Source organism: Corvus cornix, chromosome 3 (assembly GCF_000738735.6).
Source record: "Corvus cornix cornix isolate S_Up_H32 chromosome 3, ASM73873v5, whole genome shotgun sequence".
NCBI lineage: Eukaryota > Metazoa > Chordata > Aves > Passeriformes > Corvidae > Corvus > Corvus cornix.
Genome location: NC_047056.1, coordinates 96,153,210 through 96,225,298, shown reverse-complemented (window position 1 = coordinate 96,225,298; position 72,089 = coordinate 96,153,210). Strand labels below are relative to the sequence as shown.

General features: G+C 37.8%; 1 protein-coding gene across 1 annotated transcript; it reads right to left on the bottom strand.

Moving 5' to 3' along the window:
• Positions 1-30,943: 30,943 nt before the first annotated feature.
• Positions 30,944-68,257, bottom strand: TPO (thyroid peroxidase). Its single transcript, XM_019282144.3, has 13 exons — positions 68,164-68,257; positions 65,358-65,442; positions 63,568-63,737; positions 61,111-61,243; positions 56,277-56,406; positions 53,366-53,572; positions 46,859-47,374; positions 41,023-41,281; positions 40,328-40,498; positions 39,306-39,543; positions 35,470-35,678; positions 34,471-34,641; positions 30,944-31,224 (listed from the first exon to the last, which is right to left on the bottom strand). Exons 1-13 carry the CDS (start codon positions 68,255-68,257, stop codon positions 31,064-31,066), a joined length of 2,544 nt encoding a protein of 847 aa, XP_019137689.2. The 3' UTR covers positions 30,944-31,063.
• Between the last annotated feature and the right edge of the window lie 3,832 nt (positions 68,258-72,089).

Genomic DNA, 72,089 nt, shown 5'->3' with positions numbered 1-72,089 from the left:
GTTTGACATGATTTTAAAGCTAAAAAACCCCAATATGCAGTCTGTTCCTGATGAAGGAAGTATTCTGTTCTGGAAAACTGTAACTCAGAGAAGTCTTGAAGAAAAGTAATTCAACAGAAGCTTTCAAGATACTATTGTTTCAAAAATAGCTGATGTGATGGGGTAAAATTTAATAAAAGAACAATGAGTAGCATAAGTGAAATTACTTTCATCTATACTAAGCACATACAGTACTTAAAAAAAATTTGAAGTTGGAGACGTGCAAAATGAGTCACAAAAAATACATTAAAGACTAAAGGAAATACTTTGTGAGTATTTAAAAATCCAGTTTATTTAATGGAAAAAAAAGGCAAAACTATGATTTTTTGACAGAACCTTGATATCCACAAGAGGAGGAAACATGCAGCAGAGAAAGGCAACAAGAAGTAGCAAGTGAAACCTGAAGCCAGACAATGTGCATATAAAGAATTTGTATATAAAACAATTTGTATATAAAGAATTCGTATATAAGAATTTGTATATAAGAACTTGTATATAAAACAAGACACAGCACCATTAATATCTGGGGCTGACAAAAGTCATGGATACTTCCTCTCCCTCATTCATAGAATCATGATTAGTTCCCAAGCCAGGGGCACAATCATGTCTCAAATGAGGCATTAAATGTATTTAAAGCTCATTCCCATTTACAGACAGGGGAAGAAACAGAGGCACCATATGTAAGAACATGGGAGCAATCCTAGAGTGTAGAAAGGGCAGTACCATACTGAGATTAGCATGGACAAGTGGCCAAACCTGGTCATGTCTAGGGTCTTCGCTGTTTTATTTGATGTTCAGCTACAAAAATATCAGATAATTATGCTCAAACTTTGTCTAAATGTAATTTTGGGGATTTGTCATAATTCATAAGATGGGTGGGGTAACTGTACAAAAATGAAAAGTGTTTCAGACATGGGAAATCAGACCAGACTGTCTAATGCTTTGTAATTGTCTCAAACCTTTAAGTAACTAGGCTGTGTATAATAAAATCCTCTCACTCTTTGAAAGACACCATTTTTTTAGATCTGGAAGAGATATAAAGATTAAATAGCACTCTTGGGAAGACTTTATTATCAAGAAAAGTATTGAAACTGACTCAACACTTGTTAAAAAAATAGAAGAAGTGGAATAATTGCCACATCCAATCACCTGAAATTATAAGTTATAGACAATTTGAGAATTTTTAGCTGCTCTGTTGCCCTTCACAGTTTACAGGAAGTGATAGTTGGCTTCTCAATTCATGAGCCCTCTGCTAAGGTTATTGTGAAAAAGGAGCAAACTGTGGAGCAGCTGCTTTATCATTTCACATGTGTGTTACATTACACATACCTTCAGGAATTATTCCACTTATGAATCTGCATTAGGCCACTGGTACAGCTCTTACAGCTTCTCATTAGCTCTGCCAATACTCTTCTGACACTCAGGAGGTAAAGTTATTAACTGTGAAGTCCTGCTTGCAAAAAGCTGTTATTCCAACTTACTACAGAGCCTTTCCATACATAGAGCTCTTTTCTTAAATAAGATTGTTATTCTAATTCCACCTGATTCTTAGGTCAAACCCCTGTGTGTCATGGGAGAAAGTATGGGGTGATTCACCTAAGATTATGCTAAATTGTCAGAAGAAAAATAATCTGCTGAAATTGTTCAGAATTTGATGCAGGTGTTTTACTGTGGGACATGAGGGAGAAGTTTATAGAGACCTCCCCTGGCATTCTCCATACCTCCTGCCTCTACTTGTCCTATGTTCTTTTTTTCACCTGTGATTTTTTTATTTTGCAGAATAGAACTAAAGGGTTAATTGTACAGAGAACAATAAAAAAAGAGGACTTTATCTCATGAGCTCCAGTGTCTGCTCCGATCTGTGAAAATGTTAGCTTTTCTACTACTTAGATGGTAAGCAATAAAGAATTGAAGGTTTAAAGTAAGCTTCTTTTGGTCACCTAATAAAATTTTGCAATTTGTAGCATTTTGGAGGGAAAAGCAGTTTGGTAGAGGTCACTAAGAAAAAAAAAATTCAACACTTAGAGAGATTATTTGCTATACTTTAGGTAAGACTTACAGGAAAAGAAAAACAAAGGGAAATATTACAAGTAAAAGAGAAATTTAAAAGTCCTAATAAACTACAGATAAGTCCAGCAGAATGTGCACACTTAACAGAAATTCTAAATTTAAATGTATACAGTGAGGTATGCACTGATGTTGTATACTTACAAGGATTTGAGGAGATGGAGGCTAAATATGGTCAACCAGACTGAAAGATATTTTTTGTATGATAGTGCCCTCTATGGATATTTCCAGAAAGTTGAATGGTATGGAAGAAAAATGTTACTTTTTCCATTCTCCTGCTTAGAACAATGAACAAGCAAAAGTCGCTGGGGATTGTGCTCACATTAAGCTGATCAGTTATTTTGAGTGAGAACTTGGGAGTGAACTGACACATATTTAGATGCCCACTAGACCAGGATGCCTGACCAGGACCTTTTGTCACTACAGGTAGGTATTTGCTGCCAGATAATTTGTCTGGCAGCAAATACCTACCTGTAGTGACAAAAGGAGGAAGCACAGAGGTCTGGGCTTGAAACATAACATTTGACATAACTCAGGATTTAAGTTGCAGATTGTTGTTTTATTTGTAACGACTGATGTAATCTAAATACTTCCTATGTTTTATAGAATTAGAAAGAGTTATCACAGACTAAAAAATTATTATAAAATTAAAAAGTCCGCAAGTTAACCTATAAAACACAGACAAGTGAGGCAGCCTGAGAAAAAGAACAGATAAGGAAGCAAAGGTTATTATTATTCATTAATCAGAAAATAAGCAATTTTGGTATTGCAAATTGGGAATAACTTGCCAAATCTGCAGACAAATGTAAATTCAAGTCCACTGTGATTTACCATCTGATAAAATAGAAACTGTAGCACAAGATATTTTATCCTTACTGTAGATGGTGCTGTAGCATAAAATATGCATTGCACTCTGACTCCTGATTTTAAACTATTTAGCTATAACTGACATACAAGTCACTCTGTGCAAAGGATGGATTCACAATTCAAAATTGTTGTGAGGGGTCATGTAAACGTTGCAATTTACACATGGTCTTATGTGAGCAAGTGTTTGTTAAAAAAAAGAAAGACATGTTGAATTCTTTTCTAAATACCAATATGCTGGTGTATTATAGAATATTAGTAAAAGAATTCTTTACTGAATGGGGTGCCAAGCAGAGGAACAGACTGCCCAGGGAAGTGGTTGATTCACTATCCCCAGAGGTAATTAAAAAGCATGTAGATGTGGCACTTGGGGACATGGTTTAGTGGTGGGTTTGGCAGTAGGGGGTTAATGGTTGGAGTCGATGATCTAAGAAGACTTTTCCACCCTGAATGATTCTATGAATCTATGATATGCTAGGCCACATCAAGTTTTAGAAATATCTGTGGGATATATTTGTTGCAAAGGATAAATATCTCAATTTTTCCTTGTTTTATACTGATTTCTTCCTTCATTGGGAACCAATGTGAATTAATTTTCTCTATGCAGAACAAACACAGAGGGATGGCAAAAATCAAGTTCAATGCATATGTCACAAGCAATTCAGATTCCAAAGAAGTCTCAAAACCCACCCAGTTATGATGCAAACTAGGGCTGACCTCAGGGGCAGGGGGGACCCCAGGAGAGTGATTGGTGCAGAGGAGGGCAGGTGCTGTCCTATCCCTGCTATTCCCTGGAGGCACCAGCTCCCTTATCTAAAAGGATCTTGAAGAGTTCATGTTTTTATTGCATGGTGTCTGTGCTACCTGTTTTGAAATTAAAATGCTTTTCCTGTTTCTTTTCAGGTGGCAAATGCTCCAGGTGCCTCTTTCCAGATCTGTGCTTGGCAGATGTCCGTGTGATGGAAGACAAGAGCTTTCGGAAGCTGCAGAGTGCATGGGACAAGCAGATTTCTGGACTGACCAGCAGCATGTGTGCAGAGGGTGGGTCTTCAGACACACCAAAACACCCAGTCTGACTTTTCATTTCAAAGAATCATAGAATCACAAAATAGGTAAGGTTGAAAAGGACCACAGACGGTCACCTCCCCTCTCAAGCAGGGCCATCCTAGAGCACATGGCACAGGATTGTGTCCAGACAGTTCTTGAATATCCCCAGGGACAGAGACTCCACAGCCTCTCTCGGCAATCTGTTCCAGTGCTCGGTCACCTGCACAGTAAAGAAGTTCTTCCTCATGCTCAGGTGGAACTTCCTGTGCATCAGTTTCTGCCCATTGCCTCCTGTCCTGTTGCTTGGCACCAGCAAGAAGAGCCTGGTCCATCATCTTGACACCCTGCCTTCAGATACTGACATTGATGAGGTCCCCTCTCAGTCGTCTCTTCTGGAGTCTCTTCTTGAAGCCCAGCTCCCTCAGCTGTTCCTCGCAAGAGACATGCTCCAGTCTTTTAATCCCTAATTTCACTCTTAGTTTCAAATGAAAGTTATCTCTGGTGTAGCCAGATTTCTGAAATCATCAGGACAAGATCTTCTCTAAGTAATTTTCCCATGTACCTTTGACTGAAGGAGGCCCAGTCTTGCTTTTCTCTTCCTCTTAGTGTCAGACTTCAGGAAAAAAACCCTTTTGCCGCACTGTAGTGTTTATACTGCAGTATCTGCTAATCATTTTGTTGGAAGCAACAACTGCTTCCTGAGCCTCTGAGACTAGCCTGGAATTTATTTTACCAAGTGCTCCCACATTATTGCATGTGTTATTCCAACCCTTTTAGCCATGGAGGAACCACTAGTTCACTGTGCAACACAGGCTGCTTCCTAAGCCAAGAAAGCAGTATGCCAAAAGGGGAGATGAGGGAAGAGATGCAAAGAGAGAAAACTGACTGTATCAGCAGCATCACATTATAGTAAATATAATGGTAGAATACCATTTAAGTTTTTTATTGTCAGCTTATACTTGTTTTCTACCCTGTAGTGTGTTTTTTCATCCTACTTTTCTATTAATTGTCAGTCCATCTCTTAAAATATTAGGGAAACAGCGCAGGGAAAAGTCCTGTTCTCAGTCTTCTGGGAGATGCTGGGAGAAGTAGAGCAGGGACAATTGCAGGAGAGTGACCCATTTTGCCTTCATGGACGCAGGGAACGTGAAGTAAAGTCCAGTGCTTCTATGCACTGCTTTGAGAAAGATGCTAAAGCATGTGCCTCCTCTGGCTCCAGTCTTCTGCATGTGGACAGAAGAGGTTAAAAGCGGTAATAGGATGGCCTAAAAGCAGACTGTCTAAATAGTAATTTGGTAGCTAGACTGATAAGCAGTCAGAGGCTAGCTCTACTATAATGGTGCCCTCAGAAAAATTATCAAATGACAGCAAGTCTGTCAAGCAGAATGGCAAGGCTGGACAATGCAAGGGAGTCTGGTCTGCAAAAGGTGCAGGACTGAAAGAGAAGATTGTAGTAGTGAGCTGAGGTCAGCTTGTCAGTGCTTTCACTGAAGAGGGAAGATTTGGTCTTGTCTTTGGTGTCTGGACAGCCAGGTATCCCTGGAGCACCTTCTCTCATGAGGGACAGGCAGGCTGGGGGTCAAGAGGAGGGACTAACCCTGAAGGCACTTCTATCTAAGCTTCTAATGTAAAAGCTGGGAGGTCAGCTGTATTTTCTGCCCTCAGTTTTTGTTTTCTGAGCCTAGCTGCTGTTTCCTGCATCCCGCTCCTTCTCTGAAGTATTTTACAGGACAAAGAAGAGCAAAAAATTTAAAATATGCCACTTCCAGTCAGACACTGGGATAGCAGCAGCCTGCATTATCAGAAAGTTCATTAAGATGCAAATATGGTAGCAGAAATTGTCAGTTCTGATATCTCCTTGAAGTTATTTGAGAAAACTCTTTAGCATTGATGAAGTGTTTGTGTCAATGAAAAACCACAGGCTAGTCACAAGATCTTTTTAAAAAATAATTGATTTTTGTTTCTGAGAGTGAATTTGCAGTCATATTTCTTTTAATTGTCTTAGATCTATGTACAATAACCAACATATGTCAAGAATAATAACATACTAAAAAAAAAAACAAAAAAAACCCCAACCCAAAATCAACAACAACAAAACACCCATTACTTTGAGTGACTGCTCAAAAAGAAAGAAAATTCCCATCATTTTCTAAGGGAATTCTCTTTCCCAGTTGTGTAACTGATGTGGTACCATTGTTATATCAGGGAGTATGTCTGCTTTAGCTCTACTATAAATGCCTTCCCTGACACAGGTTCACAGTAGCTTGACCACTCCAGTACCCTTTCAAATGTTCAATATATTGATATAAGCAATTTATCTCAATGACCAAACCTAAAGAAGGAAATAGCTCAAGCTATGGATAGGCTTTTAGATGATAGTTTTGAATACTGAATTCTTGGCTTTTGGTGCTTTTAAAAATCCCACTGAGTGCATTTTAGCATTATTAAGTTTCAAATGCTTGTACGCATCAGGCTTGTTGTTTAAAATTCTTATATTTCTAATCAGCCTAAAGATTTTTAATCTTCTAATAGATTTTGTATTTTAAAAGTGAATTTGAGTTCCACTCATAACCTTGAGTAAATGGAAGTCCCTGGAATATTCTGTTTTCTGAACTGTGGGCCAGATCCATAGTTAAGGTAGGTCAACCTAGCTGCACTGTCCTCAATGCCAAAGCACTGCATTTAGGGATCTGACCTATTGATGGCTCCCAATTTAATGGAACTAATAAATCAAGTTTAATGTAATTGTCAGCAGACCAAATATAGTCCTGAGAAATACAGGGATGTCATTTCTCCCACGTGTTCAGATAAAGTCACTGTATTTTCATTTGTATGCTTTCCTACAACTGCTAGAAAAAAGCAAAGAATATCTTCTGTTACAGAAGGACACTTGAATACAAATTAACATCATTACCATAAAAGAACTATGTAGTATTTTTAGCATATCATTAATTAAGACAAAAATTAATAGCACAGATAAAGGTTAGTTAATTTAAGTAGTTCCTACCTCTGATAAAACACCTTATCTACTCTATAGTATAACACTGATCTGTTCTCTATATTTTTAGCCTTAATGGAAGTATGAGTGTTGTAATTAAACTGAAGGATATGCAGTTATCCTAAATATATCTGTCCAGAATAGTGCTATATTAGAATTTTGATGCAAAAGTGAAATTCTGTTGAATTTTCCCAGTTTGAATTTCACTATTACTTATATCTTAGTGTGGATATTCCCTACTTAATGTGTACTTTATGATGTATATTTTTATCTGAATTATGTATAAATCAGTAGTGCTTGGTTTAATAGGGCTCCTAGACTCATAAGTTACAGTATGAAACAAAGTACAAAGTCTTTTGAAAGTATAACTAATGAGGTTGGATACAAGTGAACTTCAACAGTAAATATGAAAATCCCATCTTCCCAAGGGTAAAAATTCACCATCTCATACATCATTTTTATTTTTAATTATTAGAAAGAGCAGGTATAAGTCCTCAACAATTGTTTCTGCGACTTTGAAGAGCTGAGAAAGACTGAATGAATCAGCCAGCACTGCATAGGTTTTCAAATTAAGTGCAAGTACAGAGTATCCAGAGGCTTTTATCTGTAGGATAAAAATCATGTGAGGAAATTCATAATTATGTCCCTCAATTCAGTAACGCAATATAAATTTTGATTTTAAAACATATTTTCTCCACAGACAGAGTTTAAATTTTCACCAAAAATGCATCATTTCACTTGCTGCATGTCAAAGTCCTTCAGACAGGGCCATGTTGAAATAATTTTCTTTCAAATACATATTTACATCGGATATAAAGTACCACATATCTAAGCTGTGATCCTTAATTTTTTTTTGGAAAACAATAAAAATACTAACTCAAAATGATGTCATAAATTCAACAACTTGACAAGGCTCTCATTTAGGTGAATATTAACTTCATATGCAAAAGAAAGAGGGAAAACCAAACAAGGTTTCCTCATTTTGTTTTCAAAAATTGAAGCTGAGAGAAAACCAGTGGGATCATTTTACTGTATTTAATGCTTTTCCACTTGAACAAACACATCTAAATTATAAAAAGGAGGAATGAAACATATTAGCGATACCGAGCTCCCAGCCAGCCTACAGTGTCTAGTGTGCCTATCAGAAGAGGTACATCTGATCTATAGTTAAACCATTTCTGTCTTCAGGATGTTCACCCTGCAATAAGTGCTACAGATTAGCAGTGTAACAGAGGCTTTGATTCAGAAACCTTAAACGTTGCTCTAATAATATCAAATGAAGGCAATTATGAAGTAGGGTGTCTAAGATGGAGCATATAAGAACAGAGACTTCCCTCTTCTTTCACTTAGAGAGATGTAGTGAAATTCCAGCTATAATGGCAAAGGTTTGAAGGAAAGAAGTGTCTGTGCTGGCTTCAGGGACTGTCTTTCAGCTCCACTTGTCAGATGTAGGTGCATTTTTGGGCAGAGCTCAGCAGAGTATCTTGACTGCATGCAGCAACATTTTCCCTAACAGCCTGTTTGTTCAGTTAGAGTGGCTCCCAAGACATGCAATGCCATCCATGGTATATTAATTTAGTTTTAAAATGTAACAGAACTTGCAATAACATTTGCATTAATTTGCATTTCAGTGTTGACATGAAAAATACTGGAACTAATTATAAAATAACAGACATATTTGGCCAGTTGCCATTTTATGACTAAGACCCATGGAGTGACTGCAATGACTGACAGCTTCCAATAAGTGCTTAGAAGTATTAAGGTCCTTGGTTTAGGCCAATTTATGGCCTTCTGCAGGCAACCAAAACTCCCGTGAAATCATCCGGACCACTGAAGAGATTTACTTTGCTCACATTTGCCTCAACACCTGCAACACTCAGTTGTGTGATTGCATTTACCAGACTCTTCTCAGCATGAGGACCTCCTAGCTTGTCATCATTTCTCTGAGAGGCCTGTTAAACGTTGTCATATTTAGCAGTAGATGTATCTCTGTCCAGACTGGGACACTACCAGCTGGGTAAGAAACTGGTCCAGTTGTTGAGCCCATGCAGTAGTGGTCAATGCTTTGTGCTCCACCTAAATGCCTGAAGCAGGTGAAGCACCTCAGTACACTGTCCTCTGTATAATATCTTTATTAGCAAAGAGAAGGAGGAGGAGGAGGAGGAGGCAGAATAAACTCTCATGAAGTCTGTGGGCAGTGAGCTGAACCCGAGCCAGTGGTGAGTCCTGGCACCAGCAAAAGCCAAGAGTATCCTGGGCTGTGCTAAGGGGAAAGCAATTGTTCTCCTTCACTCAGCACTTGTTAAACATCTTCTGGTCTGCTCTGTCCAGAAGAGACTCCAGGATAAGCTGGAATGAGTTCATTGAAGGGAGCAAACATGCTTTGGGTGTGGGAGCACTTGCCTTGAGAGAAGAGGCTGAGGGAGATGGGATCGTGCAGCTTGGAGCAGAGATGGCTTTGGGGAAACCTGACAACAGCCTTGCGACACCTGCATGGTAGTTACAGAGAACATGGGGCCGGACTCTCTGCTGAAGTCCATGGTGAGCAGAAAAACAAGTCGGTATGCAAAACAGGAACAAGTTACCCAGTGAGATTCCATAACCCCATTCCTTGCAGATTTTACTGACCCACCTGGCCAAAGACCTCAGAAACCTAGTCCAACCTTGGTGTAGACTCTGTTTGGAGCAGAAGGTGGAAGTACAGTCAGTGTGAATTCCCTTCCAGCCTGAATGATTTTATGACTTTGTGATACTACAGAGCTGAATAAATTATTACAGTGACAGGTAGGTTTTGCTTTGAAAATTAAACAGAAGTGACATATAGCTTAACATCCCTGACTCAACTTATTTCCAACAATGCTAGCAATTTTTCTTGTGTGAATTGCTTTTCTTTCTTTCCCACTTCATGTGCCTTTCACTTATCTAAAAAAAATTCCACTTCTGCTTTTTATTCCAATATTGAAACAATTTGTGTAATGCAAACTTTTTTTATATCATACTACCCTCTTCTTTCTGCACTCCTCCTTCTTCCCCTCTCTCTTTTTTATCTTTAGTATTTTCAACTGCTGTGACATGATCAAGCTCATTCACAAAAACATCTGGAGTCTAAATCACTATCTCTCATTGGTTAGGGCAGACTTTACATGGCATGTGTCTGAAATCTCTGGAATTAGTCGAAAACCTCCTCATTCCTTCTATTTTTGGTTTATGTCTAAAGCTTTCACAGTTCTCACAGACCCTTTCACAACCACACTCCAAATTACCATCTTTGCTGCTGTCTTAATTATCTGTATTTCCTTCTTCCCTCAGTATTTCTTCTTGATGAAGGAAAAGTTGTCTCTATACCATGGAGAATGGTAGAAAATGATGCTGGTGATTGCTTTTCCTGGCTACTTAAGCAAATATCATGATTTATGAAAATATTTACAAATGTCTTCCATAGAAGCTACCCCAGGATGTTGCCCAAATCAATAGCAGTTGCATACAAAAAACTATTAGAAAGGTAATCATACAAAGACGTTTCTTACAAGTTACAAAACTTCGCACTGCTACTGAAGATCTGCTACCCAGTGAAAACAAGTCACATAACTGAGACAAGCAGTTGTAGTACTAATCTGTAATGCTGTCTGAAAATTTTGGTAGAGCTGGCTGATCACAGATGTATCATCTCTAGAACCCCTCTTTATTCTTGCTCCCCAATACTGTTGCCTGAAACCATGCAGAACAACCACCACTGTAAGAGCTCTGCAATAAGTGGCAAGCACATTTACACAGCTAAATAGAGCACAATACAGGGATTTCCAGGGTATTAGATTAGCAATTCACACAGCATAGTCAGAATCAATATAGACAAATTATTATGGAGCCCCATACATAGCAATTAGTCTGTCAGGAGTCACAAACTAGTGATTTCTCACTCAAGCTGACTTTGGCCAGAAAGTTGGATTCCCAACCCTGGGCCCTAATCCAGTGACATGTGGCTATAATCCAGGCCAGCCTAAATCTGTATGTCTCTGCTGATTAAATATTTGCAGAGAAGGCCAAGGTTGGTTCATGGCACAAACCTGTTTTATGTGATTCATGGCAATCTAGACTTATTTTCTACCAAGGTAATGCTTTGCAAATATCAATGATAAACTATGATTGATTAATAAACAAGTATTAAAACACCTTTACACTATCAGTGTAAGACTGCCTGTTTGCAGTGCCCATGAGATACAGTGAACTGGAAATTCTGTTACTACTTAAAGTATGTTTAAGAAAATGATGATGGATTAATTATGAAAAGGATTATTAGAATCAACAGGCCAGCATTTATTGCTTATTCAAGAGGACATGTCAGTCTCACAGAGACCAAGAGCAGACTTTCCAGTGGCTGCAAATTTTTTTAAACCTTAAATTTACTGTTTTGCTTATCAATGTACCAGGGATATATGCCCTGCAATGTTGATACTGTCAAAGCTAGAAGGGCTGGTGAGGAAGTGGAGACAGGAGGTAGTTGTGAACTTGAGATGGATTTCAGCATCAATACTGTGGGACATTCCTGATTCACATACAAGTGCAGGAGAGAGGGAGGTAGAAAAAATTGTGTGGAACCAACTCAGTCCAGGACAGGAATGCAATGTGGAAGTGATTTCTAACTCTTCCCCTTATTTCTATCTCTAAGAAAACTTCATAGTTCTGGATAGTCTTACTCATGGAAGCTAATTTCCTGCTTCTGGCAGAATTTTATATCCTCTTATCCTAAAGATCTGCAACAGGAAGGTAGAGGAAATCGGTCCAGAATAAGAAAAATAATAGATTTTTTACATAAAACCAGCAGGAACAACAACAAAACAATTTATTAAGACTGCAAATTCAAGTAGGGATAACATTTTAAAGATTGTCTGTGACTTTTGTCCCTTGTGTTTATGCTTCACTTGCTTAGCTATATGCTTGTATCTTTTTTTCCACACAATCCAGTACAGCTTTGCTTATTGTCTTCAGTGTTATCTTTTCGTGCTCAATATGTGGCCCTAGGAGATACTCACTGCACACCTTTTAAATTCAGCTCTAATTCAGAATGATTCATGTGTTTGTGGTTTTCATGATAATATCTTAATCTTGGAAGTCAGTCTTGGAGCAATCTTGGAGCAAATCACACTGGGTGCTGGAAATGGTGCTCAGAGCCCCGACAATATAGAATTTTTAGTGATATGGATCAAAACCCCACATGGATGACTGTTAGAGAAATATCAATGACAAGTCCTAATGCATTTGCTAGTGCAGGAGCCTGTGTACAAAGTTAAAATGGTTCTTTATACTGACCAGTTTTGTCTGCAGCAGTCTTGAAGCTGCATCTGCTTGTTAGCTTCTTACAGGTTTGACGGTGTTTATCCTGCTACAGATAAAACCACCTGATCTGGTGTCATTCCTAATTTGACATCATCTGCACATTTGCTGAATGTGTAGTTTGTGTGATACATGTTGCTGATAATGAACAATGTCAGCCCTGCTGCTGACTGGTGCCTTCTGGGGTCATGTGAAGTACATGTCAATTTGTCAGTCTTGTGGCAAGCTCGTTAATCTGTAGAAGCCTATGGGTATATTCACAGCATCCTATGCAGCTTTTGGAGGGGAAGAACCCCAAAGCTGGCTCCTCAATGACACATCCAGAGGTGTGAGACACTGTCTCTATGTTGTGCTGCGCAGAGCTAACAACACTTTTGGAGTTCAACTGAGTGTTTCTTCATGATTCTACATTTAATCTATAGACCCTATAGAACATGTAATGTGAGTTTTTACTGCAAGAAGCAAGAGTTCAAGACCAATTGAGTTTTCTTTTTTTTCAGTATTGTAGCAAGAGTTTAATATTTTTTCTCCCTGCGTAGTGTGGGTGAGTTTTTCACTTCTGAGTGATAAATGGAGCTCATTAGAAGTTCCCTGTTATCTTATAACTCCTTAAAGTAAATCCATTGTACCACAGTACATTGTTGGTATCCCTTACAATGCAGAAACAGGGCACTGTTCAACCATCCCTTTGAAAACGCAGTGTGAATTTGAAGACGGAAAGAAAAGAAGAACTGTGAAGGCACAGTGAAGTTGGAAAAACCTCAGTGTGACTACTTTATACATATTTTCAATATCTATTGGCAGTGAGGCAACTCAAATATTTTGTCAGTCTTTGTGACTAAGTCCTTGCTTTACCTCTGGTCTAGGTAACATCAGAGTATGGGGTTCGTTTCCTGGTTTATGCATGCTTTCATGTTTGTAACAATTCATAAGCCTTAGGAAAGGTATTTTGCATTCGCTCTGGTTTTGGTTACTTTCTAATTGCTGCATTCAACAAACAAAGCTATAGATGTTTTTTAAATTAATTTACAGATTGTCTGTCTCCTATGGTTATTAAATAAAAAGTCATTTACAATATATTTTTTTTTCTCATGCCTTATTTCAAATGAGTATTTGCTATGAAAAAATACATATTCTACTGGTTCTTGAAAATATTGAGAGAAGCTCAGAAAGGAGAAGTAACAAAAATAGAAAAAGCAAGACTTTCAACACTATCTCTCATGACATCCTCATAGGTAAACTCAGAAAGTGTGAACCAGATAAGTGGACATTGAGGTAAATTGAGAACTGGCTGAACAGCAGATACTGGAGGGTGTAATCAATGGATAAGGGTCTAGTTGGAGGCCTGTTACTAATGGTGTCCCTCAAGGTTCAGTCCTGGACTGAGGCTTTTTTAATTTACCAAAACTTATTTGTCACTCACTCGGATGAAGGTGCAGATGCCTCCTGAGAGGCAAGTTCACTGAGAACACAAATCTGTGAGGAGTGGCTGGTATCCCAGAGGGCTGTGCAGGCCTTCAGAAGGACCTCAATGGGTTGGAGAGATGAGCAGAGAAGAACTGTAAAATTCAACAAAGGCAAGTGCAGAGTCCTTCCCCTGGGGAGGAATAACCCCATGGACCTGTACAGGCTGGGGGCTGATCTCCTGGGAAGCAGCTCCAGGGAGCAGCTCCACGGAAAAGCACCTGGGGCAACATACTTGTTGGTGGCCAACAAGCTGTCCATGAGCCAGCAGTGTGTTCTTGAGGCCAAGAAGACCAAAGGTATCCTGGGGTGCATTGGGAAAAGCTTTGCCAGCAGGTTGCAGGGAGTGATCCTGCCCTTCTACTCAGCCCTGGTGAGGCACATCTGGAGTGGTGTGTCCAGTTCGGGGCTCCTCAGCACAAGAGAGACATGGAGCATCTGGAGCAGGTCTGATGAGGGGCTACAAAGATGATTAAGGGACTGGAACATCTCTTTTAGGAGGAAAGGCTGAGGAATCTGGGCCTTTCAGGCTCCAGAAGAGATGACTGAGAGGGGATATGATCAATGTCTGTCAGTATCTGAAGCGAGGGTGCCAGGAGGATAGACCAGGCTCTTCTTGCTGGTGCCAAGCAATAGGACAAGAGGCAACAGGCAGAAACTGATGCACAGGAAATTCCACCTGCACATGAGGAAGAACTTCTTTCCTGTGTGGGTGACTGAGCACTGGAACAGATTTCCCAGAGAGGCTGTGGAGTCTCCCTCACTGGAGATATTCAAGAACTGTCTGGACACAATCCTGTGCAGTGTGCTCTGGGATGGCCCTGCTTGAGAGGGGAGGTTGTTACCTGTTGTTACCACTGTGGTCCATTCTAACCTGACCCATTTTGTGATTCTGTGTAAGTTTTATTAGAATGCAATGGGATTGTGTTTAACTCAACCAACAGCAATAAAAATGAGCTTACTTTTCTGAAAACACAGTCAAATTTATAAAAAATGTAAAAAAAATTCACAGACATTTTTGTATGTAGCTGTGCAGATGAGAAAGCTAAAAAGTCACCTTCAAACCTGCATAAAAAGCTGTAATCAAGACACAGTGTGTTAACCATGAGTCATGTGCAGAGATCATTGAGGATATAAATACCAGCAAAAAATGACAATGTGATATACTGCCATACATTGGTACAAATGCAATTAATTTAATCTGCATTTCTTAGCATATGAATCTGTATTGCTTATAGGTTTCTAATTTGTTTTTTGGACAAAGATTACCAAACCCCAGAATCTCTAAAGATTCTAAATGGCTAGCATGTAAAAGCGGCAGTGGGGATGAATAGAGAGCAAGGAAGATATATTCCAAGTGCACATGTTAGTGGCTGAGAATAAAGCATTTATGTAAATGAAATTAAAGTGTCTGATTTTGAGATAGTATGTCAGTTTGTGTGGGTGTTTGGTTGGTTGGGTTTTATTTTTATTTTATTTTATTTTTACTAAAGATTAGTCTGGAGCTAGATAACAATAGAGCTATTTATCTTTGTTTACAAAGAAACTAAGAGCACATCTTGGATTTTCCAGTGCAAATACTATACTGCTCTTCATTTACTTCACTGGAAGCACTAGAAGAGCACACATATTAAATTTTAACATACTCTGTCTTATGATATTAATCATGATAAAGGACACTAAAAGTCTAAAATGTTTAAAGTAACCATACTCTGTCTTATGACATTAATCACAATAAAGGACACTAAAAGTCTAAAATGTTTAAAGTAAGAAGAAAGAAACTATGCAAGCTCTTTGTTAGAAGAAGTTCAGAAGTGTCTGGACACTGAATGCTCCCAACTAATGAATTTTTTTCTGACTTTTTCCATTGTCTTCTAAGACATTTTAAGGTTTTTAATGGTAGGAATCTTATGATGGTTCTAAAGACAAGGAAAAGACTACTTAAATTTTGCATCTGAAGCTTTGCCTGAAATCCATGCACATGTAGAAAATGTTTTGCTGATTTGGATCCCAAGTATCTAATTTTAGAGAGCTGAGGCTGATAAATGGCTGCGCTAACAAAATTGTTTTATGACTCACAGCTCAGAAGAGAATTTTCTTACTCTACAGCCTCATCAGAGGCTACAATGGCGAATGCCCGGTGCTAATTTGCTGTGTGCATGCAGTGTGTTCCACAATGCTTTGGATGACATAGCTTCCCTTGTACTGAGAGCCTCCTGTTTGCAGATGTACAGCCTATCTTCCCGCAGCAGTCATGGGGTGCCCATCTCCCCAGCCACTTGGACAGGATCTTCCAGGGCCTTGAGCCTGGATTTTCCTGTCCCGGATCTATTCTCGTGGCTTTGCACCAAATGAGTTGGTAGTGTGGCTGTGGTGGGTTCTCATAGGAAGCAGATATGTCAGGCAGGGGAAACACTCAATATTGACCTATTTTCACCTCTTTTGGGTCTTTGGGGTACACTGAAGATCGAATAATACACTTTCACTGAGTGTAGCAGTGAGGATGCAGCACCAGCCCCAGTCAGCATGTCAGAGGTAAGCGCATATAGTCAGGAACCATCGACAAGAGTTTGAACATGAAGCTTGTGTCTCAGCTGCAAGAGAGTATTGTGGGGAAACCCTGCTGCAGTCGAGAGGAGCCTTGGGGTGGCTGCTTACCTGGGGACATCCATCACTTCCCACTGGCCACTGAGAGTTTTCCCTTGCTTTTTCTCTCTGTCTTTTACCTTTTGATTTTATTTTTTCTGAAAAGGAACTTTCACTGTTAGCATCAATATATGCCATGAACTATGAGCTCCACTCACAATTTTTGTGCACCTTGCTCAGCATCCACTGTAACAATAGCTTTTTCTGCAACTTGCACCCACTCACCTTTCCTCACCTTGGGTTTTAAAAAAACATTTTCTACATCCCAAAGTCCATGTTCCTTACGTTATTCAGAGCACAGCTGTCATCTGCCCTTTCATGTGTGTGCTAAAACCCACAATATCACCAGATGCATCCAATCTCATACAGTTTCACTAGCTCCCTGCTTATTTTAGTACTCAGCTCAGAGAACAGTCTGCAAGCAGTTTTGCACCCCAATTTGCATGCAGTGTTCTGTTGATATCCCTAGTCTCCAAGGCTTATTTGTAATCTTCCTTTCTGTGGTACCTCATGTGGAAGGAAAGAAGAATTCACTTGTGTCTCGGTTTTGAAAGACAGGTGTCTGCTAAGGAAGGCAGAGGCCCCCCTTGAAGTGGCAGATATAACCCCTTTTCCCTTCAAGTTATTATATTTTGAAATCAAGGGCCTTTAGGCAAAGATGTGGGAAATAGGAATAACAGTTCTTTACTCTATATATATATGTATATAACCAGTCAAACAAAACAACAACAACTATGGCAGTAACAGCAAACACAAACCCAGTGCCAGCCTTCTCGGCTGTCAGGCCCTTTCCCCTCGGGTGCAGTTCCGCTCGCAGCCGGCAGGGGCGCTGGCGGCTCCCGGTGAGCAGGGCAGGTGCGATGGTTCCCCCGCGGCTGCAGGGGGCGCTCCGGAGCGAGCTCGGGAAACCCGCGGCTCTGGTGCTCTGGGATCCCGGGAAGGGATGGGACAAAGGCTTCACAAACCCCTGGGCAGTTGATCCCGGGCTCTCAGGAACAGCAGGCTGGAACGGCAGGGACGAACGCAAATCCCGGGTGGCAGACGAGATGTATCCAGATGGGAGAACCCCACGGAGGCCCAGGCAGGCAGGGCAAGCAGGGCTACAGCGTAGCGAAAGCTCGAAGCAGCAGCGGAGCAGGGCAGCCACAGCTCGGTCTCCAGCAGGGCAGGGAAAGCGGCTTTTGGGGTCCCGGCGTTGTCTCCAGCAGGAAGAAAGAACGGCCAAAAAGAAAGAAGCAGCAGCTCCTTTCTCTGCAGCTTCTCTCTCCTGACGCTCAGAGCGAACTGCCCCCACACCCAGGTGTAGACAAAGGAGTAGCCAGGCCCACCCCACTCCCCTTTTTGTCTTTCTTAAGTACAGCTATTTGTCCCCTAGCAACATGCATATGGGAGAAAATTCCTTTAACAGGAAAAAAAACTAAGACTAAACTAAAACCCCAACAACTTGATGTCAAGTTCGTGGGTGAGATTAAATTTTGTTGTATTAGCATGTGACAGGTTGCCTCTGATAGCAATTCAAATTTTTCACTTATTTTCAAAGGTATATTAAAACCAAAACCCAGTAATTTGCTCATGAATGAATAAATCATTGGTAAAACCATGTAAGAAAGTCCCAGTGCATCTGGAGGACTTTATATAAACACTTCCAAACTTTCAAATGCATCTGTTTTCTACACCCCTATCTAAAATCTACAATCCTTACCCTGGATTTGGAAACTGGGTCATGCTATGTATATATGCCCACACTTCTGTTAAAGTATTGCTGGAGTTCAAGTAAATATCTTCCTTATAAGAAAAACTTTGATCAGATGTAGGACTTCAGAAATGTTTTCTATGGTGCTTTGATTTTGGGGACATTAGACCTTACTGGCTGGATCAGCCAATAAAGTGGATTGAGATGTTTTCATCTTCACAGCACTTTTTGAATCTTCTATTTACTAAATAGATTAACTCCATCCATTGAATATGTTCAACAGACCTGATGTGCTAACAGAATATGTCCTGTTTAAAACAAAAGAAGGAAAACTCTGAACTTCTCACACAGCCAATAAAATGAGCAATTCAGCATGAATCAAAACATATCTTCTGGGTCATTTCAAGTAAAGCCTAAAGAAATGATAGAGCAAAATTTGGAAATAAAAGAAATATATTGTTTAAATCAGCTTTCAAACATTAAAAGAAAAAGAAAAAGTTACACAGAGTAACTGGAATACTGTGAAGCTTCTGAGAGCTGAATGTCAGTGCTGGTGGCTGTCTGGATAGTTAAGGTTTCAGCCTTAGCTCTTGAAAAGAGTTTCCGACTCTTTTATATCAGTTAAGTGGGGCAGAGAAGATGCTTTAAAAATACTCTTCTAAAATCCTGCGAATTCCTCTGTTTTTCATCTCCCTCCAACTAATTGACAAGTATTTTGCCAAAGAGCACGTGTACTCACAGGCAAACACCCACATGTGCACAGACAAGGAAACAGATCAGTTTTAACCCTTCGCAGTCATTCCTATTTTCAGAGTAATTTATTGTAAAGCAAGCAATAAAACCCCCATAGAAATGGTAAACATTGCTTTACTTATTATGGACATTTAAGAACAGATAAGATTCTTAAATCAAAATGATTCCTCAGTAGCAATTTGGGGAAAGAAAGAAAAACTGAAAAGAAAAAGGCAAGTTTAGAAAGAAAGAAAAACCAAAAAAGAAAAAAAGGTGAGTGTAAATCCTGTTCACATGTGTGCACCCACAGTCATAGAATAATTATTAAGTACAGAAAAGATCTTGGCAGGGGTGTTTCTCTCCATGCTGTGTGAATTTAGGGCAGGGATGCAACACAACATTATCAGAGAATGCAGACAACAAAATGTTAATTCATCATCTATACAATTCTCCTGAAGCAGGTTGGCTATTATACACAGGGACCATAGAAGTGGGTCAAACATGCAAATTACGTCAGTGCAGGTGTTTTTACACAGATCTTTTTCTCTCACCTAACGGAGATGCAATCTGCACTCCATGCAGGGCCACCAAAAGATTTAATTCGATAAAGTGTCACTTATCAGAACTTTTTTTTTTTGCAAAGGGGGTGTAATGCAACAAAGCCTATCAGGCATAGCAGGCTTATGGGAAAACAATAAAAAGATACTTTTAAATTTTTACATAAGCAATTAATCTCATATATTAATAAAACCAGAAATAAAAACATATACAAAATCAAGACCTCCTTATACTACTAACCCTGGATACCAGTACACCATGGCATAACTCTAACAGCATCAGGCCTGGTCTCCTGACTAGTGCCATCTCCTGGGATGAGTTGCATGTAGCTGTAGAGTCCCTGTGAAATGTTTTCTCCAGACTGTACGCTGTTATGGGATAAGGGTCTATTTGCAAAGGAAAAGGCAGATCCCAGCTATTTGTTCAGGAAAACTCAAGTCAGGGGCAGAATCTAAGGTTTAGATCTTGGGTGCAGAAATGCATTTTCCTTCAGCCAGGAGCTGAGGTTTCAGGATTGCCTAGACTTAGCTGCTTGCTTGCTGTACTTGATCTAGCCCTTAGGCTCCTATGTCTGAAGAAAATAAACCAAGTTTCTCTGTAGAAATGATCAAGAGAAAATGTAGCTTCACTTTCGAATAAGCACAGGAAATTCCAGTACTTTGTGTAAGTTTCTGTCTTGTATGAAAGGCGAATTAGGAGAGCAATTTTTATTAAAAAAAATTAGTTACCTGTAAGTGCCTAGAGATTTGCAATACGTCAGTTTTAAAACAAGGGGTTTTTCTCTGTTGAACTGTACTTGAAGGGATGCAGCAGACAGCATACTCAGGACAAAGAGGGCAGAGAAGTGAAATAAAGACAATTGATTCAGGACAGGAAAGGAGAAGTAAATCCAGGCTTGTAGTTAGCATTACCTTACTGTCACAGTACTCTTCCTGTTTTTAATAATATTACCAAAGTTTTAGGTGTTATGTAAAAGAATTGAGTTTCTGCAGAAACCGGAAAACTCTTTGAAATATATACAGATATGTCTAATTTTTTTTTGTTCTTTTTCTCACGTATATCAGAATGAATAATATGCTAGAATGGGGATGAGTGCAAGAATATAAGAATTTAGTTCAGTCGTGGTGACATGAGGGTAGATCTGATATTGTTGGAGGCAGGAAAGCAGTTTGGGTGTCAAATGCAGCGAAAAGAGTCAGATTTCCCTGTTTCAATAATCTTACGTACATAGGCAAACTGGAACACCGTGAAAGGATTATATTTCACATATTTAAAAAAACATCTAGCTTCCTGCGCCGGTTTGTACAAATTTGGAGGAAAATATCCTCTGATAGAAGGCAGGTTACAACCATCCCTCCCCACCAGGTTTGGGAAAAAAGAAATTTTCCTTGGAGGAAAGTGAAAGGTAAAAACTGTTTATTTAACAAACACACAGGAAAAGAATAATAATGCTGAATAATAAAACCTCTTGCTGTGGAGAGAAACCTGGGAAGATTTCAGAGTCCTTTTGTAGGTATGGTCTCTCTCCCCCTCCTTGGAGCTGGGTCGGTGTGGGCCCACCTCCGGGGCCTTAGTGGAAAATTCTCCCAATGTGTTTTGATGTTGAAACAGTCCAGAAGAGAAGAAGGGAAATAAAACCCCGAAGTCCCAGGAAAACAAAGTTCAACTTTCTGTCTCCCTCCAGAGAAAAGGAGCTGAAAGCTGCCTGAAGAGCAAGCAGGGTGCTTCCTCCCTTCTTGCTGCTGCAGAAGCAGAGGAGTACGTGTCTGTGTTCTTGAACAAACTGCTTTGAAAAGTTCACTCAGTTTTTTCCTCTCCCCCCTCTCAGGCTCAGTTTAAAGGCACAGAAAGGCACAAAATTAATTTCTGGGCATAGAGCAGCAAGAGGGATACAACATCATAAAGTCACCACAAGAGACTTCCTCATACATATTCTTACTAAAAACGTAATTATGTCTCAGTAATACTTTTCAAAGTATTAAATTTATTGCTGCTCCTAAATTTCCAGTGTACTGAAAAGCTAATACCTCTTTGCCATTAAAACTGAAGAATTTGTGTTGCTTCCTTTTCTAAAAATAAAAAAAACCTCATTCATAGCTTTTCTAGTAAAGAAAGATTGCTGTAATTACTTAGAAATATATTGAGTCCTACTCCTAGTTTAGATTGGCCTAGCAGTCTTCAAAGTGTTTCCAGAGCCTGCAGAAGAAATACCTTGTAGACATAAAATTAGGCCTTATTAATTTTGTTAAATAAATTTCAGTCTTGTCTATGAGATTTTTGTAGTGACAGGTCAATTAAATAAAGCACTCTCTTAAACAAAAATTTCTACCTATTTAAGATGCATCACAATTTATCATCAGCTGGAAACAGCTTTCATAGGAGGTGTCTCAGCTGTTAAATATCAAGCAGTCTTTATTTTAAGAGGGAGAAACCTCAGACTGAAAAGATAAAGAAGATTGCATAAAGTAAGAAAAACCCCCACATTTTTCCCAGAAAAAAAAAAAAAAAAAGTAGGGCTATAGCATTTGAATGCATTTTGAAATTGATTTAGCTTGGGATCTGCTTTCAAGCTGAACCCCCTCCTGCTTGTTCCCTCCTGCTCTCTGCTACAGATGCTGCACAGCAATGCCCATGGCAGACCATGTCCTCTGTTGATGTGAAACATGAACTCCACTTGGAGGCTCATCTCCTGGTTCAGCCTTCTCTATCCCCAATCCCCAGCAAGGTGCCCAATGCCTGGGCTGGGGCTGCCCCGGTGTCCTTGGCTGCCCCGCTCCTGGTCAGGAGGTGGGACATGCCCTGTCTGAGTTCCCCTGCCCTGCCAACCCAGAGAACCTCCAGCATCTCCAGCAGGTTTCTTCCACTGAAGGTATATATATTTATTTGGGTTTATGTTTAGCATGAAGAGAATTGACACCAGAGTTTGCAATAATCCAAGAAAAAGTGTAAAAATACCACAAAACACAAGAAGATCATTCTATAATAAGCTCACGTAAATACTCTCAAGGTACTTATCTCAACTAAACAGACAGGTTCCCTTTATTTTGAAAGTGTAATATACATCAGATAGTAGCCAGATATCACCAGCTCAGAAAGAGGTCAGAGAAAGTGTTAGGTCTTTATTTGGGAACAGCCCAAAGGAAGAATTTCTGTCCCATTGAAGAAAATGGCAGAGTTCTACAGTGTGAGGAATTGTTCCTTGTGAAATAACATCATTCCATGAGTTTATTTGAATAATATGTCAGAGGAATATAATGGGAAAATTAATTCAGAAATAGTCAAAATGAGTCAGTGCTGATTATTGTAGGAACGCAGAGTGCAGAGAATATTTCTCTGCCTGTTTTGAGAGGTTTCACCCTCCTGAACAGCACTGGTTTTGACCTCCACCCTTGGAAAAAATTGCCTACTCTTAGAGAAAAACTAGAAATTACACTAGTGTAAATTACGTCATAGACTATTATGTAAGATTGTCACAGGGTGAAAAATTTAGAGGTTTTGGGTTTGCTAATGTAGTAAATAGATCAAAGCAAAAAACATCAAAATGGAGGATTGTCGTTGTTCTCCAAACCTTCTTCTTCTTCTTCTTCTACTACTCCGTATTCTGCAGTAAAAGTAGTTTGGGATGATTGGGCAAAGAATTCTGCAGTTCCTGGCTGTGTTACTAAATAATTGGTAGAAAAGTAAAAATAATGTACGTTTTTAGTAACCATTGGATGATTTACCTTTAAAAAGGCCGTGTAATCTTGATAATTGGGCTTTCTCCTGCATTCCCTGCTTTGTGCTATGTCTGGATCACACTAGTGACTCTTTTTCTCTGATAAGACTTAATAAACAACTATCAAGAAGCAGCAAAGGCTGAGTCCCTGTTTGTCTCTGGAACTCCTAGCAAGGACTTTAAAAACTCTCTCCCATCAGGAGAGGTTTGATTATGGCACGATCAGTGTCAATTATGAATAGCATAATTCCAAAACAAAACAATAATTTAAATTCCTTCTGGTAAAACCTGTCATTGTCGCATATTCCTTATATTTTAGTTAAAATGAAGAGTCACATTTGACTTTGTAGGCTAGAAGTAAACATCAGCAGTTTTTCAGGGATATAGTCAACATGCTCTTTGTAGCCAGCAACAACCTGACTATCTTGCCGCCAACTCCACCTGCAAAGCTCACAAAGTTTTGGGGTGGTCAACAGTCTACCCACTTGGTATTCAGAGACCATTAGTGGCAGATCAGAGTCCCTAGTACAAGTTTTGACATGGCAGAGTTAAAAAAACTAAGGGTATTGCTCAAGCTGTTCCAGCTGCAGAATGACCTAGAGAAGCTGAGAGCTTAGTATTTTTCCTAGAATTAATAATAGAATAGAGAAAAATCCTGAAAAATTTCTCACAGAATGGAAAATGGTAAAAAAAAAGTTACAAATGGTGATGTATTTTTCTTTGTCAAAGAAATCAGTGTTTCTTAAATGCTTTCCAGCTGACATCTTGGTTACTTGCCATCCTAGTGAAAAATGTCAAAAAATCCCTGAAGCACTGTGGAATAAACTTTGATCCATAGTTCTAAGTCTCTCAATTCACACAAAGGATCATGGGATTTTAATGACCCAAATGGATCAGTACCTTTGATTTATAGCTCATCTAGAGGGGCACTAACCTCAGCCTGTGCTTGTTTACTGTTATTTGGCTATACAGAGAGTGGGTACTAACCATTATTCTTTATTTTAGTAGCTCAAAAAGGAAAGGGAATACAGGACTCTTATTTCAGTCATGTCAAAAATTATCAAAGATGTGAAACTGAGCGCTTGTAATGTGTAGTGCTCAGACAAGCTGAATGACAGATTAGTACTGGGAAAAAATAACTGGGAAAACTGCAGTTCATTTTGAGCATTGGCTGAAGTCTCTCTTGGTACCTTCGTGGGACTCATCCAATATTAAAATTTCCTATGTTCCTCAAAAGATGATGCTCATCCTTTCTCTTGTGGTCAAATTTCATTCTGCAATCAAATCAGCAAAATAATAATTAACTACAATTAATATAGAAACCTCAAGAAACCATGAGTGGACAAAAAGGATAAGCACTCAACATTTTTATGATAAAAAGACAGAGAACATGTAGGTTGTGTATGATAAGCAAGTAGGTGCATGAAACACCCAAAAGGAAAATGGGAAGAGCCTGATAATCCTGATGGAGGGAGGGCTGCCTACCCCTTTCCAAGAGCTGTGAAGGCACGTTGACATCGCTCTACAGTGACACAGAGTCTAAAATCACAGCTCTTAGGCTGCACCATGCAACAGAGAGCAAACACCTACTGGGGGAAATGCTCAGTACACAAACCTTTGCCTTCTCACTGGCTTTTCAGCATGAGTTAAGCCCTGTGGTTTGGATTTAGTTTCTCTTGAAGTGTTTGCCTCTGAGTTAATCCTGGGCTAACAGGGCCTGCCTGGAGGTTGGCTGTCTTTGCTGTATGCCAGGATTGGGGCTCCAGCATGTGGCCCATCACAGCAAATCTATTCTACTGCATCAAGTGCCACAGTATCTTTTGCCTTTTTCACTCTACTGTTCTGTCTTTCTGAGGCAAACATGATGAAGTACAAACTGCCACACAGTCAGAGCAACAAAACTTTCCTGGGGGGATGGGATTTGCCTCTGCAGTGATGGGCATGCCATGCATCTTCAGCTGCCATCTCTAGGCTAGCAAAATTGGTTTTCTGTTTGGGGAGTGGGCAGGTGGCCATCAGCTCAGCAGATGTGTGTGCTTCCAGTGCCATGTAGCACCATCCAAAATAAAAATAACCTTACAGGCTGGGAGGTCTGATTGTCATTTTTTCTTGAAATCCAGTATCCAAAGGGTGTAATCATATGACTGATAGACTTCTGAAGAGAGGTACAGCAACTTCATTTGCAGGCTGTGAGGCAGGATGAAGAATAATAGTAAAATGAGAATGTTAATTCCTTCTTAGTTTTTCACCAGAAGTTGTACAAATTTAAAAATTTATTATGCCAGTAAGTTAGCTTTGTAATTGTGAATGCTTTTAACTAACTATAAATATAAAAAACTTTTCTTATGTATGCTGAAATGCACAAAGTGATTGCCATGAGCACTCACAGAAATCATATTAGAGTTTTAATATTTTTTGTTGAAACAATCTAATTAAAGGAGATATGTCAGAAAAGAATATCATAGCTGCTAAACAATGCTGCTAAAAACCATTTCCTATTCTCTTTTAATTCAATACTTAGTTTTGCTTTTACACATCCCAGTCATTAGTGGAATAAAACTGTGTTTTCAGTTTAGTACATGTTTAATTTGAAGTGCTGAACTCTTTTCTTCAGTCTACTCTCTTTACCTACCCCTGAATATAGATCACTATTTATCTCAGTTTCTCAGTTAAGTCTTTACAATGACATGAATCCATCCACTGGAAAATACAAAATGGAGCATATAAAAAAATCAATTTTTTAAGCACCTGACTAGCACAGAATATAAAGCTCCTTTTGTAATTTTTTCTCAAAATGAGCCATATTTTTCCTATAGTTTTGATAAAAGTCTCAAAAGTCTTGTTTCTTGCCATCTCAAACCATCTGGTTTTCTCAAGCCCGCAGGGTGCAGTGCTGAGAGTACCAATTGACTTTGCAGACTAAAGCACCTGCTGTGATGAGTCACTCCTTCTAGCATTCTGCATTCTGCAGCACAGCAAAGAAAGTTGGTCCAATATTATAATTCCATCAAAGTTTAAGGAAGTGTCATTTTCAGGATTTATGTTGCTTTGACGTGGCAGTAAAAATATGCAAAAAGGTAAGAACATTTATCCAAAGGTTACAATAGACTATGGGGAATCTTTAAAGTAAATTTTTTCATGCAGAGGTAAAATAACTGTGGGTCAACAGTGAAGATATTTAAATTGTGACAATCTTTTTAATGTGGTGAGAGCATGCACAGATGGAAAATAGGGAATTTTATGGGTTTTTGTTGTTTGTTGTTTTTTTTGTTTTTGTTTTTCTTTGGGGTTTGTCTGGTTTGTTTTCTTTACTACAAAAAATGTCACAAACTAAGGGCCAGAGTGGTAAGGGATGAGCAACCTTTATTTGAGGCAATTCAACAAATTCAATTCCTGAATAAAGTTATCCTATACAAGTTTCCATCTGAGTCAAAGCCCTTATCCAAACTTAGAAAAGAAAGCCTTGAGGCTACTGATGAATTACATCAATAAAAGCAGGATTGAAGGCTACATAGATTTACAGTATTGAATAGTTAGCATTACTAGAACTCTTCAAAATTTTAAAGAGCATTTTAGTTTTGAAGACTGAAATGCTCATAATAATGTGAAGTGCTCTCATAATTTTAAATCACTCTATACTGCAGATTCCCAAATTCTTATTACTGCTCAATTTCAGCTGCTCATCTATTATTATCAATATGTTGGTTTAGAAAAGTGTTGCACTGCCTTTTTTTACAAAGTCTCAAAACCTCATTCTAACTGTATGATGAAGTTAGCTAGGCCTTATGAATGATGTCCTTAAAAATGCAAAAACAATAGAGCAACAAATGAAGCCACTCAATGACCTTGTTAAAAACTTATTATCTGAAGTAAAAACACAAAAGGCTTGTTTTATGTAAAATTTTCATTTTTTTTTAATATGGAAATTAAACAAACTAGAATACACTTACCTGTAACATTCTCCTTTCCCTTAATACTAAAAATATTTTTGTGAGCAATCCACTATCAAGTATCTAATTGACTCTTTTCTCAATTCAAAAAGTAGGAGAAATGACAGTGAGAGATGTACACTAGTATGTAGGTTTACACACAGTTTACAGAGAAACTATATAAAACACTGCTAAAACCTGTCCCTTTTCTCATTACCTAAACACAGAATCAAAGAGTCATTGAGGTTGGAAGGGACCTTTTGAGGTCACCTAGTCAAATCTCCCTGTTCAAGCAGGATCAGCTTGGGCAGATTGCCCAGGGGCCTGTACAGATGAGATAAATGGGCTGACAGGCACCTCACAGTTCATCAGGGGAAATGCAGACTCCTGCACCTGGGAAGGAAAAACCCCAGGCACCAGTCCACACAAGCGAATGACTTCCTGGAAAGCGGCTTGGCAGAAAAGGACCTGTGGGGCCTGGTGGATACCAGGCTGAACATGAGTCAGCAATGCACTCTTCCTGCAAAGGCAGGTGATGGTGTCCTAGGATTGTCATAGGTTAGCAAGCATAGTCCCGGAAGGGATGTCCTTGCTGAGGGGTGCTTACAGTTTCCTCTGTGACCTAACAGAACCTATCAGCTGGCCAGTTTGAATATGGACAATTCTTTAAGCCACTTAAAGTTGTGACCGCCTCTGTGATCCACACTTAAGAATAGACAAACTCCCCCTCCAGTCTCTCTCTCGTTTCCGGTGCTGGGACAGGTGGCTGCGGGCCCCGTGTGGGGGCCAGCGGGCCTGGCCCAGGTCCTGCTCGGGCCAGGCCGGGCCGGGCCACGGCCATCCTGGAGCCGATGGACCTGTTCCAGCCATGGAATCCACCCCACTTGCCTTGCCGTGGGCAGCCGGAGTGGCTCGGCTCTCCCCCCTCTCCACTGCGATAAGAAAAATTCAACATTCCAGATGCAAAGCTGCAAGGCCAAGGTGAGATTAACCCTTTTACTGCTGTGAAGAGCTGAAAACCTGAGGGAAGAGAGAGAGGAGATGCTTAAAGCTGAAATTCTGTTGTGAAGCTATGATATATCAGAGTATCCTGTTGTAATTCCATGAAGATATGGGGGGTGGAGTGTTCAACTCGTAAGCAAAAGCACCTGCGCCGAGATAGGCAGATGCTGACGCAGCTGTAATTTCATGAGAAGTTTGGACAGGGAAGAGATGAACCAGATGAGGACTTTTGCTCCAAATGGGAAAGGAGAAAACCTCAGTCCCTAGAGATGCTCCCAGAGATAGTCCTAACGATGAAGATGATGAAGACCCTTTGCTCCCAGGGAAGGAGAAGGGCCTCTGTTTTTGTTTCTGAAGGGCTCAACCTTAAAATTGTACCCCAAAAAACTTCAAGAGTGGATCCTCGAAAGCAGTTGCGGGAAAAGCTGCAAGTTGGGGGAAGGGACTCACAGGCAGAGAGACTCCTCTTCCTAAAATGGACTGAACAAAGTTATTTGGAAGTGGGGCGGCTGTCTCGTTGTGATAATGTTTTCATAGCATGAGCAAGAAGAGACTTCTCTTTCTAAATGGACTGAACAAGGTTATTATGGAAGTGGTAAACAGACTGAACATCTTAAGGGTTGTCTTTTTACATTGTCAGTGGGAGAAGGGAGGAAGGTGGGGGAAGGAGGAGAGTTCTGAAGGTGGTAGATTTTTTTCCTTCTTTTAGGTCCGTTAATAAACTTCTTTCAAGATTGGTGCCTGCTTTGCATTTCTTAATTCTTATCTCACAGCAGATAAACAGTAATGAGTATTTTGGACCAAACCACTACAAGGATGCATTAAGCAAAGTATTGCCAGTAGGTCAACAGAGGTGATCCTTCCCCTCTTTTCTGGGTGAGGCATCATCTGGAGTTTTGTGGGCCATCTGAGCTCCTTGGTGCAACAGAGATATGGACATAATGGAAAGAGTCCTGAGAAGGGACACAAAGACAATTGGAGTCTAGAGTATCTCTCCTATGAGGAGAGGCAGAGAGCACAGGGGCAGCTTAGCCTTTGAGAAGAGAAGATTCAGAGGGGAGTTTATCAATTTGTATCAATATCTGAAGGAAAGGTGCTAAGACGATGGAGCTGGGCTCTTTCCTGTGGTACCCAGTGACAGCACAAGAGGCAATGGGCACAAACTGGTATACAATGAGTGTCTTCTGGAAACACTTTATTACTGGGAGGGTAAGTGAGCACTGGTATTGTTTGCCCAGCGAGGTTGTGGAGCCTACACACTTGGAGATAATTCAAAAGCTGTCTGGACATTGTACTGAACAACTGACTTTAGGTGATACGCTTGAACAGAAGAATTGGGCAAGATGAACTCCAGAGTTCCTTCCAACCTCAACCGTTCTGTGATTCCACTTTTAAGCACCAGGTCCCACAGAGCACCTTTCATTGTTGTCTCCTTGATCAGCTTTTGTCAGGAAGCTGTCAATGCTCTCCAAAAATCTTCTAGATTGCATGTGCCCTGCTGTATTGTCCTTACAATGTGTAAAGTTCCCCATGAGGGCCAGGGTCTGTGAACAGAAAGCATCTTCCCGTTGTTTGAAGACCCATCTACTTCTTCCTGATCAGGAAGTCCACAGCACATACCCACTACAACAGCAGCCATGTGCCAGTGCAGTGTCCTCATGTAATCGTTGTTGCACTCAACACCAGTGAATTAACATCTTTAAATTAAACTAAATTAATTTAAGTTAAACTAATTTATTTAAATCTTTAAATTTAATTTAAAATTTAAAGCAGGTATTTGTCTCTGGATTTAGAGGAATAAATAAATGTAACCACGTTTGAATGGATAAAAGAATAAACTGTAAATAATAAAGTTAAGAAACACCTAAAAAAAAAGGTGGATTTTTTTCTATTTTCTGATTCAGATGAAAATCTGAATGGCTACCACCATAACTTTTTAGTCTAATCCCATAAAAAGTAGGCCCTGAGGATTTGCATTTGCTTTTACTACAGCAAGAGAGAGGTAGGTCCATTCTGGCAACCTCCTGTTGGGGAGGTTTTTCTACTGGTGTACCTGCTGTGTTAGTGCAGTCTCCCACTGTACTTCATTCCTAGGCCTTTGATGAAGTCACAGGGCCTCACTTAAGGTGTCATTTGAGGAATGAGGTCTCACTTGTGGGATATGCTCAATGTGACTTTGAAACAGAGCTGGAAAACTGACTGGATATACCTCATATCATTGAAGATATCTGTTTGTTTGCAATTAGGTATTTTTTTGCTGGGGAATTATCATTTTGTGTTTTCTTAAAGCAATTTATAGTAAGGGACAGTGTGATCCCACATCATAACCAAGGTATTTTCTGAAAAAGGAAACAAGAAATGTGCCATCAGTGAGATTCAGTGTGCTTATGATTGTGTGGCATACAGCACTCTGTATGCAAGATCTGAGTGGTTTAAGCATTATGTGCTTCCCTTGAGCACTTAGATTAAGCAAATATCCATTCACTTGAGTTTGGATTGTAGGTTTTCATGGAGCTTTCCCCAAAACAGGTAATGCTCAGCTTCAGTGGGCAACTGCACTCATACTCCCCCTAAAATTCTACCATACAGCTTCCATGCATGCTGAAAAGCTGAAAAAAGCAAGAAAATGCATAATTTCTGCTAGCTCTGAAAGGGTTGTTTGTTTTGGGATGTGTCAGGTGGGACTTAGTTGATATTTAGATGCTGAATTTAGATACTAACTAGGAGAAATGGAGACAGATTTGATTCCCTCTTCATATGCACTGTCAGGAAATACTTAGTGGTTTATATACAAGAGGAATGGAAATGAAAAGCTTATTTCTGTAACAGTATTATTTATTCAACACCTTCATTTACAGAACCTGTCAGTGTCTTTATGCCCACGGTTGTGTAGAGGTTTTTCACATATGTTAACAACTCTTCAATAAAACCCAATTTGATGAACTTTTACAGCATTGTAAAATGGATCAGAGAAAGTTTTAATGGGCAGTATGTTCACAACCATTACCAATACACATTCTTCCATTTTCTGCCATCTTGTAGGGATCAGTGTGGAGGCATTTGTAGCTGCCCTTAGTGTTAATGCATATAGCAGAAGGAGGGCATGGTGGATTAATTTCATTTTCACATTCATCGATGTCTGCAAAATGAATACACACAGATCAATAATAATTGCAAATTACAAAGGGGCTACTAATTTCTCATAAACATTCTTTTTACAAGTATTCATAAATGAAAGGCATTGTACACTTTCAATGAAACACAGATAATAATAAAAATTATTGTTACAGTTTAAAGCACAGAGTGCAGGGTTGTTTTGCTTGATTTTTTTGTTTGTTTGTTTTAAAGCTGGAAATGATGAAGAAAAAAATTTGCTTTTGTAATCCATCAAAAGCTACAAATGGCAATTGGCTGGATTTTCAAAAATGCAAACCCTAAACTTGAGAGCTCTTCTTGCATGTTTATGTCCTAAGACTTTGATTTCCTCTATAAATGTTTTCATCCTGTGCTCTGTTGAGATAGTGAAAATAATAATGCAGATACAGTTCTGTAGACTTCAAAGCATGATTTTGAGGAGCCAAGTTTTCAGATTAGCTTTGGTTACAAAATTTATAACCAGAATTTGTGATATCACTGCAAGGATGGCTGTTTCTAGATGCTATATCAATTCTGTGAAATGACAATATCCTGGCAGAATGTTGAGCAGATGAACAATTATCCATCAGAAAGTGTGCATACACATATTGTTCTTGAGGCCTTTCAAGATCTTTCACTCTCACTTTCTGATTATGTGATGAAATGGGAAACAGCAGTGCAGGAGAGTGTACTCAACAAGGGGGAAAAAGAAGCGGTCTTTTCCTATTTCTGCACCTTTCTTCTTTCTGTGTAATATTTACTTGCATGACTGAAGTCATTTGACTAAGTGTCCAGTGTTATTTTAGTTAATTTCCCATTGGTTCTGTATATCTGACAGCTTGTTTAATGTCTCTGACCAATGCTCCTGTGAAGCACTGCAAACCCATACGTGGACCACTAGCCAAGTCTTCAGTGTCTTGGCTTTATCCCTTTCCTTCTCTATCACAATGTTTGATCTGCTACATCAATATAAGTAGTTATTTTCAATCAGTATTAAAAACTGACCTGTATTTACTGACTTAGTTTAGGATTGTCACTCAAAGCACTCAGGGAATTCTATCATTGGAAATAGGATCAAGCCCGATTCTCTAATTTTAGTAGGAAACAGTAGCTGTGCTCAAAGATAGTTATCAACTAAGACAGTGAAAAGACTAACACAGCAAGGAAAAATCTTAAACTTCAGAACCCTTAAGAAAAAATAACTTTCATAACACTTCTTTGAAGCAGGAAAAGAATCTGTTGTTCAGGATGAAGGTTTCTGAGTAAGTATTACTCCCTTCAAAACTACATTTTGAGTTAATGTTCACTGGCTTAATCATTGTCCAGGAAAGAAAACCTGTGCCTTTGCCTGAGCTGTAATTCAAATATGCTGCTTCAGCTTCTGTAGATCCATAGTCATGCTATCTGCTAACTAGCTAACTCTTCTTCATCACTAAATAGTGCATGTCAGAGCTGACCAGCTCTGCTCTGCTACTCAGAGAGCAGTAGTTTACTAAAGCAAAGTAATCAGAGTTATCTATTAGGAGTATGACAGACTTAATATAAAGGAAGATAGCATATTCTAGCACTAAATAACTTCCTGAATCAATAGAAATTATATCAGTCAAAGCGCAAGTTAGCAAGCGGGAATTAACAGCTCTCAGAATCCTATGCTTTTGCCAGCAAGCCACTCTGTCTTTTCCAGAGCAGCATATAATTTTGAAACCATCTGCAGAAATGCTAAGCTCTATCCTCCTCATTATATTGCTTGATTTATTCCTAATTTGCTGAACATTTAAAAGAATGGGAACATATTGCACAGACATGCATGGAACAAAGTGCTTTCTACTGTAAAACTCAAGTAGCATCTGCATAAGTGGGCTTTGATGGTTTTCCTTTAATAAAGACATTTCTTATTTAATATATGCAGCAGCTTGTCTTCCTATAGCAAATATACAGTCTTTTGTTTACATTACTGAACATATTAAAAGAAACTAGGACAAGGAATGAGTCACTCATTTAACTTACTTATTCCATTCACTGCCAGAACATTAATCTATTGAAAAGGTTTTATTATAATTCTTTTAACAGCTTTATTTCTTTATATGGAATTTATGTGGGGGGAATGCAGTGAATAAATAGGATTTGAATAAAGAAAAGAGCTGCAAATTTCATTTGACTTTTTCCATACCAGGTATACAATTAGAATGAAAAGCTTTCTATTCTGCTATCACAGAAATACCAATAAGCAGACTTTATTGTGGATGAGCTGCAGTACTTGCATTCAAATTCATTTACTGCCACCCATAATTTATTTTGAAATAGGGCCTTTTTGGGTTTAGTTTTCTCTCATGTTCTTATAAAGCAGAGCAGCGTGAATATATATATGCATACATATATATATATGAGTATATGTGTACACACCCCCATTATAAACACACACATTTGATATGTGAACAGAGAGAATTCATTCTTAACATGAAGAGTGAAAGTCTTGAAATATTTTCCACATTCTCTTTCTAACCTATTCTGTTGAACAGTAAAAGGCAAAAAGGAAACAGAAGATGAAAGAGTGATTAAAATAACAGAAATGGGTTTCTGTGAAAATGTGCATGAAATAAAATATCTTTTTACTGATTTTTCACCTGCTCTACTTTTTTACCTGCAGAAGTAATTAACTTCTGGAAAATCTTGTCACAGTTCTTAGGGAGAAGGAGGTTGGACCTAAAGTGATTATTTATTTCCTTAATTTCACTTATTCACTTCATAGAATCTTTTTTTCACTTTTACTAAATTTATTAGGATGACACATGACCTAGTGGTGCAGAGCTCAATTTTTATCTAGAGCATCCATTGAAACAATGCCAGGAAAATGACAACCGTCTGCGATGCTGTTATGTTGAACGTAGGAGGAAGCAATGTATAATTCTGATTTGCTATCTCTTTTCCTCCTTCCTCCTCCCCCTTTCCCCCCTGTCCCTCCCCTGCCAGCTGTTAATAGACTTGATTTTTGCTTAATTAGGCAATTTTTATTGCCATTTCCCTATCATCAACTTGATTGCTGAATCAGAATGGGTAGAGATTGAGATAGCAATTCTGGAGAAAGGAGAGTTTCACATTATTGTGTTGTTACACCTATATCCCCAGGAGGCTAACTACAAGAGAGCATAAGAGTGAATTCACATCTGATGAGCTATGCTGGACTTTATCTGTAAGAAAATTCAGAAAAAATAATAATAATAATAATAATAATAATAATAATAATAGATACCTATACAAACTGGAGCCTCAAAGTTCCATCCTTTACTTGTGCAGGTTAATTGCTCTTCTCCTTGTAATTGGAATCCATAGTGACATGTATAAGTCACTGTAGATTTTCCAGATTCTGAACAGTATAAAAAATCACCATTTTCCACACTCTTTGGTGTTCCGCATAGTTCATCTACAAATAGAGAGTCTGTATTACAGGCTTTTAAAAAATTACCACCTTACACTTGCAAATGGATGGTATTCTCCATTATTGCCATAAATATTAACTTCAGTGAAATTTTTCATATTTTTTAAGGTGATCAAGATTTTAATTGTTAATTTCTGGAAAAGAATCTATATGGAATACCACAGGTTTGACTTATAATCCTCATAAAACTAGCATTACAACATAAGAAGGACATGGACTTGTTGGATCAAGTCCAGAGTAGGATAAAACAGATGATCAGAGTGCTGGAGAACCTTTCCTTTGAAGAGAGATGCTGAGAGAGTTGGCATTGTTCAGCCTGGAGAAAAGGCTCTAGGGAGACCTTATTGCAGCCTGTCAATTCAAACAAGTTTTTTAAGTATGATTTGAGCAAAATTTTTACTAGGCCCTGTTGCAATAGGACAACAGGTAAAGTTTTTAAACTAAAAGAGGGTTGATTTACATTAGATATAAGGAACGAATTTTTTAAAATGACAGCTCTGAAACACTGGCACAAATTGCCCAGAGAGGTGGTGGATGTCCCATCCCTGGAAACATTTGCATTCAGGTTGCACAGGACTCTGAGCAATCAGATCTAGTTGAATACGTCCCTGGTCATTGCAGGTGGGTTGGACTAGATGTACTGTAAAGATCCCTTCCAAGCCAAAAGGTTCTATGGTCCTATGATCCCACTTCTACATGACAGAAATACTAAAGGTCTGATTCAGACCCATAATTCAAGATTGCTACAACCAAAGTCAGTATTGCTCCTTACTCTCCCCTTTCCTCAGAAAAGATTAGTAACTACTAGATTACCTTCCTGATAAAATTCTTGCCAAGCTTCTAAATTCATCCCAGGTATATTGTTACAATGCTTAAAATCCTGTGGAAACTTTCCAAGTTGAAAGGCATCTGCTGGCACTTCAGAAATTCCTGTGTTGTCACAAATCACGCGGGACAATGAATGTTTTTTGAGTTCATGCTTCTGAGCTTCTGTGAAAACATTATCATTTTCCCACCAAAATCTGGAAAGATTGATAGAAACTTGTTTTGAAAAGATCAAATTCAAAGAGCTGTTTATTCTTACTTTCAAAGTACCTCATATAGAAGACCAAAAATAAGAATTACAGCAAAAACAGGTGAATACAACAATAATAAAAGTAAATGCCATGACCATACAGACCCAGTCAAAAAAAGGCTAGTGCGAGTCTAATGTACTGATCAACTCAGGTAATGTGCTAAAGCCAGCAGAATTGCTTTTCATTGATTAAACAGGTCCACAAAAAAACTTACAGTCCTGAGAGGAGAACTTGAAACAGATTTGACTGAACTGGATCCTTATGCCTATGCACACTAGTATGTGCTGTTCACTCATAAAATGTTTAAAGCATAAATTACAGAAGAATTAGAGGAGTAGACATAATAGATTTCCCCATACCAAAGCTTTTGTGTTCTGCTTACCCTTACTGAATGGTTGCAAGGAAAACAGGTATTGTTGAATGCTTCTCTGGTTAATAAGGAATACTTAATTTGCTAAGAAACCTGTAGCTATGCAGATTAATTACAGTAGAAAAACATGAGACAGTAATTATGCTTTTGATCATACAAAAAGTAAGCTAAGGGGACTATCTGGAACAAAAAAGAGCTGCTTATTTTTGTCAGTTCAGGAGTGTGGTGCCAGAGCAGAGGAACCAGTTTGTGCTACAAAGGTGTATCTATCAAATGGTGACATTATATAAAATATATATGTATGCATGCACATATACATATACATTTAAAGGTAAAGGGAAAGAACACACTGGGCAGAAAAAGAAAGAAAAAACATTTTGTATACAAAGACATCATTAATGGCAAAAATACTTCTGGAGAGTTTGATAGAACATTTCTATTAGTACACTAAAAGTGATAAGCACTGCTAAACTGCTTAGTTCCCTGTGGTACTCAGGCTCAGGACAGTTAGGATTTTCCCAAATGCTAGGCAGGATTTGTGGTAACATGCTTGAGGACAGTCAGCAAAAGAGTATGGGAGTGATCACACAGTACAGACTGACTTCAGGTTTAACACAGGACTTATGATCCATAATACAGGGGGCACGTGGCTGGGGGTTTCTAGAGAAGTTTGCGAGTTTGTGTTTACATTTGCCTGATAGAAAGGAGCAGCAATATTGACTGTGGAAATCTATGCAAACCTGGCACATGTGCAGCATTTGAAGTTTTTATGAGCTGCCTGTAAAAGTACCATGCAAATGGGAAGTCTGGTAGTTCTGTTTGTGTTCTGGGGATGATGGAGACTGCCAGTGTGCCCTAGCATGGCTTGTCAGGGCAAATTTGACAACAGGAGTATACCTGCTAAATAAGGTAAGTGCATGCAAAATTTTGGAAAACTGGCTTTATTTTTAGGCCAGTAGTTACCTTCAGCAGCCTGATTTGTTAAAAAACCTGTCCCAATTTGCCTATATTGAAGGAGGACGCAATGTACAGAACCAGGGGTGGAGTGAATGTCCCACACCTCAGCAGCACTGTGACAAGAAATGCAGGAGAGATGGAGGAGCTGGAAGGAGAAAAAAAGAAAGGAGCCTTCCTCCTCCACCTCACCTGCACATGGTTCCTAAACTTCTCAGAGCATCCTGAAACCTCCCTGAGCATTACAGGCCCCTTCCCATAATCAAAGCCATCAAAGACTTTTCTCCACTCAGTTCTCCTACACCTTTCATTTCCCCTTTCACACACATTAAAAGTTATTCTACTTTCATCACAAAATTCAGTTTTATCTACAGGCTTAAATGAAAAATGATTTTTTAATCTATCCAACAGATAGGTGTTTACGCTAACAAACACTTTGGTTTGCTCCATTCAATTTTGTATCAGGTGACCAAATCCCTATGCAAAGAATGAAAATGAAAATAATTTTTTCCCAAATATTTCAAATCCGGAGATCACAAAAATATTCAGAGGAAGAAGAGACGGAAGAAGGCTAATGGATCAGAAACAATTTGTTTCAGGTCATGCGGTCAGGGTTAAGACAGTGCCCGAGTTTCGTACACAGGAAGAAGAAAACCTTTACTGTTTTGTCAGATTGTTGACTAAAGATTTTAGGGCTATCAGAAGTCGGAGTTTAGTCAGATGAAAATTCCAGATAGTCCTGATTTTTGAACTTAAAGAATACATTAGAAGAGTTATTTTATATCCCTGCTTACAGACCTGTCAATTAGGGTATCTAGTGCATGTAGGTGTCACTGGTGCAGTTACAGATAACACCCAACACTCCACCTGACCAGACACTGCAATGAGGGTTAGACTTTTCCATTCTTATTTTGTGACAACCATAACATGTTGTTACATACTGCTAACTTCTCTTAGGTGGTTTCTTTGTTATTAATGACAGAACACCATTTCGCTTTTAAGTTAGCTGCCACAAACTTTGTGGCAGAAACCTGGGGAATTCTGTCATTATTAGAACTGTCTTTTTCTCAGTTTGGAGATAATGTATTAAATTATGCTTATATTTATTTCAGGCTAGTAGTATTATAAGACGCTGAAAATTAAGTAACATTGTAAGGCACTGAATAATAGAAAGGAGGCTGAAAGGACCTCCATAGGTACTCATTCCCCTGATAGGGACAAGTATGCCTGTACAATTTAGATTACTTTCAACCATGTTTTTAACACAGCTGAATAGAATGTTTGTTCTCTCTACAGTTCCTGCAAGTAAGACACCACTGTTATGATTAGCATTGCATTTTCTTGTGAGCTAATTAATTAACATTTTTTAAAGTTCAGATTTAAATTCTTCCTTGGATGATTATTTCCATAATGGTTTCTTTCCATAACAGTGACTTATAAGAGGAGCTTAAAGGTCATTGTAAGGACCAGATGTACTTAAAACACCCCTGCTAGCATGGTCTGAGCAGTTTAAAATTAGTCGTCTCATGAGATCCAAAATTACTGCCACAAGCACATGACAGAAATGAAAAAAGGTTGGTTTTATAATTGCTTCATAGATATAGCAAGATATAGACAGCTTCTTCTACCCCGTTGTGACCTGAAGCTGCATTTCTCCTGCTTTTCTGGTGTGAAGGGTTGTACTGGCACAAGATCCTGGTGGCACCTGTGCAGGGCTGGTTAAAGTGACATACTATGCTGTGTCCAGTGAGTCAACTCTGGGAACACTCTGTGGTCCCAATTCCCATAAGGCCAGGTATGTGGTTTTTATTATCCCCTCTATGAAGCCTGAATCACAGCTTTTTGCCTATCCCTTCTGACTTTGCTGCAGTTACCAAAGAAAAATATTGAGGTTCTTCCAGCTCCTGAGCCCAGTGCAGCACTCAGGGGGAATAAAACCTGCACAGTACTACACCCATCCACCCAGAAGTTACTGGCCCCTGCCAAAATGAACTTCTGGTGGCACCTTGCATTTTCAGCAGGACTGCACAGCTGGACACCTCCGTACCACAGAAAAAACCCCCATGTCATCTGGAATAGAGACGATGTACGAACCAAAGAATAATTAAAAGTTCACCCCAAAAAACTGAAGGAGCTAAGACAAAAATGTGCAAGGGGTAAAGAATTATCTGTTTGACACATATTTAAGTGGCTGTAAAATCTCCATTGCTACCGGGTTTCTACATGATTTGACTGCAGAATAAACTCACCGGTCACCATCCCTTAGTGCTTTCATTTGCTTTCCAATTATACATGCAAACAGGGGACCAGTTCTAGCACCTGGAAGAAAGTCTTCTACGAGACCGCCAAGCCAAACATCAATATTGTTAGGATTATGGTACAATTCCATGATTTTTTCAGTGACATTGTGATTGGTTATTACTGTATTCAAGTCAGTGTGAGTTTCCAGTTTTGATAAACCACAGAATTCTCTCCATTCATTATAACCTGCAAATATGATTAAAGGAAGATTAGATTTGTCTGTTAGGCATGATATATGAAATTAATAAATTTATAAGCACTGGATTTTGACAACCTCAATCATATTCATAGACAGTTATGTATAAAAAAGTCTACTATTATTGGTTAAATTGATCAGACAAATTATGGCAGGATCTGAACTAAGCTTCAGGGGTCTTCCTCTAAGCAGGTATACCCATGGCCAGATGGGCTATTGTTCCTTGATTGTTAGTTCAGTCTTACCCTGGGCTGCCTGGAGTAAAAAATGTAGTGCAAAAAACCAGGAACAAACATTTAATATTTCTTAAAATGAGGTAAGTACCTAACTAAGCCATCTACACTGCTCCTGGAGACATCTGTTAACACCATCTGTGGTTGGTGGAGCTGATGAGGCTGTGCCTAAATTGACCCATCCCACAGGCTGGGGACAGCCTGCTGATGGGAAGTAGCTGCTTCAGGCAGAAACCCCCACTCCTCAGAGCTGGTTCCAGCAAGAACAAGCCTCAGGTACCTACACTGAGCACAACCAAATCCACTCACTGGTGCTGTTCTTCTAGATTCTAGATTTACCAGATTATTTTAATCTCAAAAGCTGTAGAATACTTTCTTTCCATCAAAGTTAAAAATATTAACAACTTACATTTTGAAAGAGATTTAAGTTACTTTTCTGATTACCAAAGCTATTATTTAAAGCTTATGATTACATCCCAAATATAAGCAATTATACTTCAGTTACCAGTTGGAAGAAAAAAATCAAGAAAAATCAATAGACCTGGGAGACCATGGTCACGGCCACGTTGTAAATTCAATGATGATAAATCAAGTGAACCATTATTGGACAACACAAATAGTTTTTCTGTTAACTCCTCATTCAGCAGTTGATCTTGTACCTGCAGTTTTGCTGGATGTGCTAGAAGACCCCTTAGTAAAGGATCCAAGCCTCCTTTAAACATAAAAATAATGGTATTATATCATATATATAAACCATTATAACTTCCGTAACAAATGTGCGTACATATATGTTTCTATGTTTTTAAAACATTGTCCACACAGGCTTTTACATTCAAACATACGTAAAAATTTCCTTTCTTTTAAAGTAGAAGTAATAGTGCTATGAAAAACTCCATCTTCTTCAGGTGTAAAAGAACTTGCAACCTGTTAATAAATTCATCCCCCCCCCCACAAAAAAAAGAAACATCTTCATCATCACTCATCCTTTTATTGTCAATCTACCAGACTGTTTTAATCTGGAGAGTAACATTTTTCTGATTCAGTCAATTATTTAAGTGAGAATTATCATTTGAGTTCTTTTTAGTACTCTGGAATCCATTCAACAACTTAAATAAATGATTTAATTAGATAAATGTGACAGTTCCTAATTCAGGATAAATAACTTTGAAAAAAGTTACAATATTCTGTGGAGAAAAAAACCAAAAATCAACAAAACCAGTTTAAATAAGACCATACCTTCTTTAATGAGCCTCCAAGGACTAAAGAAAACTTCATGCAAATGAAGATTTGGGAGTTCAGGATCATCTAAATACTGAGCATTCAATCGCCTTACTATTGGTTGGATTGTTGCATGACCAAAACGAAAAGCAGCTGTTGAAAATACATTAGAAACCGTAGGATTCATTGTGGGATCATAACCTGTATAAAGGCCAATATACAGATTAAAAGCATCTGGACCAATGATTTTGGGAATGTAATCTCTTAAAGTAATAATCTGAAAGAAAAGAAAAAGAAACATATTTCAGCTTTTCTATAGAAGAATAATAATGAATCCCAGCTGCTAAATGCTTTTTTCTTCACTCATCTATGCCCAAGCATTTGGCATAACTAAGAGCAGTATTACCTGGAAAACAATATCAGTCTTATTTTTGCAGTAAGGGGACAGATGACTGGAGAGAGTCCATGGTACAGCTCAGAACAGAGCAACAGTCAGGCCCTGTTGGGTCTTACCATAGATGCTAGACCAAAGCCTCCTGAGCAGGGATTACCAGTGCTGCTCCTTTACAAACCACAGGGGTAATCCAGCTCACAGGAGCTGTGCTGAGATTAAAAATGCAAATTATAATGGCCTTAAAATTGGGAATGAAAGCATGAAGCACTATAATGTCTTTCAAGAATGCTTGCTAATGTGAACAGATGCTATTTTCAGACATATATTTGTGACACAAATCCTCTTTTATTATTATTTGAAATGATGAGGCTTTAAAATACCAGTGCCCAAAATCCCCTTGTAGGCATTTTATACTAAATTTAGGCCAATTTATAGACTCCTAAAAAATATACTTCAAAAATTAAAAGACTGATAAACACCTTCTGTCAAATGCTTTTATGATGTAATAGTATTGCAGTGGCATGGAAAAGCATATGACAAAAGGAAAGAGGGGAAAATGTTCTAATGTACCAAATAAAATGAAAATGCATTATAGGTTAAAGATTATGCTGAACTCAATAAAGCAATATGCGATAAATATGAAGCATAATGAACTCAATAAAATACCTTCTAGATTCAATATAATATGCAATAAATATACAGACAAATGTACTTTGAACTTGATATAGTGCATATTGAAAAACTAGCTGGCATAAAATGACCTTATAAAACCTTGTATCTTTATTTTAGGCACAGAGCAGAGACAAGCAAATCTTTCCACAATTCACTCACTTTTCCCAGAAGGTAGAGGTTTAGGTTTTCAGGTTAGGTCATGCAGTGAACAAAATATTTAAAAGACTATATGTTAAAATCCCTTTTACAGCTCCTTTAATGCAGCATATGAAACAAATAAAATTATTGCAAGAAATTAATACTGACACTGTCATTTGAAAAGCTAATCTTTTTCTATATTCACAAAGGTTTTGAAAGATAGGAGTTCTAATTTTAGATGTATAGTTTTTACAGTCAAAGACTTTATTTAGGAGTAGGTTAGTCATGGATACAAAAATCTATGACTAATTCTTTGGCTCTTTTTCATGAAATCCCAAGCTAAGCTGCTCAGGAAGGCCAGACTCCCTGAAGGAAAGGGCAACTCAGATTTTTCATATGCTCCAGGGGAGACATCTTCATTTCTAATTTCCTTGATAGAGAAAGAGGGGTGGCCATTTCAAGACATGAAAATTAAAAGGCTAAGGGTGAAAATTGGTCGTATGCCTGCCTACCCTGCAGTAGGAGAGGCATTTGTTTGATGGAAACTTCCACAGGCTAAATGAGGCTCCATCAAATAGAGGTGAGTTTTAGACAATACAGGCTAAGTTGTTACTTATACAGCAGAATATGATACTACAACGGTAATCTGCCAAAGAATCACATCAGAAATAGCATCTGGCATTTGTGTAGTCTCTGGATGTGCCCAAGTTTGTCTGTGTGAAGTCAAGAAGAGGCTCACTCATAGCTGACACATATATAAGTTTTAAAGAAGACGTTAACAGCTGACAAGCATCAACATTATTTTTGTTAAAATTCTTTTGCATGCAGTCCCCTCTCTCAGAGAATAATATAAAAGGTTTATTTCCATTCATAAATAAGCACAGTACTTTCTTTCAGTAGTGTTCCTTCAATAAATGAGATTCTCCTGTGGAAACAAAGGAACATGCTTGTTGCAAAATATGTCAATAAAATCAGACATAAAGTGACTATATGGGAAAAAAATCACAAACAATTATAATGAATTGCTCCATCATTTATGGCTTACTTTGAGTCTATTTGTTAACAATAAGTTAACTTTCAAGTGTTTGCAGTAGCATAAGGAATGTACATGGATATAATGAGTCTGAACCTGCAAGGTACTGGGTGGTCTCAACTCTTTGTGACATTTATGATATTAGTGGTAATCCAAGCTTTTCTTAGGATACATTCATCACCTCATAGCATCAAATCCAGGGTCTACAGAAGCCTCATGAAGAAAACAATTTTAATCAATAACGTCAATATTTCTACTATCTCATGGCAGTCATTGTTCCAACAGCATAATTTAGTGGAAAATTAAATTAGTTTTAAATAGCGGCCCACATGCTCAGTGTTTTTATATGACCTTTTTAATCTATATAACCATATATTAACTGAGAGAATAAGATCATTTAAATGTTATTCATTTAGTCATATCAGACAAAATAAAGCACTAATTTCTTTGCAATTCAGACAATCATTTGGTAAGTATCCAGATAGAAACAGCATCTGAGTGTCAGAAAAGGCCTTGTATAGATTTTCCATCATATCATGAATCCCATGTGCACTGTTTACAGAAAAAGTAACTGAATCCTGACCTGTGAACACTATAATACTGCAAGTCAGGTAGGCTGCTGCTGTTACAGGCAACACTCTTCTCATTCAGAAGGCAGAACTACAGCAGGGGTTCCCAAGCATCCTTATGAACCCACTGAGTATCCTGGCTGCATTTTTCTCCAGGCTGAGCCACCTTCATCAGAAGTCAGCCACACATTAGATGTTTGGAAATAGGTTACATAATTTCACTTTATTTTTGAGAACTTTTTGTTAATGTTAAATGTTATTACCAATTAGATGCAACAGATACAGAAATTCTTATCACTTTTCATAGGGTTCAGGAGACTTGCAAAAACCTCTACACTATATCCCAAAGTCAGTGTGAATAGGGCACAATAGCTGGAAAAGAAAAATAAAAAAAAAGGCTGGAAGAGAGAGTATAAAATATGTGAACTATCATAAGGATAAGTAAGGCCAAAAGTGCATCTTGTCATTGCCATTGGCCAGCTGTAACTTTGAAGGAATAGTACCTCACTGAGACAGTGAAGTGCCAATTAAATGAAGCTTCTGCACTTGGAAAAGATTGCAGAAATAATAGAGACCTATCAAACATAGCAATGATGTTTAATTCATTGAAGTGCTATGCATGGTTAGTTTGGAGTTCTCACTGTAAATACTAAAGGATTTGCAGATGATGAAGATGACTTTGAAGTCCTAAACTTTTGGGTAAAAGGTGATTGTATGAGAGATCAATTTTTAATAAAAAAAAAAAATGAACACATTATTATAGTTCTGTTAATAGTCTAAACTATACACTTTATAAATATGAGTTCTGAAATTATGTAAGACATATTATTTTATAATATATATTATTTTTTTATCCTTTATAATTTCATATTTCTGAGAAGAGCTATCTGATCATCTAATTTTACAAGCAAGTTTCATCCAAGTAGTTAATGTAACTTCAGTTTCAGAAGTCACCCACTTTCAACCCACACCTTGAACCATGCAAGATGCTCAGGGAACACAAGCAGATGTAGAAGGAAGTGAAATAAACACCTCTATGTACACTGAAAACTAAAGGCAGTTGTCACCTACAGTTGGGATCAAGTGGGAGTAACTGCGTTCATTCAGAGATGGTTCTCTGCTACTGTAATAAATGAAAGAGAATTGGATTCAGGTTGATCTGCAAAACTCCTGCTCCATCTGACTAGTGCCAAATCATCCATCTTTCACAATCCAAATAGCACATCAGGGGAAACTGTCTCCAAAGAACAGCACAGGTGTGTGCAAACTACATATGTATGAAATAGTAATGTTAAGTCTAGCAGTTGAATAATTGGACTTTTTTCCTTCAGGTATTAAATGACAAGGAAAAAATGTCTTTTTGCACAAAACATGAGGTAAATCAGAATATGTATCTTTACTACTGCATACTGCAGTGTTAATACTTTATAAAGTTAAGCATGTGTTATTCCCATAAAATAGAAAGGAGAGTTACTATTCCTTTTTAGTGAAACTGCACAATGCAGCCAAAAAAAATCTGTTTTGTTCAGGATATCAACAGGCAATTGCTGTGTTTGGTAACCTTGTCAAGTTTCTGTTATCAAATACTTGTCACTAGAGATTTATGGTGCCAAAAAAAATCCAGGAAGAAAAGTACGGTCTAAAGAGAGATTTTTTTTCATCTTCTTTATTCTAGGAAGAAGAAAAGGCTTTTTGTTCAATTCTCTATAATTACACACCTACAGGCAGGAATTATGCTTGAAATCATTCCTTCCAAAGAAAGAGAATTTTGGAAATATCTAGCAACAGAAACAAAACTCGATAGTGGAAATTTCAAGGTAAATTCAACCAGAGCTGTCATTAGTGTGCCAGTTAGCTTTCCATTAATAGAGATACTCCAATTATCTGTCTTGAATGAATGTCTCTAAACCAGCTAGATATAATTCAAACACATTTCTAATGAGCCATAGGAAAATCTCATTAATCTGTGATACCGGCAGAGATAATGAGCAGCGCTGATCCATGCAGTGCATTGCCTTGCACAAAGAGGTTTCTTTCAGGCCATAATGTTTGTGTATGTAAATCAGAAGAATATGAATGCACAGAGGACTGCTTTTGGACTTGCACTTTTCTTCTAACAGGTATTAACAACTATTCTGACTTGTCAATGCCATTCTTTTAATGCAAATGGCATATTTATGGCAGAGGAGCTGACTTGGTTAAAGTAAACAAAAAGCCAAAAATTTCAAAAGGACTGACTAAATACAATTAAATGAAGTGTGTTACTTCTCTGAAGATATATGGCTTTGAGTGCAAGTAACAATGCATTAGACAATGCAGGTGATTTCTTAAAGGAAACATGCTTTGTATTCCACTGTCTAAAAATTGTGGCAGAAGAAAGGAAAATGTTTTATCAGAAAAGTGAAGTTTTATTGCATCCTTCCCCAATTTATCTTCAAAAAAGGCTCCTTTGGTACTGAAAAAAAAAAATTTTAAGAGTCAGAAAACATGTCATATAAACATCCTTATGGACTCTTTTCTTCTGTATTTTCCCACACTTATTTCTCCTGCTATTTCCTGTCAATTATTTCCTGTCAGCTATTAACAGCGCCTGAAGTTTGTGCATTACTACTTCATTGAGAACCTCACAGGCATTTTTACACAGGGAATTTGTTATTTATATAATACCTGTGAGAAAGTAAACATTTTGAACATTGTATAAATACAGAAACATTACTTTAAAATAATTTCCTTTACCAAAAAAAAAAAAAGCATCTGAAAAGGCCTCTTTAACAGACAAAACAGACATCGCAGAAGCCTGCATAAATATGTATCTGAGTAGAAACTGCCATGAAAATCAGAGCACTAAGATACCTAGACAAACTAAGCACCAGGACATTGCATTTAGGAAAGTGGAAAACAAAACAAACTTTACACATGCCAAATTTGAAGCCCAGACATAGGTGGGAAAAAAAAGGCAACATGATCTCAAAAGCTGCTCACAGAAGCATATTCAAAGCTTTATGAGATATTCAGTGCAATGTGTAGGTAAGCAAACAAGCAGCCAACCTGATGCAGAGCACCAACAATTTTCCGTGTCTCTTGGTAGACGGTCTCGGCGCTCCAGTGGGCATTGATGCGTTTGAGGGCCCGGGCCAGGCGGTTGTGCTCCCTCAGCCACAGTGTGTGCATGGTGGCCAGGGACGTGACCTCGCTGGAGCGGCTGTCCCCAGCCAGAAAGCATTCCACCCTCTCAGCTCCACTTGTGCTTGAGTCTTGTGCACAAGGGGATGGGATCTGGTCTGTAAAAGGCAGGTATTCCCTATGGTTATCATTATACTTTAAGTTTACTCTAAGAAGGCCTTCTTTGCTTGTTAAATTCCTCAGTTTGTTTTCAACAGCAGGAGTACTGCCATAGACTGTAGAAGCATCAAGGAAAGAAGTTAAGCCATTGATCTGTTGTCTTGTATTTAGCACTGATGTATTTCCAAAGAGAATATCATGATCACCAGTGCCGCATGCAGGAGATGAGCGGTAGAAGGGTAGGCAATCCATCCCTGAAGATAATGTATCATTGGTGGTCACCTGCATACAAAATAAGGGTATTTTCTGAGGTGAGGAGAACAGCTGTGGATGCTAAATTGAGTCTTGTCTAAATATTTACATTCACTCAGTTTTTCATTGTTCAGACCTCATCTACAGGGGTGACATTTTCTAAATCTGTATAGATTGTTTTTCTTTAGGTTTAAGGAAAGAGACTAACCTTTTTTTAAGTAAAGACAAATAAACCCCAAAACTTTTACTCTATCATAAGCTACTGAGGTCATACATCTACATCTAAATCAGTCTGGCTTTACAACCAAAATTCATCATAAAATGTTTTAAAGTGAAGATGTGAACATCTGGTCAAATTCTGTTCTACTGAACAGCAAGTGAAGCAGCAGGTTCACCTGTATGCATAAAAACATAATGAGGAGTTTCAGTGTCTGCAGCAGCATGCTGCAAAAGCTTTGATTCAATATTGAATTCTAATCCAGTTTCCTAACGAAAAAGGACAGATGTAAATATTCATTCTGCTTTCCGCCAGTTTCCCACAAGTCTTCTGCCACATTATTTTGCAGCAACAGATGTCTTACAAGTACTGAATTCTGACTATCTTTATAAAAAGCAAAGGCTGCACATAGACTTGATTAAATGAAAGACTGCCCATTCCTTTATTGGTTTGATCCCCACACAGCTGAGACACCGAGGTCAAATAATGAGGTTCAAAAATCTGACTAAGAGAAAATAAATATTTTGTACAGACACCTGAGCTAACCCTTATTTGTATTCTATCTGCTTGCTTTTCATTTTTCAAAACTCTTTGGCAGAAGACAGTGAATTCTGCATATGTGATGTAATTTCTTCTTCATTTTTCTAGTAATACAGAGATCAGTCTGCAAAGATGGAACAGTCTTTAAATTGGGGTTAACAGTAAAAAAGATACTTTGGAATAAAATTAATTAACTTTATATAATAACATTGTTACCTCATTTATTACACCAAGTAAAATTTTCTTACTACTGAGAACTCATGTCAGTAGGGATTGATACCAACAAATCATTTACATTAAGAAATAGTTTAATTTGGTTTTCAATTTTGTTTGGTAAAGAAATTCTACCATTATTTCTTCATTGCCTAGGTTTTAGCAAATCAAAGTAGGTTATGTTTGAAGGAAATAAGTCATTTTCTTTCACTGATTTTTGAAATCAATAATTTCTCTGTCTTATGTTTTCTATTTAATATTTGCTATTAAGTCTTTTGCTATTAGTGTGGCTTCTTTTTCCCTTCAGGTGGTAATGTAAGCAGGCAACTCATCTCATACTACAAATATCTGAACTTGACAGCCACAGCCCTGTGTGTGTTTGAGTACGTCCTGCTTCTAGTTATCAGGAGAACCTGGAAGAATTCAGGTATCACTGAGAAAAGAATGTAGGAAGTGCCTTTAAGCTGTTAAACAGCAAGGCTCACAACAAAACATATCAACACTGATATTCATACTGAAGTTCATACTGAATAATCTTTAGTTAACTGCCTCTGCAATTTCAATTCAATCTGTTCTGGTCCCCAGTGGAGAAAAACAGCAGTAATGAACATTAAGGGACTGGCAGAGCTGCATAATGCCGTCCTTTCCCTTTTCACGGGATAAGTAGTTTGCAGCCAGCAGCTGAATGCGTAAATTGGAGGTTCCTTACATTATTATTCAATAGACATTAAAAATAATCTGAGTGAAAAAAAGAGACCCTTTTCTGCTGAAATGGGTACTGAATCACATTTTTTTTCCAAAACTAATGAATAAAATTTATATGATTCTTTTTTCTTTGTGTCACACAGTTCTAGAGGGGAAAAATTAACAACAAAACCCTGATTGTTGACAACACTTTTCCTGTATAGCTGCATGTTGATTTAAATTGTTATTATATAAGCATGGTCAAACCTGGTTATGGTGAAATTCTTCTATGTGTAGGAAAATGAAAGGCAATAATTGTTTAAGTCTACCACAATCTCTAAACTGATATTTCAGTTAAAGAAAAATATTTTTTATTGTGAATTTATTCTGCGGGAAATGACCTTGTAAAGGTTTCTTTACTGTAGATTTAAAAGAACATCTAGCTTATGGTCTGTGAAAGTTTGAAAAAAAGGAAAATATGAATGCTTATTTGTAGACATGCAACTTGGAGAAGAGTCCATGACCCCATCTGACAGCGAGCTGCTGCTTCTTAAACAAGAGAAAGGCAGGGACTCACTTTGCTGGTTATTGAGTGCACATGACAGATCTATTTGTAGCTGAGACAGTAACCGGTCACGTTACACATTGCCTTTTTCAAATCACCTCACTTTTCTGAGAGTCTGTGTCTTTTCCACCTTTTTGTATCTCAGGTAACTGAAAGCTTTTCTGGATTGCATTATCTTAGGTGTATGCGCCGTGTCTAACTTATTGGCAGCAATGTAATTAATACTGAATAAAGTCAGTAGCTCTCCTATGAAAGTCTTTCTAATGCTTCTTTATGTCTCAACCCTAACCTGAAATAATAATCTGAGGAATGACAAGTAATCTCCACAACTCTGTTCTGCATGTCAGGCTGTTATAAAAGAAGTGTAAACTAAAGCTAGTAGGTTTGGTGGGGGTTTTTTCCCATTAGGGGACCCTGTAAAGATACAGAAAAAAAAAAATGTTCAGGCTCTACCAGAAGCTACAGGCTCTGTGTGAGAATTGCTGAGAGAAATTCTATAGCCTTTAGTATAAAAGTGTCCAGAATAGAAAATCACAATGGTTCGTGGCAACCTATGAATTATTTACCTACACTTGTTATTAATATTAATGCACTACTGCTGCTTACAATCCTTCATTGAATTGCATTGACTCTGAATATTTTCTAGACAGATTCCCTAACCTGTGCAGTCAGGAGCCTCCTCTCCCTGCTGAAACTCCCAGAGAGGATGTTCAGCTGCAGGCACGGTTGTCCTTTTCTGTGGGTGGATTCTCCCTTGGGTGCTACTTTTGTAGGAACACAGCAAGAGTGCAAACTTCAGCCTCTATGTCTACATTGTTGTATAATATGCTATTGATTCCACTGTCTTTGGAAACCAGCCACAGTTTCTTCATATACAAAATGAATGTATAAAATTAACTGTGGTGGTTTTCCAAATATTTAATATGTGGAGATTAACTTAGTTAATAATTCTGAAAGAAGATTAGTTCTAGAGGGTAATAGCATTTTGTTTTGCTGTTCAAAAATTAGTTCCTCTGACCACACTATTTACTGCAACACTCCTTTCTTTTTATTTTTTTTTTTTCTAAATACAGATTCTATTCTGTGTCTTTGATAAAAACAGTCAAAAAATGTTGGGATTTGGTTAGAGGATCAGGGACATGGATCATTGATAGAATTATGGGATCAATAAAAGAACTATACAAGCAGTAGGCCTGCAAGCAAAAGGCCTGTGTGTGAGAAAAACTCTGCATGAGAAAAAGCTCTGTGAGAACCAAGCCTGAGAAACAAAGAGGGAGTTTTGAAGATTTACAGCTGTGTAGATAAGACCCGGAGAAGGGGAGGTGAACTCTGAATTCTTTAAATCATAACATAACTGTAGAAGCTTGCCAATGTAAGTCCAATTATGTAGAAGCAGAAATATGCTTTGATAAGTTTTAAGCCACTTAAGAGTTAACAAGCTGGTATACTATATAAGTGCCTCTGGATTGCTAATAAACGGAGCTTGCTCTTATCAACCACATTGGTTTTGGACTGCAATTTCTCCCCCTGCCGGAGCCACTGGGCCTTTTTTCAATTCCAACAACAAAATACTGAACATATAATAAAAGCAAAAGAACAACCATCTTTCTATCTGTCCATCAAAGCTGTGAATAACAGATTAATAGCAAAATGGAGTTGAAACATTCATGGGACTGTAACCATGTAACAGGTCCACAAGCTGGGAAACTTATCTAATGCTTACAGGGTTGTGACTGAATTTCTTTGTATGTCCCCTGCCATGGCCAGTCATGGCTACATCGAAGGTAGGCTTGACCCATCCACGTGCTGGGCTCCACTGCTGAGCAGGAGCAGCTTCCAGTGCTAGATTTAGCTACACGTTAAATACTCAGTGACAGATTAATACATGATCACAAAAATTTCCTTCAAGAGCAGCCTTGAAACATGCTCTCTGAATGACGTCACAGCTCCAAGACAGACATCCAAAATCTGTGCCTTATTTAGAGCACTTGACACTTGCAAGTCTATGCCATGACAATCTGTGCACCTTTTATCCCTCTGCACTGAATGCTTCTACCACACAAATAATATTAGCCTTGGAGTCCTATTCTTAAAGATCCCTTAAGATGTCTCTTTTTTAAGTAGATGGGATTTTGAGGTTTGAATTAGTCCGGGTTCATTGATTAGACCTCTATGGTCCCTGTGATCCACATTTTATTCAAGTTATGGGAAGCAGTATGAGTCTCCTCTCAAACTAAATATCCATGTAGTAATAAAAATATATGGGGGTTTTGCACTTCAAAATCAATACTAGTAGTGCTATTTCAAAGAATATATCGTAAACACAAATGACTTTTGAAGACTTGTGCAGTTTTATAGCTACAGCAGACTTTTTAAAAATAGGACTCAATATATTGTGGCATATCTTTCAGATGGATCCGTTTTCCCATCATACGAAGCACTGCTGGTCAGGGACTAGATGTCTGCCCTAGCCTCTCCTGGTAAGACTTTGGTAATGGGAATGTTTCTAAGGCTATTACTTAAAAACATAAACGGAAAAAATAATATCTTGCCCCAGATGGAAATTGGAAACACAGCAAACTAGATATTTTTTTCATAACTATGGCATACTCTTAATAATTAGGACTTTTGTGGCTGATTCAGGTTACTCAGTGCTCTCAGTCACTCAATGTCTGAAAGAATGGTCTTCTTTAAGAAGCCTGTGTTCTTTCTGAATGCTCTCAAGATAAGTTTGCAAGCTCTCAATAGTCCATATCTCCAGGGTGACAGGGACTAGATTTACCTGTCTGTGGTGAAATTGCAGGCTGTTATTAATTTCATTTAACCTTCCCTGTATTTTAAATTTAAATTCTCTCACCATATGGAAGATGAGCCACCTTTAACACAGCCTGATTTGGTTCTCTTTACAGTTAACCAAACATTTTCCTCTATGTTTAATGAAAGAGGAATGAGGCACTTATGGAGACTGTGGAGTGGTTATCAACTACAGTTTGCTGAGGCAAAAAAAGGTTTTCTATTCTGATAGAAGCCCTACATGACAGTACATAGAGAAGCTGGTCAGTAATCAAGCTCCAACACTAAGGAAAGCAATTTAGGTTGCTCTAACTTAAACATCACCAAGGGCTGTGATGGGCATGGGGCTTTCCTGTAGCCTGAGTTGTACAGGCTGTGCTTTGAGAAACAAAAGTATGGTTTTACTTTTCTACTCAATTTTTTGAGTGAAAGCAGGACTATGCTTTTAAATTAAGTGATCAAAAATACAGTATCCTATATTTATACCTATTTATGTTTCTTCTAGCCCTCTAACAAGCTTTGAACACATTTTCCATCTGCTCAAAGCAAAGATGTGATGTATGTATGTTTCAGCAGCTCCCTGAAGATCATTTTTATGCATACATTGAAAAGACAGCTCTCTTCAAAAGTTTGCATTAGCTGGAAGAAGTATTTTTGCTTTCAATGAGGAATGTTAAGATCCTTTCACTTTATCTGGCTGAAAATATAAATTTTACTTTGCTATTTTCCCCAATGGAACTCAAAACCTTGAAGCATGAGAGCAATAACATTGGGAGGGACCAGTAAGGTTTCCCAGCAACATAAACAGGTAAAAAATTCATGTATGTATTAAATACATTAACTATGGTTTATTAACTCTACAAAAAAAAAAAATTAAATGTCTACCTGTTTCATTTAATAGTTGTACTGGTTTCTATTTTTCTATTATTGTCTGCTCCAATGTTTCTTGGCTTTACTCACCTGTTTAGACCCTGGCATTTCTCTCGAAGAATTTAAGTTAGAACCTTACCTTTATTGGAAAACATGGATTTTGTTTTTCACAAGTCATCTGGCACTCCATCCCACTTAGGAAGGTGGTTCTACTTGTGCTCTGGGGTGTGAATGCAATGTCATGGTCTATGTACTGTCCCCATACCATAATGATATCAGAATACAGGTTGTCTTCAGTAACAGCCTCATTAGATGCATGAATAATTTTTCTTGTCACTTCACGAACCTGAGAAGAGAACGAATTTACCTCGAGTGCCAAGCAGTTTTTACTTCTCACAAAATGATAAAACACTAAAAACTATAGGGAACAGTGATAAAAGCTATCTTCCCCCTCCCCAACTTTATGTTGTATAGTGCTTCTAATGCTTTGCCTAAAACCAAACCAAAACAAAAAATCCAACAACAGTATAAAATCCAACCTCTGTCAGGCTCTTCTTTGTGTTCAGGAGCTGAGACCCAGGTGCCACAAGCATATTCAAAGATGTTTCAGCTGAGTTTTTTATGTTTGCCAGTAAGCAGTGTATCTTTGATCTGGGTTCCTTTTTGAATTTTGAAAACCTCACGTTTCTTTTAGACTGTCTAAAAGGTTTTTTTCTATTTATTATGTTTTTTTCCTCCTTATACAAAAAGATTTGCTGGGAAAACTCAAATCACTGTTGATACACAGAGGGTCTGAGCTGCTCCATACATAAATGAAGGAGATTATGCAGCCCAGGACATGAGCTAGGTTGCAAACACATGGTAGCTGAAAGTTCTGCTTCCTTTTCCCAGGCAGGGAGAAGCCAAAATATATTTCTGACATGCTTCTGTGCAAGCTGCATGGAGATACAGATACTCTGAGGATGAGCACATGGAGACATCGATGCTACATGTCCAGCCTATATTAATAACCAAGCAAAACCATCAGAGCAAAATCAGCACTCAGTTTGTGGAAATGTTAGGGGTATCATTATTCACAGATTCCTCCCTCATGCTGCAAAATATTCCCTGGCATATAACAGCTACCTTGGAAGTCAAGCAACTGAAAGGGCAGCACATAAAATAGATAAAACACTACAGAGCCTGTAATAAATATAAGGGCTATATAATGAATGTATAAGGCAGGTTCCATTAAATAGAATTGGTAAGGGCAACAGGCAACATGGGGCTTGTTAGGAACATCAGGATTTATAATGAAATAGTTGAGAGCAAGCTACATACAGGTCATCAGGAATTCAAGACTTTAGATGAGTATTTTAACAGCTTTGGTGGCCACAAAGCACAAACTTTTTCTTGAAGTTAGTAAAATTGTCTTATCCCTGTTAACTATCACAGTTACACTGTGATCTAGTATTGCTTTATAGCAATCCTCACACTTATCTATCATCTTCACATTATTTTCACGTTACTTTTAAAAGGATATAGTTAGATAGCTAAAGGTACAAAAAAAAAGGACAATTATGTAAATGAGAAAAAACTTTATTACATTATTTTTACCCTATCTTACTCTGAAACAAAGCAGAGAACCTTCCTGATGGTCAGATGTTGATAACCAGATTTGGTATGGTTATATAATCTTTTTTAAGAGTGTTTTATTTTACAAACATGTACCCTAATGAATCTAGAAAAAGGTAGTTTGTACTATGTACTGGAAATTTGCCTGTGTAAATGTCAGGTTTCCATCTCTGAGCGCTAAATTGTGCAGCTTAGAGACAATGTTATTTAATTAATAGCATGAGTTGCAGCTGACATTAACACTAAATTCTCTTGCTTATCCTTATTAAACATACAATGGTTAAAATGAAAAGACTTTGAGTCCATTAAAAGTCAGGTTTCAAAGCAATGATGACAAATCACAAATTACAAATCCAGCCCAAATCATTGCACACTGCACTGGGGAATTTTTCACCCAGCCCTCTGTGCAAATATTCTCTTTTCAAACTTCCCTCTATGGCGGGTCTGCTATTTTTTAAGAATATGAGGTGCTAAAATCCATAAATATTGCAATATTTTCTAAGCTCAGTTAGTTGGACTAGCTAAAAAATGAAGTTATGATTTGACAGCAATACTTGTTCAGTTAAGGCTTGCTACCCTATGAGGAATGGCATACCTGCACGCACCTACACATGTGCTAGCACGTCTATGTGCTTTATATTTATTTAGTTAACACCCAACCTTCTTTTCCCCCTCCTCCTTCCCTGAATAAAGGCACCATTATTAAAGCAAAGAATCATAAAATCACTAGAAAGTCGAGGCTGAAAGGAAATTCTGGAGACCACAATGTGCAACTGTAAATTGAAAGCAGGGGTTAGGTTATTGAGAGCCCCATCAAGACAGATCTTGGGTATTTCCCATTAGGGATAAGCCAGAAGTTCTCTAGGCTGGAATCCATATTCCAACAAAAAACCTATTCCACTATTTAATTGTGCTCACAACAAATTAATTTCTTTTTTCAAGACAAAATTTTCTCTGGAGCAACTTGTGACCATTGCAGCATGCATCCTTGTAGACCTCCCTCATCTTTACAATTTCATCATGGGAAGCTCAAAATTGGGTTGACCTTGCACCTTTTCTCTACCTGAGCAATCATCACCCTGTGTCTGCTGGCTGCCTGCTGTCTGGTGCCTTCCAGGCCAGGCATTTGGCCAGCTCCTGCCCTGCCTGCTCTCCCTCACAGCACTTTACGGAGTACTGGGCTGCCCCTCAAGGCAGTCAGTGCCCCCCGGCACTGCTCCGTGGGCTTACCCCAGCCAGGGGCAGGGGAACTCTCACCACGTGGTTGTACTTATGCTTTAACAAAGCCACTGGCTTCTTAACTAAGCTCCACAGATACATCTGAAGTATTTTACACAAGATACTTCATTCACTGATGCAAATGGAGATCTATGGTAGCAGATATGGTAATAGCCCAGTGAAAGAGTTTCAAGTGATCTTGTGATCCACTTCCTAACCGAGGGCAGATGGAATCCATTGTATCGGATGCTGGGATCCCATCCTCGAGGTTGCCTGAGGCCATCTTCATAGGCTGCTGGAAGCCATCTAGCCAAAGCTGTGTTGGATGCTCCCCATCTAGGATGTTCCCTATGAAAAGAAAAACAAAACAAAAAATCCCCCAAAAGCAACAGCAGCAAAAACAGAAAAAATCCTGAACCTCTGAATATATTCTGAATCTACTATATATAAAATATTTATATTTTATTTCTATTCTGAATATAAAACCTGAGCATAAAAAATATAATAATAAAATAATATGAAATAATCATCAGCTACAGAGCAATATGTCATTGTAATTAGATGTTCACGTGGCAATCTTTGAGAGGGCATCAAATACTTTTCTTCATGTATGCCAATATTAATTTTACTCAAAAGGAAAATACTGAAAACTTAAACTACTAATGAATTATTACTGTTTTACTCATGTTTATAACCTAAGTTGGTTTCCTTTTGACATTTTTGAAATACTTGCTGTGAAGGTGACTTCCTGATAGTGTCCTCAGTCCCCATAAAGTCAGATGTAGTCCCAAGTGCATTTGCTAACATCTTTAAAAAGATGTTTGTTTAGGGCAACAGCTAGGAAATCAAGACTTAGGAAAATATGAAGAAAACCTGGAGTACAGGTGAATAAAGCTTAAAAGAAAAATGGACACTAGTCACAGAGAAGAAATCATTTAGCAACACCAAAGAAGCCAGGACTGAGCAGGTGGGAGCAATGGCTGAATGCAGGGGCAAGACTCCCCCTGGTTGAAGCTATACCAATTTCTTGGGTCCATCTTTGGGAGGGCCTGTGTACAAGCCCAGGCACTGAACTATCCTGCTAAGTTGCCAGCACTAATTGCACTGTATTTTTTTCTCACAACAACTTGCATTTCTCTGAATGTCGCCTGCCTGGGCGCACCTTGGCACCATTACATACCAGTTTGTCATCCCACAGCCAGCCAACTTGGAAGGGAGAAGGGGAGTAAAAAAGTATAGACAAACATGTAAAAGTAAGAGGGTGACAAGAATCAGGTCATACTTAATTTGAGGGTCAGCAAATGATTCTTGCTAATTTCTATTTATTAGTATAGTAAGGATTCTTGGGTTTGACCCAATTAATTTTCTCTCTATCATGAATATTTTAAATGCATTTTTTCTAAGATGAAATTTTAGGGTTTGTTGTTGTTTGGTCATTTTTTAACATGTCCCGTTCAATATATTTCCTAATAAATATATTCATAATAAATATATATCAACATTAAAAAGAAGAAATAATTTTTTGCAATGTACTCAGTTGAGTAAAACTGTAAAGTAAGCCACAAAGAACCAGAAATATTTCTGGAATGTTGATAGAAATACATAGTGTTAAAACATACATTTGTAAGTCTATCAGGATGATAAACAATTATAATGTTAATACTTCATTGACCTCCAGCACACTGAAGAGGCTCAATTTGCCAAGCTATATGGTACAGTAATATACTTAATTATCCACAATAATTCACACTTGAAGTTTGAAGTATGCTTTAATAAAGCATTCAAATTAGTTACAGTTGATTTGCCTTTATTAAAATTGCATAAAATACTGCACATAGTGTAGTGCTATTTCACTCAACTAAAAATAATGAAATGTTAATGTAGCTGCTTAACCAGTGATTTTTCTCCTGATTGCTTTTGTATTTTAGCAGAATTACTGGAATGCTACTTAAGTAAAACCCTTCCCACATGCCTTTTTATTATTGCATCAAACATGTTAATGTCTTGGAATCTTGCTCGAGTTAAAAAGGCAGCTGAAAGAATGAGATTTTGCTACCATACAGATTTATAGAGTGGTCAAATTTGATTACTATATATTTTGTTTATAGGAAGAGGGAGTTTTAATTTACTTGTGAAATACTGGTATTGTACCATTTGGATTTTGTTTTGGCTGCCTGAGAAGCAACCTGGAGTTGTAAACAGCAGTTCACAGTCCAGACTTTCTTATTTTGAATCTTATTTTAATGTTCTGCCTAGTTTCAGATACAAGGAATGAATGCCATATGGCAACTTAATAATTGGAGTTTGTGATGTTTTACGTTGTGCTGAGCTACCACGTGTGTAACTTGTGGAAACTTGGGACGCTTCTGGAGAATAAGCCTGCCACTAATTGAACACAGCTTTCACTGAGGTGAAGTAGCAATCCTAAAGGAAACATTTCAATTCCTCCTTGTGGAAGTCAGTGGATTGAGTCAGGACTGCTCGTTCTTCCCACTACATCCGGGAGCCATACTCTTACTCCTAAGTCTGCTGGTACTGGACCTTCAGACTGAGCATCAGGTCCTTACCTGAGAGAACGGTTAATGACAGGGCAGTGAAATAGAAATGCTGTAGATAAAGTTCCTCCTAGATGCCCCCAACGTTAGGTGTACAAAAAGTAAGCCAGTCATCTAAAAACCTGTCCATCAATCCAGAAAGACAGACCTGAGTGCCATCCTGTCATTCCATTCTATTTCTCACTAGCAGGAACAGACAAAGATGCAGACTTGCAGTAGACATATAACTACCTCCGAAGGCTAGGATTAGGTGACGCTAATTGCACCGTGAGAGTCCATTTCTTTAGTACCTGTAATTCCTTCACCCTTGAATTTCTCTCATTGTACTAGACATTAAAAAAATACACAGATCAATACTAGCTAGCTGGGATTAAAAAATGGGAAAAAACCAGCTCTTTGGATTTTCCTTCTATTCCTTATTCTTAATTTTAAAATAATATAATTTTATTTTGCTTGTTTAGGCAGAAAGAAAACTAAAATCTGTTAATATCTGTTACTAGTAGAAGTGGATATTAACTCTGCTGGGAATGTTATGTTGCTATTCTCCATAGAAGGTCATGTTTATGCTATTCTGCTACACCTCTGTTCTAGGAAGTGCACACTAAAACAAAACAATCTCAATGTTGTGGAATAAATCCTTTGTAATTGATCAGATTTGTCTCAAACATGCAAACTGATTTAGTAAAACATCTGTAAAGCATTTCCTTGCTCACTTCTAAATAGATTTAAATAGATTTTTCTTGAAGGCCCACAATTAATTCCACTATAAATTTTATTTTTAAATTTCACTTATGAAATGCAGCGTTTACTGATCTACAGGACAGCTACATATTCAAACTGAGTGAGGAAAAGTACAAGTGCAACATAAGTCCCGGTATATTTTCTACCTGAAAGTGGAAGCTGTAAAGCAAGGAAAAGCACAGACTGGTACTTCATTTAATGTCTGAAGACTTTAAAGCTGGCTTACGTCACAGAATATGTTATTTACATTACTGTATAATGGGATTTTAAGCTGATGTATTTCAGTAGAGCTAGAGGTGTTTCAAGGAGCTCACAAAGTTTTAGAATCAGTTAAGATCTGACTCACTGGTTCAAAAGTCTTTGGTTTTGGAGAGTTTTTTGATGCCTTGCAACTTTTACAGATATTTAGAGCAAAAAGTCCAAAATACCACCAAATATGAGTGGTGGGTTTAAATTCTGATGCGGTGAAGCATAAAAATATACAAAGTAGAAGAGTGGCTACAAACCAGACTCAATGAATCATATTTACCCTACCCAGCTTTAGACACCAGACTGAAATGCCTATACACATCCTAGTATTATCAGTCTCTGAAGAGAAAGCAGAGTGCTTCTTTCCGTATCTAGGGAGAAAGACTACACAACCATGCCTGTAAATTAAGAGCTTCAGCCATGTGTCTATGTTCAGCTGCATGAATCTTGGACAATGTATTCAAGCCCTGATGGAGTTGTCAGTGCAAATATTGTACTAGCTGCTAGTTCAGATTCCAAGGAACTCTGAACGTGCCTGGGGGAAATTATGGATACCCACACAGTTAGATTTATAACACTGATGCATATCAGGTTGTGTCCTTTCAGCAAAGAGTCTATCAGGCATGTTCCTTGCAAATAACTTTGACGTAGCAAAACAAATTCATCTCATAAAACCAGACTTGCTGAATAATAAAACTGCAGAATTTTACTGCCCTTTATTCACCACATTGCAAAGCACCTTAACCTGTACAATGACAATGGCCTTCCATTTTCATCTCTGTAGCACTTCAACTGTAATCTTACAGTCCACCTTTCAGTTTGTGACCTTAGGTCTATGTATCCAGAGGCTGCTGAGTACAAATATTGTTTACCCTTGTACTTAAAAGGGGCTCTCATTCTCAGTTTTACACTCTCATTGCATTGGAGGATTCTGAAAAGACAGGTACATCTATTATGTTGGGTTTTGCAGGAAGCAATTGTCACATAGATTAGGCAACAAGTAGATAGTAGTAGTAAAAAATAACCACTCAACATATACAACCAGATATCTAAAATTAAATAGAACACCTAGAATTTTTAGATTCTAGGGAATCTAAGAATGTGGGAAAATACAAAAATAGTTCTCCTTGTGAAGTAATATAGTTTTCCTGCTTTAGATAATTTTATCCAATTCAATCAAAAATAAATGCTGGGTTAGAATTAAGTTTGCTTTTTATATAGAAGAAGGAATCTACTGAATCAGCTCTCCCTAAATGTAAAGTTCCTCACATAATCTTAGAAGCTTTCAGAGGGAAAGCCTGTCTACAAAAATTAGTGTACCAAAGTTTAAATGATGGGCTCTTCCTCTGGGAACTTTCACAGGCACCTCATTTACTGTTGGTTCCAAAGTTAACAGATTAATGTCAGGCCCCCTCCACCAATTTCCTCAGAAAAAGTAAACACAGCTTCTTGAGTTGAAAGAATGAGAAAGAAGGATTTTTCCAGACACAATTCTTATCATACATACCTGTTATTGCAGGCACCAGTGATGAGTCGATATTTATTAGCTAAGCAATTATTTGGACATTTTGGTGGCAACATATAAGGCAGACATCCAGAAATATTAGCAATCATAGTGAGCAGATCAGCTGATAAATGATCTGAAAGGAAGAACCCAGACAAGCAATTTGCTCTATCAGATTCAGCTGCTCCAGTAGAAAATGCATTATTGTCAGCTGCATCTACAGCATTCTCCCTCTTCCTAGGAAAGAGCACTTAGTGAGAAGTGCTGCAAGAGGCTGTCTCAGGGACTTAGAGGAAGAGCTGGCTTTATTATCTGATGAATGGAGAATGAAAAGAAAGATGTCCAGCAATAGCTGAGAACTGGGGCTGACCTGCTCTCTGCTTCCTTCTTTCCCTGCATTGTAGTCCTTTGCTTGGCTGGTCCCTGTGCTTACAACAAAGGCATAAAAAATGCCATTCAAGAACAAAAGTATATGCCAAGGAGGAAAAATGTGGGACTGGAAAGATGCAAATTTAAAGACCCTGCAGATGACTATAGAATTCATTGTTCATTGGAAGATGATCAGAATTATTAGCTGGAATTTGGAAGCTAGGTACAATCAAGTCCCTTTCTACCAGTAGAGAGCATGCTATAAATATATTTCTAATACAATCCAAGATGGGGCTCCCAGTGAGCATCTGATGTCGAGGGACAAAGCCATACTATTGTGTAAGGGAGACCTGTTCTCACCTCTGCAGGTATTGAAATATGTAAGCCATACTATTGTGTAAGGGAGACCTGTTCTCACCTCTGCAGGTATTGAAATATGTATGGCCAGTTGGAGGTGGATGCACGCATGAAAAAGGAGCAACCTGGTCTAAAGGAAAGTGACCCTTCCCATGGCAGGGGGGTTGGAACTATGGGGTCTCTAAGGCTCCTTCCAACCCAAATCATTCTATGATTCCATGAATATCCTTCCTGAACTCAGAGAACCCTTGACATTCAAAGTGACTGCAACCATCACATGATTAAAGATGAGGGTAGAGGTAACATATAACATATATTGCCCTTGTCTCCCCACTACACATCACATATCTATTTGTTCTGCCCATTCAACTCTGAATTAAACTGCTTTAGTTCATTGTTCAGTCCAAAAAATTAAGCCAGAAAAATGAACAACAAAGATTCAAGAGCCAAATCAGCTCAAAAAATGTTCTGTTGAGCAGTTAGAATCTGTACAAGGTAGTAGCAAGAACAGAGAGAGAATAGGTTGTTAGACTGGCTACATAATCTTGTCATTATATACTAGTTAATCATGCCAAATTTGTGGATAGAGCTTTACTTCTGTGTTAGTTCAGGTGTAAATTATACTCAGAGCCCAGCTCCCCAGTTATCTGGGCTGCCAAGGTAGTAACTCCCATGTTTTCTTTAAAGTCAATTTAGTTCTTTAATTAATGTAAAATTATTTTGTTGTGGCACATAGACTGTAGAGCATCTATTCATGTTCCATTAATGTTGTTTCATCTCTGAAAATTAACAAGAGCTTTGTGCACTTCTTCTGCAGTTTAGAAATTCAATTTCTTTTGAAATCGCACAGCACAAAAATAATTGTATCTGTGTGTGTAGGTGTAGGTACATAAATATATGCACAGAAATACTCATATAGATAGAGATATTTTTTTAGTTCTACAAACATCCCATTAGTTTAGTAAGCTAGATATTTCTGCAAGGGAATAAAATAGTAGAATAACTGTGGAGCTTTATGTTTGTCTACAGCACTCTAATGTTTCTATATCTTGGAAAAAAATGTTATAATAATAAGACAGAAGACTTCATGGAAGTGACAGAATTAAATTATGGGGGAAAAAAGTCAATGTTTCTGCTATTTTGAACCTTCCAGACACCAGACAGAGAAATTAATCTCTAATTAACAGCAAGTATTTTACTTTACTTAGACAACACTGAACTTTCTGGACTATCCCTCTTTCTTTTCCCATCTAACATAAAAAAAACCCAGTTAAAGTGGAAATAAATGTGTAACAGCACTGCATTATAAAATTAGATTTGAAAATAAGAACATGTTTTTTTAAGAGAGGGATATGCATATGTTGAGAGGAAGTGTGTTTGAAAATGCCAGTGCCATAGTGTGATAAAAGATCAAGCACTAAACCCAAGCTGCTGGGGAAGATAGATATTTCACTGTAAACAAGAAGCTTGCAACACTGAGGATATGCAGGCTGATTTATGGGCAATACACAGTCATGAGTTCACAGGATGCCAACAGTGCAATGCTGCTCTCCTCAACTGCAGGAACGCCACCCACACTCCAGCAAAGAAAAATGTAAACCTATCCGAGGTGCTTTCAAGAACAAAAGAAAGTGCAAAAGTAAAATAAAAGTGAATTTAACCCAACTTTAATCTAAAAGACGGCATTCAGCAAATCAATAGGGTAGTTTGCCAATGTCAATACACTATATTTACCAGTTAGATGCAATGAGCGCTTGTGCTTCTGGCAAACTTTTTCTCTCAGCACCTGAATTGACATTTCCATTCGTTCAGCTGCTTGGGAAATATCTTGACTGTCCTGTTCAGGAAATTTTGAGAAAGCCAGCAGCAAAGCAGGGGTTGCTATTCCGTTTCCTTTGACCTTTCTATAATTGAGATAAATACAGAAGGTTTTGCAATGTATACATTTTTAGAACTTTTTCATAACAATAAAGCTGTCTGTGCTGGATAGGTTGAAAGTTTAAGGTATATTTTGATTGAAGAGTACATTGGGAAAGCAAAGATGAGGACTCTTTTGTGACCTTGTTCTGCAAGGAAAATTCTAAAAGAGAAACTCCCCTTCTGTTGGACACACATAACAAGAGTTCAGTTTGTGGGAAGCCTTTAGGATGAGACAGAAACTGTTGGGGTGAGCAGAGCCTGCGGCACTAAGTGGAAGATCTTGTGCAGGACAGTCGCAAAAGTGAGGTCCCTACTTACTACTGCAAGCAGGCTTTGCTTTCACGTAACATTTAATACCAAAGACCAATAGCATTTCTGAGCACCAATTCTCTTTAAAGTCTATATATCTACATACACAGTATTTCAAAGGAAGCTTAACAGTCTGGTGGTTTGTCCGGGTTGAGTAACTGGTCTGAGATTTATTCCTAATAAAATTTCAATTCCTAATTGAAACAATCATTGTTAAACATTTACCTTTAGCATCTCTTAGCATTTATCATCTTTAAGATATTGACCAAAAAATTGCCACAATATCCTGTGAAACAGATAAACATGAGTATCTCCATCTAGTACATGAGGCAGCTGAGCCACTGAAAGCTTGAGATTTATGCTTCTAAATTTTAAATGCCTTAGGGTTATCACCCAAATACTAACACTATAACCAGAAAGTGACCTCAGTCTCTACGTACAGAGAGGCAACAGTTTTTGACAAGGTCTGTCTATATAAACAGTTAACTCTCACAGAGCTCTGCAAATCATGACTTATTTTCAAATCACAGGGATAAGTCTTTAGGAAAGTCTAAGCAAAAGTGGGGTGATTGTGCCCTGTAAAACTTAGCTGATGTGTTCCAAATTTCGGAGAAATTTAATTTTGTGTAGCACAGAAACCTAGTCAGAAAACGGTTGAAAGAACTCACTCTCATACTAAACCTCAAACACAAAGGAGCTTTCCCTAATTTGTTACCTAACCACAGTCCAAGATAAACGTTTTATTTCCTTTCCCTTATCTTTCTTTTCATCTGTTGTAGACAGAAGAGGAAATATTAAATTCACTTTAACAGTCCACTTTAAGGCAATAGGGTTTGGTTCCTGATGCCATAGGAGCTGTTCCCATCTCACTCTGCACTGGAAAAAACATAATTAACTTTCAAAACTGTGTCCATAAAATTGTAATTTTTGAGCCATATGTTAATGGAATTTTTTGTGCTATTTAGTTCAGAAAAACATTAGTATTTTTTTTTGGGTTTCTTCTTTTGTCTCACATTTTAAGAGAGCAACTTATATGGTGATAATGCACAAGGTCATATTGGATCATATAATCAGTGACATAATCATAGAATGATTTGGGTTGGAAGGAACTTAGAAACCCCCTAGTTCCAACCCCCCTGCCATGGGCAGAGCCACCTTCCTCTAGACCAGATTCCTCAAAGGTAATGGGAGCAGTGAATCTGTGATTATATGGGTTCTCAAGAACAGGAAGACTGACTAACTTTTCTGTTATGAAAGGTTTTTTACTGAATAGATTCTTCTTTTTTTTTTTTTACCTTTTAATTTCATAATGTGCAGCATAATTGACCAGACTGGAACCCTTCTGGATAGCCTTAGTGATGCAGTTATCTTCAATTTGTTCTCAACAGGGAAAAAAATAAAAAGAAACAAAGATAAATATGTTAATATAGAATATATTTATTAAAATGTTTCCAGTTAGAAAATATATAAATATCTAATATTAAGGTGAAATTTTTTGCCCTTTAAAACCATCTCCATATTTTATTCCTGAAATTAATGTTGTGGCTTCTGACCTCTCTGAAAAGTAAAGTAAGGGCAGTAAATAAATTCTTCCATAATTTATAAGACTTAAAGAGTTAGATTTCCTTGCTGTTTCTTGAAGTATAAATCCAGTTATGGACATGTATAGTACCAAACATAATAGGTCCAGCTGAAACATGTTCTCTGGATGCAACTGTGTTCCTTAGGCTTCATGTGTATTTTTCATCAAACTGTCCTTGGATTGACAGGACAAATCTGAGCCTCCCTCACAGGTAATATGAGCTGGTCTGAGCCACATGAAGAATTCAAGTCCATATGAAAGAAAGAAGAAAACTAAGACCTGGGATGCGGCCAGTGCATGAAAGCCCTATTCTCATTTCTTCACCTATGTTTGATGGAAGAATATATGTGAACATAATAATACTTCAGCGGTGCTATTTTGTATACTACTATAGTGGTTTAGTTTATTCCTCTTCTGTGTACATGTTTTATAATAAAAGAATTTTTAAGGTCCAACTGTTTTATTTCTATCTGAATTTTGTGGGATGGCCCATTTTTTTCTTAGAAAATGAATCGTAACAAATAATAACAGTCATTTATGTACAATCATTTGTCATTTATGCACAGTGTAATTTTAGGGGAGCATATTCTATCTGTAGTCCATACTGTGCTATTTCTATCATCTATTTTTTGAATAGGGCACTCAGCTCAAGGAAGAGAAATGTGTGATGAGGAGTAATCTTTCCTGGGCTAAATTATTCTCTACTAAAGTTTTCAGTATCTAAGTATAGCAGTAGTTATTCCTCTTTTTCACCTGTGCATAATAAAATATTCAGATAATTCATTTGATGTTATCATTCAGATTTCTGGTACTTCTGAAAACCTTTTTGAGTCTATGTTAAAAAACAAGTTGGATTTTCATAGGCCATACAATAAGTATATCTTTTAGAATTTAATATAGCATGTTTTTAAATTACTTTTAAGGGGCTTAGCTCTGAGAAATATAATATGCTTGAAGTATGGCTTGTCATGTAATATTGATTCAGACTCTGATCTTGAAGAGAACATCTACTTGCCATACTTAAATTCCATTGTCTGTCTTCCTTTGCTTCTAAGAAGTATGATTTTTGTACCAATATACTCTCTTCAAAAATGTGGTTCTTGAGTAATAAACATTATCTTGTACTGTCTCATCAGAACAAAGAACACCTACTATAAAAAGAATCACATTTTATCTATTCTATTTATCTATGGTCCATGTATATTTATATATATTGGTGCTTTCCTGTGCCTAGGGGAAGCATATAAAAACAGAAGGAGAGGGACTTCTTATATGGACAGGTATGGGACAGGATGAGAGGCAATGGTTTTAAATGGAGAGAGGGCAGGTTTAGATTAGATATTATGAAGAAATCCTTTACTGTGAAGGTGGTGAGGCACTGCAACAAGGTTGTCCAGAGAAGCTGTGGATGCCTCGTTTCTGGAAGTGTTGAAGGCCAGGTTGGAAGAAGCCCTGAACAACCTGGTCTTGTGAATGGCATCCCTACACATGACAGAGGGTGTGGAACAAGATGATCATTAAGGCCTCTTCCAACCTAAACCATTCTATTATATTTGGATTCATTTTCTATTAACTAACATACAACATAATGTGGTCATTTTAGGCCACATCTTTCCAAACAACTTGTATGGAAGCTCAAAGTAAAGAATTCACTCTGGAAAGAAAACTTGATCTCCTGTTTTGCAGTCATGGTACAAAAAAGATTTCTCGTCAGAAGTAACAGCTTGGGAATTTGTTTTAATTTAATATGTTTGTATATAATTTTATTTTATTTGTGATTCTACACTAACTTCAGGTGAAAACTTTCCTAGGGAATCATATCATCATGCCTTATGAATGATGTATACAGCTATATAAGAGATTGTAGTTTGAAATCCTGTTTCTTTACTATCTCTGCCCTAATTTCATGTAAAATCAGCTTCTGAAGATTTCTTTTAAAACTCAGTCTAGTATCTGCTACACTTCTAGTTTATTTGATTGAACTGATTTAAATTGAGCAGATGCAAATGATGGTAAAAATTACAAGCTTACATTTTTTGAACATAGGGAATACTGCAATCTGAAATGCTCTAAAATCCACAGAGTGCCAGCAGCCAACAGACCCATGGGAGAGAAGCACCCTTGTGAGACAGCAGGAGAGTGCCAGGTGGGACATTCTATGGCAACTGCCTCTAGCCCAGGATGACCAAAGGTAATGATTAGCAGATGGGGAAAGAAACCCAGCAATCGTGCTTGTCAACATGTCATCTGACATGTGAACGTCACTAAGAAAGTAAAACCACTCCTAGTCAAGATACACTAGAGATATACTACACATACAAAGTTTTACTTACTGAGTTTCTGAAACTGCATTTTAAAGGGAAACATCCATGGAATAATTCTCACAGAAGCCAGATAGTGTATTTTGCACACAGAAGAGATTGAGCTATACTGATATTGCTATACTGTCTGCAGTGCCAGTGTATTTTCAGCTTAACAGTCAACATAAGAAATTAACATGTATTTTTACTGTTACTTACCAAAGATGGTGTCTTTCCCTATTTCAAGGAAAGAAAAGAAAACAGCTGTGAAGGCTATAGCTGCTGAAAATCCCAAAATAATGAAAATTTTCATCTACAAGTAAGAAGAGATAATTGTTGAAAATATATATATATGCATCTTCTAATTATAAGCCAGACTATAAATAATTTCCCATTAGAGAAAATTTTACTTTAAAATTAGATTTCCAGCCATGTTTGACTACGTTTTTGAAGTTCAAAGTAATTCACATTTTCTTTTTCCCTTCCTTACTCATTACTTTTCTTTTACATTTTGAGAAGCTTCTAGCACAATGAGACACATAACTTTATTTTACAACATAATATGTTCTCATGATACCAGCAGCACTTAGCCTACATATGAGAAATACATCAGTATTTTACCACCATTCATTTTGAACTTCTCTGTGCATTAGACTGATTTGATTGTAAATTAGTGATCACACATAAGATAATGAAATGGCCAAACTAATAACACTAATCAGACCCTAATCTATGCTCCTATCCATAGATTTTTGTGGTATCAAAGCAGCACAGTGAATATGCTCACACAGCTGAGGTGAGCTGCATTCTCCATTTCAGTACTGCTACTCTGGCAGTTCTTACAGCAGTGCAAATATATAAACTCTCCAAGAGGTATCACTTTACACATGCACTATGTTGATTGGAAATTGAAAGATTTGAAATATTTTTAGTTCCATATCCTACCAAAATTAAAAAAAAAAAAATAATCAAGTCTGAAAATTCAGAGAAACTATATTGCCCATAGAAATTCAATGTGCAAACACCCCTTCCTTTTGCATTTCATGAGTTAATATGATGAATTTCTTCTGGAAAATGGCAAGCAAAAGTTTTATTGTCTGACCTTTTGTCTGCTGAGGAGATTATCTTCCACAGTTCTGTACTTTATCGGTGGCAGTAACTGTTCTGAATTATGAAAGCCAAGTACCTTCCAGGGGCCCAGTTTAGGCTATCAGCTTTATGCACTGGTACTCACTCAAGCTTTAACAGTGCAAATTATTTCAAAATCTTTTTGGCCACAGTTATGTTCCCACAAAGCAGAAACTGACGTTAATACTTGACTTGTTTATTTTTTCCTGCTAGGAACCAAAAGATAACTGCATAGTCAGTTCTTATATCTGAATTACTTTCCTGAAAATGAGAAGAAAAAGAAAAATTGTCATTATGCAGTAAGATAAACTATTTTTCACTAGTTATTTTTGTTTCTGTATTTGACAAAAAAACCCAACTTTGTGTCATATTTTATGCATTCTATAATTTGTGCTTTACCAAAATGGCCATTTTGAATTCAGATGATAATCCCCAGGCTGCCCACCAACTTCCAGCACTTTTTACCTATCTTTTTCTCTGAGCCTAGCTATTTTTCTTTAGTTACACCTTTCAGCCTTATTGATTCTTTTAAAGTCAGTAGTTTGACCTAAAGAATCTATTTGGCTGGGGTTTTTTTCCTATTTCCTATAGAGGCAGAGAGATAAAGATCAGATCTGGAATCAGCATTGAAGATTCCCTCATTTAATCTTTGCTGGTCATGACAGGGACATCACAAGGTGGAGCCAAAGATCAGTGTTTTGATCTCTGCCGGATGGGATAAGGGAAGTAGGGGATGGGTAGCAGGAGGCATCCTGGAGTTTGAGGCTGTGGAGTATGGTGGTGAAAGAAAACCTAGGAGCATGTGAACTGACTGGAGGACAAACTCCAGGATCTTATTATAGAGGTTTGGGAATATCATCCATAACCCGTTCACTGCAAAGATGAGTGGACATGGATGAGAAGCAAGCACAGAGCAAAGGGAAACAAACCTCTGTTGGAAAAGTAGGTTTATGTTCCTTGGCTGGAGGATTTAAGATTGCAGACAAGAAGTCAAATTTGCAAAACCTCTTTAAGCCTGTTCCAAATTGTAAATATTTTAAGATGATGTTTCCTTACATAAGAAAGTATAAAGAAGATTGACTTCTTCTAAGGCACAGCAAAGCATTGAGAAAAGCAGATCCAATCTGAGCACCTAATACAATAAGGAGCTCTCACTATATCCTTTCATATACTTCACAAGTACTACAAGTTTAATTTCTGAGAGATGAGAGACTTTCCTAAAGTGAAAAACCAGTTTGATTTTCTTTGCAGTTTCACAGTCAAAAATCAAAGCTTCCCCATTTAGTTCAAAAAGACCATACTTACATCAAGGTTTGTTTGAATAAGGATCTCAACCTTTGCTCATTGGTTGCAGTTGAAGTATTTGTCAACAGTGGGCCTTAAGTAGTTACATCCAAAAAACTGGTCTGTGATGAAAACATTAAATGACAACTTTTATTTTGTATTTTTCTGAGCATGAATATTTAACTGCCCACTGAGCCACAAATAACAGTTTTAGTTAAAAAATGTGTGAAGTCTTAATTACACTGGACCCACAAAGACAGGCACAGCTGAATTCCTATTCTTACTGGAGCTCATTCAGAATCCTGTTATTGAAATCTGATGAAAGAGAATTAGGAGGGTAAAAATTAGTTGCTCAAGAACAGCCTTAATTTTTTTAATCCATGATTCACATATTGCCATTTTAAGTGCAGAGAATTTTGATGAATATCCTGCTGAATGTACCCCCTTTGTCCCAGATTTTCTGTTAGCTGTCTGTCTTAAGCCATTCTTCCTGCAGAAAGGATATCAGACCTTCATGCTCAGCACTGAAACTGCACAGTTCAAGGATGGTCTAAACATGGAGAACAGGACCAGTATAAAACAGTCGTTATGCTAAACAACACTCTTGAGAAAAGAAGCAATGAACCTTAACAGATAACCATATTAACATTATTAAGTTTTAAATTGACTTGTTCAATTTGCTATATTCCCAAGATTTAAATCTGCACATGAAGACCAATGCTCTATGTTCTTAAAAGTTAAATACCTATAAAATAAATATTTGAGTTGATGATAAAAAGATAAATTCTGTTCAAGGAAATATCCCAAAGCAACAGAACTTCAGATTACTACATATATGAATTTCTACAGACCTACTATGGTGTTCAGAAAAAGTTAGACCATACCTAAAATATTATGCAATTCAACTAATGTTTGATACAGGAAATGGACACAATTCTATAACCTCAAAACAATTTACATTTGCACTGTAACAGCCTGCAGCTCTGCCAGGCTCTCTGAGGCAGCATGAGTTCTTACAAGCACTGGATTAGAATGAAAGAACCTCCAACACAAATCGTGCTGCTGCAGGGCTATTTTGATAGCAGATTACACTGTTTTGTAGCATTTAGCGACATCCTGGGGTCTAGCAAAGCGTGAAGGACACTGTTAATATGGATGTCTATAATAGAAAAATTAGTTTCTAATCTCTTCTGGCTTTTAAAGTTCTAAGAACACTTGCAAGAGAAGAGGAAGAAAGTGCATATAACTGCAAAATACTTCAACAGAAGCAATGTTGCTGAAGTTCCAGCTTAACAACATAGAAGCAACAACATTAAGCCTCATTTTAATAAGTTGAGCAAAATGTCACAAGTAAAAAAAGGCAAGAAAAGGGTGAAAGAAAAGTAGCTTAGTGGGAAAGATCAGTTTACCTGGGTTTCAATGATGCCATTACTTCTAGTTACTTTAAGCACCTAGTTTTTTTCTGGAATTAATTTTATTTTATTAGAAAGGGAGGGTTTTTTGCTATTACTCTCTTTAGATAGACAAGACCCTTTAGAGGTCTCTGAAGCCAGAAATGGGATGAGGAGGGTTAATATGCAGCAATCATTCACTGTCTATTCCAGTAGAGAACTAAAGGTCACAAAGGTTGAAAATAAACAAAAAAGTACTGCTATTTAGAAAACACAAAGTTATACCATAAAACTGCTGGCTTCTGGTAAAAAATTGCATACAAGTTCATATAAATGTTTTCA

Excerpts from the sequence above, each read along its gene's own strand:
- TPO (XM_019282144.3), bottom strand. The coding sequence starts at position 68,257 with ATGAAAATTTTCATTATTTTGGGATTTTCAGCAGCTATAGCCTTCACA. Across the intron at positions 40,499-41,022 it reads TTGGAGGCTCATTAAAGAAG|GAGGCTTGGATCCTTTACTA; the intron begins GTATGGTCTTAT and ends TTATGTTTAAAG. Across the intron at positions 39,544-40,327 it reads CCGTGACCATGGTCTCCCAG|GTTATAATGAATGGAGAGAA; the intron begins GTCTATTGATTT and ends TCATATTTGCAG.